The sequence below is a fragment of the Malus sylvestris genome, chromosome 11 (assembly GCF_916048215.2).
Source record: "Malus sylvestris chromosome 11, drMalSylv7.2, whole genome shotgun sequence".
NCBI classification, from domain to species: Eukaryota; Viridiplantae; Streptophyta; class Magnoliopsida; order Rosales; family Rosaceae; genus Malus; species Malus sylvestris.
In genome coordinates this window covers 24,009,460-24,078,141 of record NC_062270.1, presented here as the reverse complement: position 1 = coordinate 24,078,141, position 68,682 = coordinate 24,009,460, and the positions used below count along the sequence as shown (strand labels likewise).

Here is a 68,682-nt window from a genome sequence, read left to right as displayed (position 1 = left end):
CTATTGTTGCAGAAGCACGTTGAAGGAATAAAAAGTACTGAAAGTCCTATCCAACATATCTTCCTTAGTGATAGTCTCCCCCATAAAGTTTCATTTGGGGGCTAATTCTGAACATTGCAAAGTTATACTCAACAACCGTTTTAAAATCTTGGATTCACAGGTGTGTCCACTCATAATGAGCTCTTTGGAGAATCAGCATTTTCTGGTGATTATATATGCTTCTTAATGCATTCCAAATAACCAATGGATTTGGTATGAGCATATGGTGTCACTGGTTCTCGCATCTAAGTAGTAGCATTCCATTCATGAGATCATATCTAAACATGCTTATTAACTCCAGAAATTGCGTTCTTTGTGATACATATATGTGAGTGTTCGTTTTCATATCTACATCAATCTTCTCACATATGACTAGTATAGGGTGTGTAGTTAGAAAATCTGAGTAAAAATTGAGTGCATACTTTGTAAGGAATTGAGTAAATTCTCTAAGGCATGTTACTACATCAAAAACATTGTTTTAATCGATTAATTGTGAACAAGTAAATGGTGACTATGATTAAGTATGTGCTTAAGTGTAAGATGATTCAAATCTGTGGGGATAATGATTTTTAACATGTCATGTGCATTGGAAATCCCTGAGGCAAATGTTGGAAGGTTTAGGTTGTGATTTATTTGTTTTGTTTCGTTTTATTTCTTTGTTTTGCTCGAGGACTAGCAAAAGCTAAGTGTGGGGGAATTTGATAGGAGCATATTTATGCGACTTAGTTAACATGTTTTCTTGCATTTACTTAGTTAGTTATTGCTTATAAGAGTGTTTTAAGCTATTTTCGTGTGTTTATAGGTCCTAATAGCAAAGTTGGAAAGAAAGTGCATTTTGGTGCAATTTGGAGCAATTTTGGGCCAAAATGGATTGCATGCATATGGAGCAAGTGGGATGGACGTTTTTGGTGTTTTAAAAAGGGTTTCAACACATGCAAAAATCTGAATAATGAAGTTGAACTATGGAAGTGTGCAGATACATACACTTAAGGAACAATTTGAAAGGAAAAGAAGTGAAAGATGCCATTTGTTGGATTGCTTTACAAGTTGTATTCACATTTTCAGCAACTATAAACATAATTGCAAGCTAAAATGATGCATAGCATGTGTGTAGAGGTGTAAAGTGGCCAAAAGTTGATGTTTGCAAGATGAAATGATGCAAAACATGTGTGTGAAAGTTGTCTAACAGCTAGTACATGTGGAAAAGGGATGGAATACAAGGCAAATGCATCAGAAATTGAAGAATGAAGGCACATGGACAGCTACAAATGAGTTGAATTAGCAAGAGAGGAATGATTGCCTTTTGTTAAAGGCAAGACACAATGATAAAAGAGCATGTAAACTAGCTGTTTTTGCATCATTTTGGTCTTTGTTTGTATTGTTTATTGAAGCCACTTGAGTGATTCTTTGCTTTGGAGCTTCTAAAAATAGGGAGTGAAGGGAAGAACACTAGGGACATGAAAAATACCCCCTTTCATCTCAGAAATTCGTCCAGCCACATTCCACACCATTCTACACTCCCAAATCACCATACATCCATAATTCCTTACCTTTGCCGCACCCTCCACCTATCCTAAACACTACCATACCATCTCACATCCATTCCTCCATAAAAATATCACCCAAAACCTGTCCCCAAGTCTTGTGCCGCAGCAAAGAGGAAGGAGGACAATCCATAGGCGTGCTTGTTGTTCAAAGTGGATCATTGGAGCGTCTAGGTGTTTTCTTTCTTTTGTTTTCAATGTCTAAATTTGTTTATCTTTGCTTTGTGAGTATGAGAAACTAAACCCCCCTTAGCTAGGGGGAATTCGAAACCATGTTTATGCTTGCAATATGATTTGATTACTTCTAATTGCGTTTCATAAGCTATGAATTCAATTTACTTATCTGTTCGTATAAAAACTGATTTGTGTATGTTGGTTGAGAGTGCACGCTTAATTTTCATGCATGAATTTGATGCTAGAATATAAGGGAGTTTCACCTAATTGTTATGAACTTATATTCGCAAGTAGTGAAGGTTGCTAGTCACAATCACGTTAAGTAAATTCTTGGCATAAGTTTCATGCAATTCATAGTAACGAGTGCCTCGTCAATGCTTATGTTTTTCATAGAACTTAATGATTCTTGCTTGTATCTCTATTATGCAATTCATGTAGGGAACTTGTAGGGAATGTTTTGGGTTGTCGTATGCAATCATCCAACTCAATAACTTGTGAAAAAAAACTGAGATTTAATTAGTGCAATTCACGATTAATCTGGGGCGTTGAGTATTCATAGTTTATCGAAAAGCAACTGGAAATCGTTTTGTATGCAAGTGTGACATGTGTGGAGAAGAACCTCCTAGCTAGCCTTCCATCCATAAGTTTCATTCAAATTCATTTACAATCTGTTTTGTTTTACAAAGTTTGTTTTGTTTTCAAATTCGTCAAGAACCAATCTCCCATTTATTTCAAAGTGTTAGATTAGTTAGTAATCACTTTAGTTTGTGTTTTTAAGTGTTTTGATTCACCCAAATTTGTCTAAGAATCTGTTTACTTTGTTCTTGTCTTAATTTAATTATTTTCGTCCAAAATCAACCCCATCTTATTTCTTTGAGTCATATTAATTAGAACTTGTCTTAGATTATGTTTTTACGTGTTTTAGTTCATTAGAAAACCAAAATTCGTCCAAGTTTGTGTTAGAGTCCCAAAACTGCCCAGAAAGTGTTTTTAAGGCAGTTTTGAGTCTTTGGTTGCTGTTTTGAATCTTTTTGTTTATCTTAGTATTTTAAAGTATAGTTTTGCATTCTTTGAGTCTAGTTTAGTGTTTTAAACTTTGTTTTTACGTTTCTAAGTCAGTTTTCAAGTGATTTAGCAATCCCTCCTAATCCCCGGCCTAGAACGATCCCTACTTACATACTTTACAACATTTGATAAAAAAAGGGTTTAATTTGTGTGCTTATATATTTCGCATCAACTTGCCTTATCTTGTCGTTACCTTTCCTAATCCTAAATTACCAAAGATTCAGTCACACGAAGGGTTCCTAAATACTTTGGGACATTTCATTACATGTTCTACAAGTCTTAAACCTGCCCTAAAAGTCCAAGCCATACCATCATTCACCATTTCTCTTCCTTGCCGTGCAAGGGAGCCATCCCTTTCCAATTTTCTGCCATAAATCACTCCAATTTCCACCCATGCCGTGCACATTCATCCATGTTCCCTCCTTGCACTCATTTGCTGCACCATTCCACTTCCTTTCCTTTGTCTACCATGTGCACAATATCCTTTCACCTCCTTACACTCATTGATTCACCACTTACTCACCTTTCCACCCATGCCATGCATAACACCCTTGTCCCCTTCATTATTTCTGATTTCATGCACCATTACATTGACTCATTGCACTCAATTGCTGCACATTCCTTGTCCCCTTCACCCATCAAATTTCATGCACTTTTACCTCCACTACATGCACTCATTGATGCACCATCCACCACCTTTGGAATCCCATGTTATGCATCATGACTCTTGCTGCACCTTTGACTCATTTCTGCACCATTCCACTGAAGGAAAATTTTGTGAAAAACATGTTCATTTAAGCAACATCTATAGCATGCAATTAACAATTAAAAGGCGGAATCATGCTTGTATGCACTTAAAAACAAAACATTAACCATGAAATTCAAAGCCTAGTAGATTGGTGAACCTTTACTCAACTTAAAACAACATTTGTTAGTTGAGAAATTATACCTTTGTAGATGCCTCTTTGCATAAGCAAAGGCTAATCACCCAAAGAGAGGGCCTTCATTCCTTGCATCTTAGATCTATGGATTTGGATGGATGAAATGGTTCTCCAAGTTCCCAAAATTGAGAACCTCTAAGTCTCTTCACCAAGGCTAGATTGGAGAAGAAATGAGTGACCTTGGAGTAGTAAGATTGCTAGCTACACCCTCCAAGGAAGCCGGCCTCTTTAGAGAGAAAGGGAGAGACATGTTCTCTCCAATTTTCTCCAAAAGAAACCCTAAATGAATTTTGGCTATAAAGTCATATTTATACCTTTATTCATTGGAGTGGCAAACTTGTAATTAAGTCCAAAACTCACTCCTTTAACAAAATGGCCGGCCATAGGGTTTCATTGGGCTTTTAAAGCCTTTGTGAATTATTTGTCATTAAGTTGTCATACAACTTAAGTCAATGGGCTTGACGTTCGAAGCCCATTGGGCCTTGAGGCCCAAAACTAACCCGTGGTCTTTTAACGAACTTGATTCGTTTGATTAATTAACATATTAATTAATCCTTGCCATAAATAATTAAACCATTTAATTATTCTTACTCATCTCCATTGTTTCTTCAATCTATGCCTTACACGGTGTACGATCCATTAGGTTCCTTTTAGCGAGGCAGTGGGCGATTAAAACTCTTTCAAATCGATTGTGAATTGAAACTTACTTTCAATTCTCCCTTTAGTGATTATACACGTTTAGGGCTTCCACAAACCATGAGTGACACCTAGCAGTATGTCATGGTTACCCAAGCTAATCAGAAGAGGTGGATAACCTATTCAGTTTAGGATTACAATGCAATACGGTCTTTCTCTAATACAATACTCTTGATCACATTGTTTGGATTGATAGTTTATTCATGTCTACTATCCAATGTGATTCGTGTTCTTATATGATTACCTTGAATGTGATTTGGAACGACTTCCTAAATATCATTCATACTCTGACCAGAGATTCTTAATCATATCATATAGTATTCTCCCTCAAACGGTTTGAAGGTTAGAGATCCCGTGTTGCGCATTCACTTGCCTCCATGGCTAAGTGGCTTAACCCCGACGATGCCGTGGACACCCGCCTGATGGAGTGACTTTGACATAATCAAAGATCAAGGACTTAACCACAAGACAACTATGATGCCTCAGGTCAAAGGACTACTTTGCATTATCCCAACCATGAGTTCTCATGTGACATGAGTATGAGAACTCCTCGTTGATCGTGTTCAGTGGACTCATTCATTATTGAGCACCTACATGCTTGTCTTGATGTCACACACACCAATGACTCGAGACTAGTCACTCTTCCTGAGAGAAGACACAACACGTATTGATCTTAACGGACTGTCAATGCCCAATTGGCAATCCTATGATCAGGAACGTTTAGGATGTGTCTACGAAAGAATGGTCTCATGAATCTAACTTCTTTAGATCGCATTCTCCCAATCACATATTCCTTAGACTTATCGTTTAGGCGTATAACATTTATATGAGACGGCTCAAACAATAATCTTTGCCCTTGATATTAAACTAGATTAGTTTAACATGTGAAATGTCCGTAAAGTATCATCATATGATTGGTTTTAGGGCACATTTCCAACATCCACCTCCCTTTCCTTTCTTTACCATGTGCACACTCATTCATATTCCCTACTTGCATTCATAGTTGCAACACCACTCCATTTTACCCCTCATGCTTTGCATCATTACTTCACTTGCACCTTTGAATCATTTCAACACCACTCCATGCACTCATTGCTGCAACACCACTCCATTTTACCCCTCATGCTTTGCATCATTACTTCACTTTCACCTTTGAATCATTGCATACACCACCATTTTCCCTTCCATTGCCGTGCACTTCCTCTATAAAAGGAAGTGTGTGTGGCAGCCATAGAGTTCAGTTTTTGTTAGAACATTCACCACCATTTCAACACAACCTTCATCCAAACACATCCATTCATCTTCACATCCATTCCTCCATACAGACAAACCTTCAAACACTCACCAACACCTTGTACCGTAGCAAATGAAGGGAAGGAAAGTGCTTGGACGTGCTTGCTATTCAACTTGGATCGTTGGAGCGTTTTGGTGTTTTCTTTCTTATGTTTCCAATGTTTAAATTCATTTTCTTTCGTTTTGTTGTGAACATGAGTGGCTAAACCCCTCTTGGCTAGGGGTGATTTCAAAGCCATGATTATGTGTGCAATTTGAGTTAATAAATTCCAGTTATGAGTTCTTGAATCGTGAATGCAATTGGCTTAACTATTTGATAGATAACTTATTTGTATTTGTTGATTAAGGGTCGACACTTAATTGGCATGCATAAATCCGTTGCTAGAATATAAGAAAGTTTTACATAATCGTTACAAACTTATATTTACAAGTAGTGGAGGTCGCTTATAAACGATCGCGTTAAGTTTAATTCCTAGCATGAGTGACATGATGTCATAGTTGCAAGTGCTTTGTCAATGCTTATGATTTTCATTAAACGTAATGATCTTTGATTGTATCTCTATTATGATGTCATGTAGGGAACTTTTGAAGAATGTTTTGGGTTGTCGAATGATGTCATCCAATTCAATAATACAAGGAAAATCTGAGGGTTAACTAGTGATGTCACGGTTAATTTGGGGCATTGTCGTTTATAATTCAATGAAGGAGTAACTGGAAATTGATTTGTTTGCTTACATGTCATGTGTGGAGAAAGAGCCTCTAGCTAGCTTATCATCCATCTAATTCAACTAAATTCGTCCAAAATTTGTCTTAAGTTTTAGTTACTTGCTTTTATTTTAAATTCATCCAAAACTCAAATACCCCTTTACTTTAGTGTGTCTAATTAGTTAGAATCTGTTTTAGTTTGTGTTTTTAAGTGTTTTGATTCAAGTAAAAGTCAATTTTCGTCCAAAGTCATTCCTAGTGTTTAGTTTAAGTTTCTTCGGTTGTTTTAAGCTGTTTTGAGTATTTTAAGTTTGCTTTGAGTCTTGTGAGTCTTGTTAAGTGTTTTTAAGTTTAGTTTTATGTTTTTGAGTCAGTTTAAAGGTTATTAGCAAGCCCTCCTAATCCCCAGTCCAAAACAATCCCTACTTATACATATACTACAATTGTTAAAAGAGAGTTTAATTTGTGTGTTAAGTTAATTTTCGCATCAGTAAGGTAGTTTTTCCCAATGATATCAAGGGCAACAAAATCAAGCTTTGCCAAGTCCGCCATTTTCTTTTTCTGAAACATGAGATGTGTAAGAACTTGCAATAATATGGATTCTGAAGGAATATAGTGTTAGAACTTCTGGTTTTTACAAATTTTTCATTTTGAACTTCAATCCAAAATGATAAGCACTCGAATCTTCAGGCTTGAGATTCACATAATTTAGACATTAATGAGGAAGGCGATTGTACTGCACCACCATCTTTGAAATAATATAGTGTATAATGGGCGATTATACCACACCACTCAAGCAGCAGGAAAATTAAATATGCAGTGTAGGATGAGTGATTATACCGCACCACCTAAAATTGCAGTAAAATTAATTATGCAGTTCAAGATGGGCGATTGTACCGCACCATCTAAAATTGTAGTAAAATTAACACAAATAAACACTAGGTTAGTAACCAAGAGCTACACCAAATAAATAAAAAATATAAGTAATTATTAAATTGAGAACTAGGAGAAGGCATAGTGCTAGCAGCTCTTGGCTAAGAGATACCAAGCAGGTGAGGCAGAGAAGGAACATGAACAATAAGATCCTTGGAGGAAGCACTTTTCGGCTAAGGAAGTGAAAACTGGCTAGGGTTAGAGAGTGAGAGAGATAACCTTTGTTAGAGATAGAAGTGGAATGGGTGTAGTGGATCACGCTGTTTGTTTTTTTAACTGTATTACACAAAGGATGCATGTAAAGAGAAGGGAGGGATATAGGTATTATTACTTTTCACTCTTGATCTGGTGTGTTGTGATGAGGTTACAAGCATACCTCTATTTATAGGGATTTTCATCTGACACATCCTTACATGCATGGACTTACTATGCTAGGACTTTTACCTAAGACTTTTAAAGGTTGCCACCAAATGTCTAACTTGGTTTGCCATCTTACATAATTACATATGTGGCATTCACACTAAGTTTTATAACACGTTCTATTAATTTTTACACACTTCTTATTTTTAACTATTAGATTAAATAATCAAACAGAATTAATGACCAAAATTAAATAGAAATGTGCAAGTGTAAAAAAAGATTGTGATTATGATTTGTCAAATAAAATAGACCAGGAATTGGGTATAGGAGTCTAGGACCATGAATTAAAGGAAGCGTGTAAGAGGAGAGACCAAGCATTAAAAATAATAAAAGGCCTTGTCCAAAAAAAAATAATAATAATAAAAGAAAGTGACCAACTTCCAACTGAAAACAACCTACCAACTCTTCCGACCTCCCGCGCCATTACAATTTACCCACACGCAACGTGAGAGACGGGAGAGATGTGAATGCCTCACCAGTCTTCCATTCAACAACAAGAAAATTGTGGACAAAAAGAAACACAAACAAAGACAGAAAGAACAAAAACACAAAAAATCCGAAAAAGCGTAATTTGTAATCAAGAAAAATATTTGAATTTATAATTTAACGTCGTCCACCAACCTACCAATCCATCCCATCCCATCCCATCAACCCTTACAATTACAAACGCTTTAACCAACTCCGTCACGTTTCATCACCTTCTCTTCTTCTTCTTCGAACTCTTTTTTTCATCTAACCATCCATAACATAACGATTTCAAACTGCCTAAATTATTCCCATTTTGTAGGGTTTCTGTTTTTCTTCTCAGAAACCCTAACCCTAATTTTTCCCTTCCTCCCTCAAGGAATTCAGGTCTGTTTCCCTCACCTTCCTCCTTGTTTTTTTTCATTATAAATTTGAAACTATTTAAAACATTTTTTGTTTGAATTTGGTTTTGTTGGGAGCCAAACAGAGTTCTGGTTTTGATGCTTAATTATGTTCATTGGACTGTTTAATGTTTTTATTGTTAATTTGCTTTCCATACAGATTGTAGCTGAGATTAAGCTTTTTTTTTATTGGTTTGATGGTTATTTGGCTGCTTTGGCAAAGTAGGAGAATGTTGTTAATGTATACTTATCCTGTTTGCATAACCTGTTCATGGTGTGTTGGTGGTTTCATGCTAGAAACGTAAGTTTTCTATGCTTCTAGCAGATATTTACTTGTGTGTTGAAATGAATTCAGTTGGTCTTTTTCCGTCTACTTCCACCATGTCGAGCTTGGAGGAGCCACTCGGTTTTGACAAATTGCCTAGCATGAGTACCATGGATCGGATTCAGAGGTTCTCGTCTACTGCTTGCAGATCTAGATCAGATGATGCGGCAATGGGAAACTGTTGGATTGAAGGAAGAAGTTGCAGCACATCCAATAGCTGCGAGTAAGTGATTTGTGTGGTGTTTGGTTTGTGGAACACTCAGAATGTACATATGTATCCATTCATGTGCTTTCGTGTTTACAAAACACTCAAAAACTGACAGTGTTCCTTTTATGTTATGTCCATGTGTGTGCACTTGTGCCCATGCACGCATATGTGCAAGCATGTGCTATGGTGACCATTGACTGATCAAAGGGACATCGTTGAAAATTGTCCAAGGGATAGAGACAAGAGCTTGTTCTCCCCCTTACCTTTTAGTTAAAGATCAAATTGATCTATTAATCTTCTTATTCCGTGTTTAAGTTCAATAAGTCAGTTCTTAATTGTTTCTTGCCTTTAGAATAATGCAGTCCAGCTGCTTTGTACTGTAATAATCTTAGAGCGATAATCTAACCTTAACCTCTATTTATTTTCAGCGAAGATTATGATGAATATGCAAGAGAGGGCTTTCCATGGAAAAGACATACAAGAGACAGGGACTTGTCCCATGGTGACTCCTTCAATCAACGGACCTTGAGCTTAGGCAGGAATCACAGGGTATTTGGAAATGTGTGTGATTCATGGTATTTGTCAGATCAATATAACGCCAAGTGCAATGACAAAGATATAACAAATAAGGTGCTTCAATAACTTAAATTAGATGATGATGTGTTCTCTTCTTGTTTTGAAATATCGTATGAGGATGCCGTGATCTTTGATTAACAGACAACGTTTCCTTTTTTTTTTACTGATTTGCCTTGAACGAAACAGTTTTTGAAAGGCATACCAAAGTTTGTGAAGATAGTAGAAGTAGGTCCAAGGGATGGACTACAAAATGAAAAGAACACTATATCTGCATCCGTAAAGATTGAACTGATTCAGAGACTAGTATCTTGTGGGTTGTCTGTTGTTGAGGCTACGAGTTTTGTATCGCCCAAATGGGTTCCTCAGGTAATTTTACCCTTTAGAATTGATAACTTCAATTTTATCTTACGAAGTGCGGTTTTACTGGGAAAAGTGGGAATAGCTATTTAATAAAATACAGACCTCCCCTGAGGTTCGGTGAATTTATCAAACTTTTCTCCTATTTCAAGAAAGTAAACAAACCTACCTCGTCTTAATTTAATTTTGAAGCTGAATCTTAGTAATGGATACATTCCATTTTCCTGTCTATATAGCTAGCAGACGCAAAGGACGTAATGGAAGCAGTTCACAATCTGGAGGGTGCTAGATTGCCTGTACTGACACCCAATTTAAAAGTGAGTGATCTCTAGAAATACCAGACATTCGTCATGCAACTTATCTGACATAGAACGTCAATTTTTACAGGGGTTTGAAGCAGCTGTTGCAGCAGGTGCTAAAGATATAGCAGTATTTGCATCAGCTTCTGAATCATTTTCAAAGTCAAACATCAATTGTAGCATTGAAGAAAGTCTTGTTCGTTATCGTGCTGTAACTCGTGCTGCAAAAGAGCTTACAATTCCTGTACGAGGGTATGTTCTCTATCTCATTTTCACTGAAATAAACTAGCACGACAGCTACCTCCTTATCCTTTCAAATCATCTTATGGGTCAAGAAATGAAATGGATGGTTTATCAAGATTAAAGTAGGGTTTATATGAATTTTTTTTCTCTTTCATGCTCTCTTGTTCTCTCTGTCTCCTTGCGAGGAAAAATCTGTATAACGTTAGAGTATGTTCAGAGGGTTAAATCTCTGTGCTTGCATTAAATGGATGTTAACTGTTAAGTAGATTGGTATGCACTTCTAGCTACTCTATGCTACCATTCTCGTACATGATGTCTCAGTTAGATCTCTGTATTTTCTCTACCAAGGGCACGCTTCCTTTACAATGCAATTTTTAAGAAAGGAAATGATAAGCCACAAAATATGCTATCATTTGGCTAACCTTCCTTGACACATGGCCTCAGTTGCCTTAACATTGTGGCTAACCCTTGGAGATGACAGATGAAAGCACGAGCTTGCTGTTGCACTACTTAATTCATATTTTCATCCATTCATCTTTGGTTTCCGACCCCTCGCATCTTCTTGTTACTTACAGACAATAACATAGCATGAAAATTGAAAACATAAAAGTATGTGAGAAAACAGTGCTGGACATGATACAAGGCCATAGATCACTCCACAGAATGCTTATGCTGTCATTAAATCTTGTCTTGGGGTTTTCGATTTTGTTGTTTCTCCATTTGCGTAGGGCGTTATGCTTTACCTTCTTCCCCCTTTGCGATAGAGGATAAAGAATTTAGTGTTTGATATGGTGGGTTAGATAGAATGGTATATCTCACTTCAAAGATTTTGCAGCAGATAAGAGTTTACTGTCTTGTGATTATTTAAAAAGTTGAAATTCTGTGCTTGGTTGTATGAATGCCTTTACAGGAGTTTGGTTTATGAGCTCGGTATAATTAGTTAGATGGAAGTACAGTTCAACGTTATGTATCATTTTCATTATCCTTTAGGTGGTAATCTAACTTTTCTACTTCTTTAACGACAAAAAGGAACATTTTTTTCTTTTAGGTGGTTCTTTTATGAATAAACTTGTTTTTACCATGGATAGGTATGTCTCGTGCGTCGTTGGATGTCCAGTGGAGGGAGCAATTCCTCCATCAAGAGTGGCATATGTAGCAAAAGAACTTTACAACATGGGCTGCTTTGAAATTTCTCTTGGTGACACAATTGGTGTTGGTACACCTGGTAACACTCTGAACTTTGTCCAAAGTTTTGTTCATTCTCATTTGTTTTAAAGCTTCTGTATCTGGACTCTCGAAGACATACCATTTGGCACAAATTTTACCTCATTTTAGGCATAATCATTCGACATTAGGATGGAGATAACCAATACTGATGCAGATGTTTTAGTTCGATTTGGATGGATCTTTCGGATACCCAACATTAGGATGGAGAAAATGTGTTTATATTCAATGAAGGTCGTTACCCCTTGTTGACTTCACATATGTCGAGTCCTTGGATGGCTGCATCCATGAATTGAACTCGAGCATTTTTGCTTGATAGATCGAGACCTTATACGATTGTACTAGACAAGGCCCCTAAAGATGGGTGTTGATCATGGGGTGAACTTTTGTGTTTCCTCCAAGAGACATACGATTGTCGACTTTATTGTTTTCAAACCATCGTATCTGTCTCTGGTTCCATATTTTTGGCCTCGTATGTAATTTTTTTTTTTTCTTCTTTTGTCTTTCTTTGGAACAGGGACGGTTGTTCCCATGCTGGAAGCTGTAATGGCTGCTGTTCCTGTTGAAAAGCTTGCTGTTCACTTCCATGACACCTATGGGCAATCTCTCTCAAACATTCTAGTGTCTCTTCAAGTAAGCGATCTTAACATGTCAAAATTGTCTTACATATGAATGATAGGTAGAAGTACGATACACAATGAACAATCTTCCACGCTGAAGATGGTTTCATGAGTAAATAATGTGTTGCAAACTCTTAATCCATAATATTTTCGTTTGAACAGATGGGGATTAGCACAGTGGATTCCTCTATTGCGGGTTTAGGTGGGTGTCCGTATGCTAAAGGAGCTTCAGGTAACGTCGCCACTGAAGATGTTGTATACATGCTTTATGGACTCGGTGTGAAAACCAATGTGGATCTGGCGAAGCTCTTGGTGACCGGGGATTTCATCAGCAAGCATTTGGGTCGCCCGTCTGGCTCAAAGACTGCCGTTGCCTTGAGTCGAGTCACAGCTGACGCCTCTAAGATATAAGATATTTCAGGCTGATAACTTGTGCTCGGGCACTCTGCCACGGAGTAGGAATAAACTTCTTCATTCGCTTTCAACCTTGCCAAATTTAACTTTGAAACGTTGTATTTGTAAAACGAATACCATCAGATTGCTATATTTATCGGAGGAATGCGCATAATTATTACGGGAAAACATGTCATTCCTTTTGGTGCACGAAAGAAAACACTTGCACAATTAGTTTTAGTGGGGACACCAAGTGAGATTCACGTCTGAAATTACAATGCGAAAACTGTAGCTACAAACTCGAGTTACTGCCTACTAACCATTGGCAGTGTCTTCATCCTCCTCTGGTTTGACAAAGAACTCGATATAAGCAATTCGACTGGGTTGCTGATACCCAGCAGAATCAATCCGAGGGTGTGAAGTGGATGGTCTTGCCACTGAAACTAGGTGTTGAACTTTCAGCAATCCCCCTCTCCCAATAGTCAACTTGCTTCCTCTGTTGTCTTTAATGACGCTGCTAGGTATGTTTGAAGTAGTTGCTCGAAGAAACTTGTATTTATACCTAAGAACATCAGGGTAAGAACCAACATTAAGAAATCAGACGTGACACAGTGGATGTAATGGTTCGAAAGTGATCCAAGACAAACCTGTAAGATACTTGACGATCACAATGAAATGCAACCAAAAGATCGGTGTTCACATAGTACATCAAGTCTATCTGCAATAAAGTCAAACTGTATTCTCTGAAAATATTCGAATCATCACAGTAAGTGCTTGCTTTCAAGTTAGAACAATCTTTTACCTGCAAATCTCCGTGGCCTTCACCTCTGAATGTAACAGTTGAAGGAACTGGTTGTAAACTGATCTGGATGCTTGATCCAGGCCACTCAAGATCATCGATTGCTTCCTTCAGCGCCGCAGACTGTTAATTAAATTAGATGCCAAACAACAATTAGGAAAAAGACTTCAACATGAGTCAGAACATATTCAATACATCAAGAACATTTATGTTTGAGTGCTATACACTATATAGCGAATGCATGACTGTTTCCTTCACAAGTATTGTTAATCAGCAGGTCGTTCCTTTTAATATTCTTTTGTCTTGAAGGGCTAAAACTTCCTGTTGGTTAGAGAGTCAGATGCACGAGCACACAAGCGCACAACATGAACATAAATACTTCAATTGCATTACAGTGTCACACACCTTGAACATTCATATTCTCGTTGACCTTAAAATTTATACTGAGGACAAACATGATAACTATGCGCACATAGTGGCAGGTAAAACTAGTAATTAAGAAGCGCAGTAGAGGTTGATTCGAAAACTATTTGAAGTCAGCACCCGCTTATGAAACGGAAAAGAGATGAAATACAAGTGAATGCAGCTTCTTGTCAATAACTAACCCTTTGTTTTTTTTACTTTAAAACATAAACCTTGGACTATTTTTATCTTTAATACAGAAGGTATGGGTCAGAAAGTGGTTTGGAAAGATGGAAAAGGGAAACATAAGAAGAATGTTAAGAAGACTTCTCCAGGCACGCCTCAGTAGCGACCTTGTTGCACTGGAAGCAGACTACGAAAGGGCACCAATTTAATGATTGAGAGACCAAATGAGGCAGCATGTACACCCTCGATACGAGTAAATATAAATGAGCAGAGCAGCATACCTTAACAGTAAAGGTGAGCGGGGTGCTCCCTGCGGGTTCAAAATTGTAGTCCCATGAAACTGTATCTGGGATTCTTGTCCTGATCTCTGCATAAATGCAAGCATCCAACGAATCAACAGACCTGACAAAACAGGGAAGATAACATAGCAATGAAAAAAGTTCGATTCAGTTATCGTGGATTGAAAGCATAAATACAAGGATCATGAACAAGTAAGTATTAATGCATTGCATCCAGAAATGAACAAAATATTCAATTCAACTGTGAAAGAAATACTTGAGAAGAAGCTGCATGTCAGGGCCGGGATAGCGAATTTCGAGAATGGTTGATTGTCCAGGAACTGAAAATGTGTTCAAGCAATCGACGAAGAGCCCCAAACTGATTCCAAACCGGGGGCGGCCTTGCCCGTTGTATTCGTAACGAGTAAACAGCTACAAACAAACAACCAAGTCAACATCAAATTTCATTTCCTTTTCCTTATTCTTTTAGTAATTTACAAAAGGAAAATAACAATCCATGAATCAGCAACTGTAACTACCTCACGCTGCAAATAAACTTTGGCCTGAAGACAACCGGTTTCCTCCACAATTAAAACGACGCCGTGCTCTGATAATTCCACCACCGCGTCCTGAATTTATCGAAATTGCGACGACAGAGAGAGAGAGTTATGACAAAACCCTAGATAATTAGTGGTAAGAAGATAAAAGATTCTTCCGCAATTGCGTTCAATTTCCAGTAGAAAGAAAGAAAGAAAGCAAGCAAGCAAGCATCAAAATTGAAAGCGTTTTAGGTTGGGAGGGAGGGACACACCTGCTGGCGTTTCCATCGGACGGTCGTGAGGGCGTCGACCATGCCCTGGGCGTTGTCGATCTGGCACACCAGATCAGGGGCCTCCTCTGCCAGCGACGACGAATTCATTTTCCTCTTCTTCTTACTACTCACACAGACCGACTGACCATCTCTCTTACTACCGAATTTTGAGAAAGAAATGCTCTTCCGTGTAATGTGAGCGGGAATCTTCCCCGCCTGTTTTCATTTTTCTGTTGCCTTTTTATATAAGGAAATTAACCAAAACCTTTGAAAACTTTATGTTTTAACGATAAAAACAAAATAAAAGATAAAATAAATAGTATCAGGTTTGACTTTTTAATGTAAAAATATAGTTTTTTGTTAAAATAAACCGTACCGTGAGCTTTTCGTTAAAACTCTCTTTTATATAAGGCTTATTTTATATTGGCTTAATTGGATTATTAGTTCCCACAATGACAAGATAGTTGGAAGATATAAAAAAAAATTATGATTTAAGCTCCTACGGTGAATTTGTTAAAATTTATGCCCAAAATTAAAAATTTTGTAAATTATTAGCACGTGAGCCAACCCCCACGTGTTAACAATTAACAAAGAGTTTCGGTTTAGCCTAATAATTGTCTATATCCAATTACCCTGTCATCACGAGAACTAATAATCCAATAAGGCATTTTATTTTTGTTTTTGGTATGCCCTTATGCCAATAAATGCCTCGATTTAACTCCTACGCACTCTTATTAATTTTTGTTACTAATTCCTTTTTAATTTATTCGATCCAACGATTGAAAATTAAAAAAAAATTTCAAAAATAAAAATAAATGTTTGGATATCACTATTATAATCGCCTTAGTGAATAACAATTATCGGAGAGCATCTTCAGACTTCACCTGTAAAATAAAGGGAGCTTTAATGAAAAGGGTTTTGACTAACTTTAATTTAATAAAAAACCACATAATAACTTTATTTAATAAAAAGGATATGAATTTTAATGAAAAAGGACACAAACTATAAGAAACAGAAGCCTAACTAAAGAGCACACGGGCTAGAAGTAAGCCCAACATGCAAAACAATTTTTTTTTCCAATCCTTGCCCCTGACGGAACACCACTTCTGTTAGCCAAACCGTTTAGAATTTGAATGCCATTTTGTCAGCCAATTTCTCTCTCTTTTTTTTTTTTTTTGAATTTGCCGTTGGTTTCTCCTTTTTATTTTTCTTGTTTTCTTCTTGCCCTCCCCCTTGCTCCTGGAAGCCGGAAGGGACGTCTTTTTCATAGGCTTGAGAAACCCATTGATTCCCACTTCCTTTTATTATATATATATATATATATATATATATATATTTTTTTTTTTTTTTTTTTTTTTTCACTTATTTGAATTAGGTTGTTCAAATTACCAATCTCCACCTTAATTTTGTTTGTCACTTAGAACCTGTATAAATGTTTTCTGTAGGAACCCTTTCATTGAAAATTATTTCAATTTCATTTTTAGTTGGTGGGTTTAAAGATTTGCCAGTGCAGCCTTGACTATTGATCGATAAAACAATGGTCCTGTAAATGATCAATAGTTCAGTTTGCTTTGGTAAAAAAGTGTGGTTTAGTTTAATAAATAGTTCAGTTTGTTTTGATAAAAAAAAGTATGGTTTTCTAGTTCAGTTTGATAAATAGTTCAGTTTGCTTTGGTAAAAAAGTGTGGTTTAGTTTGATAAATAGTTCAGTTTGCTTTGGTAAAAAAGTGTGGTTTTCTAGTTCACTTTGATAAAAAGTTCAGTTTGATAAATAATTTAGTTTGCTTTGGAAAAAAAGTGTGGTTTTTTAGTTCAGTTTAATAAATAGTTCAGTTTGCTTTGGTAAAAAAATGTGGTTTTCTACTTAACTTTGATAAATAGTTCAGTTTGCTTTGGTAAAAAAGTATGGTTCAGTTTGATAAATAGTTCAGTTTGTTTTGGTAAAAAAATGTGGTTTAGTTTATTAAATAGTTCAATTTGATTTGGTAAAAAAGTGTGGTTTTCTAGTTCACTTTGATAAATAGTTCAGTTTGCTTTGGTAAAAAAAATGTGGTTTTCTAGTTTACTTTGATAAATAGTTCAGTTTGATTTGGTAAAAAAGTATGGTTTAGTTTGATAAATAGTTCAGTTTACTTTGGTAAAAAAGTATGGTTTTCTAGTTCAGTTTGATAAATAGTTCAGTTTGCTTTGGTAAAAAAGTGTGGTTTAGTTTGATAAATAGTTCAGTTTGCTTTGGTAAAAAAGTATGGTTTTCTAGTTCAGTTTGTTAAATAGTTCAGTTTGTTTTCGTAAAAAAGTGTGGTTTAGTTTGATAAATAGTTCAGTTTGCTTTGGTAAAAAAATTGTGGTTTTCTAGTTCACTTTGATAAATAGTTCAGTTTGCTTTGGAAAAAAAATGTGGTTTTCTAGTTCAGTTTGATAAATAGTTCAGTTTGATTTGGTAAAAAAGTGTGGTTTTCTACTTAACTTTGATAAATAGTTCAGTTTGCTTTGGTAAAAAAGTATGGTTCAGTTTGATAAATAATTCAGTTTGTTTTGGTAAAAAAGTGTAGTTTAGTTTGATAAATAGTTCAGTTTGTTTTGGTAAAAAAGTGTGGTTTTCTAGTTCACTTTGATAAATATTTCAGTTTGGTTTAGTAAAAAAATGTGGTTTTCTAGTTTACTTTGATAAATAGTTCACTTTGATAAATAGTTCAGTTTGATAAATAGTTCAGTTTCCTTTGGTAAAAAAATGTGGTATAATAAGATAAATAGTTCAATTTGCTTTGGTAAAAAAGTGTGGTTTTCTAGTTCAGTTTGATAAATAGTTCAGTTTGCTTTTGTAAAAAAATATGGTTTGGTTTGATAAATAGTTCAGTTTGTTTTGGTAAAAATTGTGGTTTTCTAGTTCACTTTGATAAATAGTTCAGTTTGCTTTGGTAAAAAAATGTGGTTTAGTTTGATAAATAGTTCAGTTTGCTTTGGTAAAAAAATGTGGTTTTCCAGTTTACTTTAATAAATAGTTAACTTTGATAAATAGTTCAGTTTGCTTTGGTAAAAAAATGTGGTTTAGTTAGCTAAATGGTTCAATTTGTTTTAGTAAAAAAGTGTGGTTTTCTAGTTCAGTTTGATAAATAGTTCAGTTTGCTTTTGTAAAATAATGTGGTTTGATTTGATAAATGATTCACTTTGATAAATAGTTCAATTTGCTTTGGTAAAAAAATGTGGTTTAATTTGAAAAATAGTTCAATTTACTTCGGTAAAAAAGTATGGTTTTCTAGTTCAGTTTGATAAATAGTTAAGTTTGCTTTGGTAAAAAATTATGGTTTAATTTGATAAATAGTTCAATTTGTTTTGGTAAAAAATTGTGGTTTTTTAGTTCACTTTGATAAATAGTTGAGTTTGATAAATAGTTCAGTTTGCTTTGGAAAAAAAGTGTGGTTTTCTAGTTCAATTTGATAAATAGTTCAGTTTGCTTTTGTAAAAAAGTGTGGTTTTCTACTTAACTTTGATAAATAGTTCAGTTTGCTTTGGTAAAAAAGTATGGTTAGGTTTGATAAATAGTTCAGTTTGTTTTGGTAAAAAAATGTGGTTTAGTTTGATAAATAGTTCAATTTGTTTTGGTAAAAAAAAGTGTTGTTTTCTGGTTCACTTTGATAAATAGTTCAGTTTGCTTTGGTAAAAAAATGTGGTTTTCTAGTTTACTTTGATAAATAGTTCACTTTGATAAATAGTTCAGTTTGCTTTGGTAAAAAATTTTGTTTAATTAGATAAATAATTTAGTTTACTTTGGTAAAAAAGTGTGGTTTTCTAGTTCAGTTTGATAAATAGTTCAGTTTGCTTTTGTAAAAAATTATGGTTTGGTTTGATAAATAGTTCAGTTTGTTTTGGTAAAAAGTTGTGGTTTTCTAGTTCACTTTGATAAATAGTTTAGTTTGCTTTGGTAAAAAAATATGGTTTAGTTTGATAAATAGTTCAGTTTGCTTTGGTAAAAAGATGTGGTTTTCTAGTTTGCTTTGGTAAAAAGATGTGATTTTCTAGTTAACTTTGATAAATAGTTCACTTTGATAAATAGTTCAATTTGTTTTGGTAAAAAAAAAATGTAGTTTTGTTAGATAAATAGTTCAATTTGTTTTAGTAAAAAAGTGTGGTTTTCTAGTTCAGTTTGATAAATAGTTCAGTTTGCTTTTGTAAAAAATGTGGTTTGGTTTGATAAATGGTTCACGTTGATAAATAGTTCAATTTTATAAATAGTTCAATTTGCTTTGGTAAAAAAGTGTGGTTTTCTAGTTTAGTTTGATAAATAGTTCAGTTTGCTTTGTTAAAAAAGTGTGGTTTTCTAGTTCAGTTTGATAAATAGTTCAGTTTGCTTTGGTAAAAAAGTGTGGTTTTCTACTTAACTTTGATAAATAGTTCAGTTTGATAAATAGTTCAGTTTGCTTTGGTAAAACAGTGTGGTTTTCTACTTAACTTTGATAAATAGTTCAGTTTGTTTGGTAAAAAAGTATGGTTCAGTTTGTTTTGGTAAAAACGTGTGGTTTTCTAGTTCACTTTGATAAATAGTTCAGTTTACTTTGGTAAAAATTATGGTTCAGTTTGATAAATAGTTCAGTTTGTTTTGGTAAAAAGGTGTGGTTTTTTAGTTTAATTTGATAAATAGTTCAGTTTGCTTTGGTAAAAAAATGTGGTTTTCTAATTTACTTGGATAAATAGTTCAGTTTGCTCGATAAAAAAATGTGGTTTAGTTAGATAAATAGTTCAGTTTTCTTTTGTAAAAAAATGTGGTTTGGTTTGATAAATGGTTTACTTTGATAAATAGTTCAATTTGCTTTGGTAAAAAAGTGTGGTTTAGTTTGATAAATAGTTCAGTTTACTTTGGTAAAAATGTATGGTTTTCTAGTTCAGTTTGATAAATAGTTTAGTTTGTTTTGGTAAAAAAGTGTGATTTTCTAGTTCACTTTGATAAATAGTTCAATTTGATAAATAATTTATCGCCGATAACCGATCTAATGTGCAGACTGCAGAGCCACCTTCACACAACAATTCTCTGATGCCTCCATTGAATTGACAAAAAAAAAAAGAAAAGAGGAGGTTTTGCAAATGAAAGCAACCATTGTCTTGTAAATAACGGACATCATGATTTGCTGCAATATGCTAACCAGAAACATGGTCTTGTAAGAATGAACATAAAGCGTTATCTTCACTTTCTCAGACAACCATGAACTTGTCTTTGTGTGGTTTTTGGTTCACACCATAATATTCAGAAAAACCTAGGCATATAGAATTGAACAACATTGTCCAAATCATAAACAATATTTGTATGGTAAGAAAATGAAGAAATATAATGATTTTATATCTGATACTTTGCCAAATTAACAACCTAGTTCTCTTATCCAACCCCAAATTTGCTATTTTACACATTTTTTTCAAACAAATGAACCTTGAGTCCTTCTAGTGCTGCAGATACAAAAACTGCATATGACAAGTTTGTCCACATTCATCCAAAATACACACAAAAACAAATGAAAGGGCACATTCAAACTCCAAAAAACTACATAGAATAAACTCCAAGCCTTCAATAGTAGTAGTACGAATTTGTCTTCGTATAATAAGTTCAAATATAAAACAATGATTGCCAAACTTCAACTACTACAAAAAATTTAGAAAATAATTCACCAAAAACTAAAACCTTTAGTTTATACTTTCCACATATTGTTTTTCTAGCTAATAGCTACAACAGTAAATCCATATGAAATCAAATGTTAACCAACCTGCAAATCTCATCATTGGAAACCTCGCTTGTGTATGCATGCCTGCTGATGCATGCCAGTCCATATGAAATCAAATCTTAACAGTCCATATGCGGTATGCATACCTGCTGATGCTGAAGCTCGCTTGTTCTTATTGGATTCGATCAATTCAATTGATTTAAAAATGGTGGAATTCTAATTAAATTGAAAACGAAAAAGTGACTAGGTCGAGAGGGAGAGAGACAAATTCGATCCGATTCGATTGCAAAAATGGAGGTATTGTTTCTGTGCAAAGAAGAGATCAAGATTAGATGGAGAGATCGAGAAAGGGAGAAGAAAGATCGAGAAATAGAGACTGGGCGAAGATTTCCAAAAAGGGGGAGAGTGATTAAACGGCAAAGGTTTGCTGTCAAGGGCAAAACTGGAAACTCATTACTTGGGCTAGTTTTATTGGGCTTGTTTGATGTTGGATTTGTCATAACCATTAAATAAACTTATAACATGGTTTTTGGTTAAAATTCAAAGTTTTCAAGCCATTTTCATTAGTTTTCCTTAAAATAAATTGTTGGAGCAATTGGTATTAAAAATTGATAAAAAGATAATATTATTATATTACTAATATTTTTTTCCTTTTTCAACAAACCTCTTCCTCTCCCTCGAAGCTTCTCCCTTTCCCTCCCTCTGTTCTTCGTCCCATCTCTCCCATTTCCTGCTCGAAACCCAGATCGAAACTTCTCTCTCTCCCTCTGTTCTCCGTCTCATCCCTCCCCTTTTCTTCTTGAAACCCCAATCGAAACTTCTTTCTCTCCGTCCCATCCCTCCCCTCTCCCTCTCGAAACCCAGATCGAAAATTCTCCCTCTCCCTCCCTCTTTCTCTCCACCCATCCCTCCCTTCCTTCTTTTTCGGGCTTGAAAACCGTTATGTTCATAAAAGCGCAGGGTCTTCAACAAGCAGTTCAGGGACCAAAGGATCAGAAAGAACAAGGAGAGATTGTAGATGCTGGGCATTTTGGATCCCTTCGAAGATTGCGATCTGTTTGAAGACTGGAATCGATTTAGAAGTTAGCTGCATATTTATCACATCACCACATTCAAGTTATTTGCCCAACCGTTTGCAAGGAAGAAAATATCGGTAATATCGGAAATATCGGTAGTCCGAAAACACGGAAATATCGATGGAAATATCGGGATAATATCGATATCGATAAAAATTACATGGAAACCACGGAAATTGTAAGAAAAACTTGGAAATTTTTATTGAAACTTTGCAGGATGTTTATTTAGTCAATTATCTATTAGTTTATCACAAAAAATTAGAATGAAATGCATTGCATGATGGATTTAACTGATTTAAGTTGATTATATAACGAGCTGTCAAATATTGTGAGTGTAGAAAATATGTAGTAATTAATGAAAGAAGTTTAAACACACCATAATCATTTATATATAATGAATTAGTACAATATTTTACACTTTATACATTGCATGGTAAGATACATGAGTGACTAAGTACCACATAGAGTTCCTATGAGGTTCAAAATTTTCACTATCTTCATCATCTCTATGTGTAGAGTAAGTGTATTGTGAAGAGTAGTCAGCAACCATGACAATGACTTTCAAGAACCGAAACCCAAAAGTCAATAGGAAACCGAATACTTCGGTATTTTTCGGGATTTCGGGATTACCAAACAAATGGGATTTGGAAACCAATCCCATATCGAAAATTTCGGTATTTTTCGGGATGGTTTTGGTTTGGGACTTTTTCGGTTTGGTTTGGGATTTTTGAGAATTTTTTCCAACCATACATGTAAGTGACCAAATAAAAAATAGAAAAATTAAAAACCACATGCCATTGACTAAGTAATTAATTGACACAATTTAAAATATAATACCACAAAAAATTTGGAATATGTGAAAATTTGTTTCTTGCAAAAAGAATTCAAAACAAAAACATATATATAAATAGTTTAGCATGTTTTCACAAAAACGTAAGTGGTATAGTGGTCAAGGCGCTGAAGGAGTTAGATGGGAGGAGTTCGAATCCCTTTATGTGCATATTTGAGACTTTTCAGAAATTTTCAAATATTTTTAGGTTCATCTCACGATATTATCTATAATATCGCGATACTATCGATATTTTCGTGATATTATCGATAATATCGATATTTTCGCGATATTATAGCGATAATTAAAGAAATACTCGCGAAATATCGTTATATGAAAAAAACGATAATATCGGCGATATTTCGCCGATATTATCGATATTTTCATCTATGACCGTTTGTGATGCAATATCGATATTTGATAAATAAATAAAAAATGCTAAATTGGATTAATGGTTCCTGTGCTAGGAAGGTAATCAGAAGATAGTTTTCGTGGTGAAAAAATTCTGATTTAAACTCTCGTGGTGGACTCTGTTAGGATTTAAGTCTAAAATTAACATCTTCCTCATCTGTTAACCCATTAAACCTTCATAACCAAAAGAGAAAAAACCTCAGTCATTGATGCGAAATATATTAAGCACACAAATTAAACCCTCTTTTGTCAAATTGTAGTAGAGATGTAAGTAGGGATCGTTCTAGACCGGGGATTAGGAGGGATTGCTAAACACTTGGAAACTGACTTAAAAACTCAAAAACAAAGTTTAAAACACTAAACTAGACTCAAAGAATGCAAAACTAAAGGTTAAAACGCTTAAACAAACCTAAAACTCAAAACAGCAACTAGAAGGCTCAAAAATGCCTAAAAACCACTTTCTGGGCAGTTTTGAGCACCTACACTAATTTGGACGAAATTTGATGAAAACTTGAATCAAAATACTTAGAAACACAAATCAAAATACTTTCTAACTAATCTAAGACTTCAAATGAGAGGGGGATTTGTTTTGGACGAAAATTTAACACAAAACAGAAACTTTAATTAGCACAGATTGTAAAAACGATTTTGGTGAAATAGATGGATAAAAGGCTAGTTAGGAGGTTCTTCTCCACACATGTCACACTTGCAAACAAAACGATTTTCAGTTGTTCTTCCAATAAATTATAAATACTCAACGCCCCAGATTAACCGTGAATTGCACTAATTAACCCTCAGTTTTTCCACAAGTTATTAAGTTGGATGATTGCATACGACAACCCAAAACATTCCCTACAAGTTCCCTACATGAATTGCATAATAGAGATACAAGCAAGAATCATTACGTTCTATGAAAAACATAAGCATTGACGAAGCATTTGTTACTATGAATTGCATGAAACTTATGCTAAGAATTCATTCAACGCGATCGTTTTCAAGCGATCTTCACTACTTGTGATTATAAGATTGTAACTATTAGGTGAAACTCCCTCATAATCTAGCATCATATTCATGCATGAAAACTAAGCGTGCACTCTCAATCAACATACACAAATAAATTATCAATCAAATAAATGAACGAATTGAATCCACAACTTATGAAATAACAACTGAATGTAATCGAATCAAATTGCAAGCATGTACATGGTTTCGAATTACCCCCCAACTATGGGGGTTTAGTTCCTCATACTCACAACATAAAGTTTATTGAATTGAAACATCGAAGACATAAGAAAGATTACACCTAAAACGCCCAAGAATTCCACTTTGAATTTCTGACTTCAAGCTCCTCTTTCTTCTTCTCCTTGCTGTGGCAGAGAGGGTTTAGGGTGTTTTTGGATGTGATTTTGGTTTTAGAAGGGAGTTAGGATGGTATGGTGGTGCGGCAAGGGGTATGGGTGGTGTATGGAGGTGTAGAATGGTGTATGGAAGTGTAGAATGGTGGCTGGAGTTGTAGAATGGCTGCGGCACAGAGTGGGAAGTGGCTGGACGAATTTCTGAATTATGGAGAGGGTGATCTTCGGCCAAAGGATGTAAAACACATATATATAGGCACCTAAAACCCTAAAGAAATCAGGTTAGACAATGGGCTAGGGTTTAGGTGCGGCTAGGGTTAGAAAATCCACAAGGAATTAGGGTTTACAATCAGATTTTTGCATGGGAAAAGGCCTAGGGTGCGGCTTGGGCTTAGGAGAAATGGATTAGGGTTTAACATGGCAGAAATTGAATGATTAGGCCCTAGGATGCGGCATGGGCTTAGGGTTCACAAGGAATTAGGGTTTAAGTCATCTAAAAGCCCAAAGCCGAGAATAGAAACTCACGAAAATGGAAACCTCCAAGAATAGAAACTTCCAACTTTAGAAACTTTGGTTGCCAATTCCGATTTAGGAAAGATCAACCCAAAATGGAAACTTTTAGGCTTAGCTTTCCTACTTCAAGTAGGAAACCTCAAATCTCGAACTCTTCAATTTCATCCCAACCTTGTGTTCCAAGCATGTCCTTTTCATTCCAAGCTCACTTTTTGCTCCAAAAGCTCCAAATTGCATCATTTCATGTAATATGTCCTTTAAACCTGAAAACACATGAAAGTAGCTTAAAAGACTACTTTAACGAAGAAAACATAACGAAAATGCATAAGAACTAGCTAACTAAGGCGCATAAATATGCTCCTATCAAATTCCCCCACACTTAGCTTTTGCTAGTCCTCGAGCAAAACAAACAAAAGAAAGAAAACAAAACGAAACAAACTAACCAAAACAAAACCTAAACCTTCCAACGTTTGCCTCAGGGATTTCCAATGCACATGACATGTTGAAGATTGTTATCCCCACAGATTTGAGTCATCTTTACACAAGCACATACTTAATTAAAGCCACTACTCACTAGTTCACAAGTAATCAATTAAAACAATGCTTTGAATGTAGTAACATGCCTTAGAGAATTCCCTCAATTCCTTACAAGATATACACTCTATTTTCACTCAGATTTTCTAACTCCACACCCTACACTAGTCATATGTGAGAAGATTGATGTAGATATGACAACGAATGCTCACATATATGTATCACAAAGAACGCAATTTCTAGAGTTAAGAAGCATGTTTAGATATGATCTCATGAATGGAATGCTACTACTTAGATGCGAGAACCAGTGACACCATATGCTCATACCAAATTCAAACTCCACAGATTGAAACACATAACACTCAAGATAGAAGTTAAGGGTTGTAATGGGGCTCGGGGTATTGGTTAACAAGGAAAGGATAAGGAAAACAAACGTTCTTCAAGCGATAGTAAGCAAAGCAATGAAATTGAGACTTAGAATTCACTTAGATTGCAGAAATTAACTTTAACACACAAGGGGGATACTTAAACAACTCCTTAGGGTCAAATTCATTGTTTTGGACCCTTACTTCAACCAACAATACTTTGGAAGTCTTTGTCTCAACTTTTCAACTCTTTTTTTCTTTTACTTCTCATACTTTTTCTTCATTTTTTTCTTTTTCCACGAATTTTTTTTTCTTTTTTTTTTCTTTTCTTTCCACACGTGCCTATGGCACACAAAATCACAAAAGAAATACTTCCCCCACACTTGTTTTCTGCCAACATAAATCAAAAGGAATTCAATTTGAATCATGCTTTACTATGCTTTAAGAACAAGGTATGGATGGTCCTAATCTAGGCTAGGTGAGGATAATGTGGGTTAACAACAACATAGGCTAAACAAGGCTCAACGGGGTTAAACTTAAACATAAAATGATATGGGATACACGGCAGTTTGGCTAAGGTGGTGGTAACTACACAACTTTATCTTGAATATGTGTTATGCAAATCAATAACATGCTTTGAATGAAATGGGCATGAGTTCTAGCATTTGGAACTAAATGATGAAACGCCTTCTAAATAGTAACCAAGCAAGGAATAATGAGATCATGCAACGACTTAGAAAACAAAGAATGCACAGATTTTAACTCTCCAAATAAACGTTTAGGCTCAAGTCTCACAAGGTTGTAGCGTTAGTTTGAGTTCCTTCCTTCAAGCATGTTACAAAAACTGATTTTTTTTCTTTTATGATTGCATGTGAATTCATAAGTTATAACCACAACCAAGCATAAACAAAGAGTAAATCAAACTTTCATCCATGTTAATCACTCTCTTTAACAATCATGCACTTAAAAACCAAATCCTCATCGTTGTGTTGGAAGGTACCCTAAGACACAAACAAACACACAAAAACAACTCTTTTTGGGTTTTTAAAACAAATTTTTCAAATTTTTATGTGATTTTCGGATTTTTACTTCAAAACACACTAAAACACACCAAAACTGCTCAAAAACTCTTAAAAACAGCAAGGAACAAGTCTCCAAGTTAAGGGTGATAAAATCCCACGAATTTGCATTTAAAACACTTAGTTACCCCCCCACACTTAAATCAAACATTGTCCTCAATGTTTCAAGCATAAAATCACACTAAACAAAAAGAAACACACAAACAGCAACTAAAACAACTAAATAGGCAGATTCGAAATAAATAACAAAGTGAAGAGTTTAGGAACGCAAATCTGGAATTGAAGTAATTCCTTGGTCTTCCTTTGTTGAATTGCATGGGTTGCCTCCCAAGTAGCGCTTTCCTTAACGTCGTACAGCCGGACGAAAAACACAATCATGCCCCATTGGAGCCCACGGCATGGAGTGGGATCTCCTCCACAACCTGCCCCACAAAGTTCTTGTACATTGCATCCTTGAACGGAAATGGATAGTGATGTTTGTTGATGGGTGCGTTGTGTTGCCTAAGGTTCATGTTCATGTGCCCACCATCGAAGATTTGCTTGGGTACCTGCACCAAAGAAGGAAACCACCTATCAACTTTAATGGGAATTGGATTTGGACTAGGTGCCTTACCTTGGTGTTGTGATGAAGTGGCAGCAACATGAACTTTTTTTCTCATGGTGTTCTTGAAGGGATTATTTTGAAAAACATGTTCATTTGAATAACATCTATAGCATGCAATTAACAAATTAAAGGCGGAATCATGCTTGTATGCATTCAAAAACAAAACATTACCCATGAAATTCAAAGCCTAGTAGATTGGTGAACCAATAATCAACTCAAAACAAAGTGAGTTGAAATTAATACCTTTGTAGATTCCTCTTTGCATAAGCGAAGGCTAATCACCCAAAGAGATAGGGCCTTCATTCCTTGCTTCTTAGATCCATGGATTTGGATGGAAGAATAGGTTTCTCCAAGTTCCCAAAATAGGGAACCTCTAAGTCTCTTCACCAAGGTTTGATTGTAGAAGAAATGAGTGACCTTGGAGTAGTAGGATTGCTAGATGTACCCTCCAAGGTGTTGGCCTCTTTAGAGAGAAAATGGAGAGACAATTCTCACCAATTTTCCCCCAAAATAAACCCTTAATTTTTCCTTAATGAATTTTGGCTATAAAGTCATTTATATAGTCACTTCTTTAAGTAACCTAAACAACCAAAACCCTAATTCATCTAATATGGCCGGCCATTTAGGGATGTTTGGGCTTTTGGGCTTTAATGAATCTTTATTCATTAAATTGTCATACAATTTAAGTTAATGGGCTTGACGTTCGAAGCCCATTGGGCCTTAAGGTCCAAAACTATCCCGAAGTCTTTAACGAACTTATTCGTTTGATTAATTAACATATTAATTAATCCTTGCCATAATTAAATGATTAAACCATTTAATCATTCTTACTCATTTCCGTTTAATCTCCAATCTCTACCTTTTACGGTGTGCGATCCATTAGGTTCCTTTTAGCGAGGTAGTGGGCGATTAAAACCATTTTACATCGATTGTGAATTGAAACTATTTTCAATTCTCCCTTTAGTGATTACACACGTTTAGGGCTTCCACAAACCATGAGTGACACCTAGCAGCATATCATGGTTACCCAAGCTAATCAGAAGAGGTGGAGAACCTATTCAGTTCGGGATTACAAATGCAATACGGTCCTTCTCTAATCTAATACTCTTGACCACATTGTTTGGTATGATAGTTTATTTACTCATGTCTACTATCCAATGTGAATCGTTTGCTTATATGATTTCCTTGAATGTGATTTGGAACGCATTCCCCAATCTCATTCATACTCTGGCCAGAGATTCCAAATCATATCATAGAGTATTCTCCCTCAACTGTTTGAAGGTTAGAGATCCCTTGTTGCGCATTCACTTGTCTCCATAGCTAAGTGGCTTAACCCCAACGATGCCGTAACACCCCGAGGGGGTGAATTAGACATAATCAAAGATTAAGGACTTAACCATAAGACAACTGTGATGCCTCAGGTCAAAGGACTACTTTGCATTATCCCAACCATGAGTTCTCATGTGACATGGAATATAAGAACTCTTCGTTGATCACGTTCAGTGAACTCATTCTCTTATTGAGCACCTACGTACTTGTCTTGATGTCACACACACCAATGACTCGAGACTAGTCACTCTCCCTGAGAGAAGACACAGTACGTACTGATCTTAACGGACTGTCAACGCCCAATTGGCAATCCTATGATCAGGAACGTTTAGGATGTGTCTACGAAAGAATGGTCTCATGAATCTAACTTCATTAGATTACATTCTCCCAATCACATATTCCTTGGACTTTATCGTTTAAGCATATAACATTTATATGAGACGGCTCAAACAATAATGTATGCCCTTTATATGTAAAACTAGATTAGTTTAACATGTGAAATGTCCGTAAAGTATCATCACATGATTGGCTTTAGGGCACATTTCCAACAGTTCTCGGCCACATTGGGTATCTTAAGGGCAGTGGCCGTGGGGTCCTTATGCTCTACTCCAATTCCCTCGTCTTGCATGGCTCTTGATGCAACCTTTGTGTTAAGGGCTGAATGGTCCGTCCCTATCTTTTCTATTGTATCCATAACACAACAAGAACGAACAACGTTAGGAGTCTCAATGGATTCAGAAATTTTAAAACAAATCATATCACCACCAAATGCCATAGTTACTTCTCCTTTGGCTACATCAATCTTGGTTTGAGCCGTTTTCATGAAAGGCCGTCCAAGGAGAATGGGCATTGAAGGAGCATGATCTGATTCATCCATCTCAAGAACATAGAAATCCGCCGGAAAGATCAAATGATTAACCTGCACCAAAACATCTTCCACAACTCCCTTTGGATATGCATTAGATCTATCGGCCAATTGTATGATTACACCATCATTTTTTAACTTGCCTAGGTTCATAGATGCATAAATTGAATATGGCATAACATTTATGGATGCACCTAAGTCTAACATGGCAGATTTGAACCTAGTATTACCAATGACACAAGGAATGGTGAAACTACCCGGATCTTTGCATTTAGGAGGTAGTTTACGTTGTATCATGGCAGACAAATTCTCACTTACCTGTACCACTTCTTTCTCCCGAAAACGTTTCTTTGTTGTACAAAGCTTCTTCAAACACTTGGCGTACTTCGGGATTTGCTTGATTGCATCCAAGAGAGGTATGTTAACTTGAACCTTCCTAAATGTCTCTAGAACATCTTTTTCCTCCTCTTCATTCTTGAATTGCAAAAATCTGCTAGGAAAGGGCACATTGGGTGGAATAATGTTAGAATTAACCAAACTTGGACTCATCTTACCTAGGGTGGACGGATTGGATGGCTTAGGGGCCATGGGTGCTTGCGGCAAAGGTGGTGCTACCTTTGCCGTGAGTGGACTTGGTGTCTCCTCTTCATATTTCAACGTTTCATCCTCTTTGGGACCTGATTTTGGTGGTGTAGGACCTGCCCCAACTTCTTTTCCACTTCTTAGCATGATTGCATTGGCGGTTTCAAAACCTCCTTTTGGATTCGCAATGGTTAAACTAGGAAGCTTTCCTTGTTCTCTAAACTGCCCAACAAACTCCGCAATCTGCCCAATTTGCTTCTCCAATTGATCTACCCTAATGTTCGTGCTTTGCATTGCTTGGGTTTGCTTTTCCTGCCCATGAGTCAACTTGGTTAGTATCTTAAGAAGTGCATCATTGTCTAGGGATGTACCTGAAGCATTTGGGTCAGATTGTGGTTGGTTTTGATTGGGTGTGTACGGCTTGGTGAAGAACCCCGGGGGTTGTTGCCTAAAGCCTCCTTGGTTTTGAGGTTGTTGGGGCTCCCTCCACTTGAAATTTGGGTGGTTTCTCCAACCGGGATTATATGTGTTTGAATATGGATCGTTCCTTGGTTGGTTGTGACCTTGAAACCCAATTGCATGGGCGCTTTCCCATCCACCATTTTCAATCAACTGTGGACACTTTTCAGAGACATGTCCTTGGATGGAACATACGCCACATACAATTGGTCCTTGCATCTTCATGCCCTCGGCCATCTGAGACACAAGAGAAGTAAGATTAGCCAATTGTGAATGAAGATCGGAAGTTGTACTTACCTCATGTACTTGGTGCCGTGGGGGTCCCCTTTGGCCTACTCCCTCATATTGTTGAGCGTTCAACGCTCGATTAGAGATCAAGATCTTGGCAGCCATGGGTGTTTTGTCCACCAATGCTCCCCCCGCCGAAGAATCAAGCATTTGACGTTCTAGAGGTAGGAGACCCTCGTAGAAATATTGCAAAAGCAACTCCTCCTTCATCTGATGCTGTGGACAAGAAGCAACAAGTGATTTAAATCGTTCATAATATGTAGGAAAAGACTCACCTTCTTCTTGCTGAATTCCGCTTATCTTTTTGCGTAGGAGGATGATGCGAGAAGTTGGAAAGAACTTCTCCAAGAACGCTCTCTTCATACTCTCCCAAGAAGTGACAGTGCCGGGAGCTAACTCGTATAACCAATCCTTGGCTTTATCCATCAAAGAGAATGGAAAAGCCTTCATCTTCAAGATACATCCGTCAACATTGACGGGAGTCATACTAGAGCAAACCACTTCAAATTCTTTCAAATGTTTGTTAGGATCTTCCATGGACAAGCCATGGTATTTAGGAATATGATGAAGCAAACTTGACTTTAATTCAAACTCGTCCGTCTTACCTTGGGCAGCCGTGGGGTATTGGATGCACAAGGGTGCGGCATTATCCAAACCTGAGGCGGAAAGCTCCTTGAGTGTACGGTTGTCCACCGCCATGCCTTGGACTTCTTCAAATATCCCTGCCGTGGCCTCCTCCTCTTCTTGTACGTTTTCTTCAAGGTCAGATTCAGAATTGGGTGGATGGTGTTCTTGCTGGTTTCTAGCTCTTCTCAATTTCCTCTCAAAGTCGTCGTCAAAATCCAAGATGTTCGCACGAATCGTTTGAGAGCTTCTAGTCATACACTAGTACCTAAGAAACAAGAAACAAAATTAGATCAGAAACTTAAACAAAATCAGAAACAAAAACAATCCAAGGGATTAGCAAATTTGCTAATCCCCGGCAACGGCGCCAAAAATTTGATGCGAAATATATTAAGCACACAAATTAAACCCTCTTTTGTCAAATTGTAGTAGAGATGTAAGTAGGGATCGTTCTAGACCGGGGATTAGGAGGGATTGCTAAACACTTGGAAACTGACTTAAAAACTCAAAAACAAAGTTTAAAACACTAAACTAGACTCAAAGAATGCAAAACTAAAGGTTAAAACGCTTAAACAAACCTAAAACTCAAAACAGCAACTAGAAGGCTCAAAACTGCCTAAAAACCACTTTCTGGGCAGTTTTGAGCACCTACACTAATTTGGACGAAATTTGATGAAAACTTGAATCAAAATACTTAGAAACACAAATCAAAATACTTTCTAACTAATCTAAGACTTCAAATGAGAGGGGGATTTGTTTTGGACGAAAATTTAACACAAAACAGAAACTTTAATTAGCACAGATTGTAAAAACGATTTTGGTGAAATAGATGGATAAAAGGCTAGTTAGGAGGTTCTTCTCCACACATGTCACACTTGCAAACAAAACGATTTTCAGTTGTTCTTCCAATAAATTATAAATACTCAACGCCCCAGATTAACCGTGAATTGCACTAATTAACCCTCAGTTTTTCCACAAGTTATTAAGTTGGATGATTGCATACGACAACCCAAAACATTCCCTACAAGTTCCCTACATGAATTGCATAATAGAGATACAAGCAAGAATCATTACGTTCTATGAAAAACATAAGCATTGACGAAGCATTTGTTACTATGAATTGCATGAAACTTATGCTAAGAATTCATTCAACGCGATCGTTTTCAAGCGATCTTCACTACTTGTGATTACAAGATTGTAACTATTAGGTGAAACTCCCTCATAATCTAGCATCATATTCATGCATGAAAACTAAGCGTGCACTCTCAATCAACATACACAAATAAATTATCAATCAAATAGATGAACGAATTGAATCCACAACTTATGAAATAACAACTGAATGTAATCGAATCAAATTGCAAGCATGTACATGGTTTCGAATTACCCCCCAACTATGGGGGTTTAGTTCCTCATACTCACAACATAAAGTTTATTGAATTGAAACATCGAAGACATAAGAAAGATTACACCTAAAACGCCCAAGAATTCCACTTTGAATTTCTGACTTCAAGCTCATCTTTCTTCTTCTCCTTGCTGTGGCAGAGAGGGTTTAGGGTGTTTTTGGATGTGATTTTGGTTTTAGAAGGGAGTTAGGATGGTATGGTGGTGCGGCAAGGGGTATGGGTGGTGTATGGAGGTGTAGAATGGTGTATGGAAGTGTAGAATGGTGGCTGGAGTTGTAGAATGGCTGCGGCACAGAGTGGGAAGTGGCTGGACGAATTTCTGAATTATGGAGAGGGTGATCTTCGGCCAAAGGATGTAAAACACATATATATAGGCACCTAAAACCCTAAAGAAATCAGGTTAGACAATGGGCTAGGGTTTAGGTGCGGCTAGGGTTAGAAAATCCACAAGGAATTAGGGTTTACAATCAGATTTTTGCATGGGAAAAGGCCTAGGGTGCGGCTTGGGCTTAGGAGAAATGGATTAGGGTTTAACATGGCAGAAATTGAATGATTAGGCCCTAGGATGCGGCATGGGCTTAGGGTTCACAAGGAATTAGGGTTTAAGTCATCTAAAAGCCCAAAGCCGAGAATAGAAACTCACGAAAATGGAAACCTCCAAGAATAGAAACTTCCAACTTTAGAAACTTTGGTTGCCAATTCCGATTTAGGAAAGATCAACCCAAAATGGAAACTTTTAGGCTTAGCTTTCCTACTTAAAGTAGGAAACCTCAAATCTCGAACTCTTCAATTTCATCCCAACCTTGTGTTCCAAGCATGTCCTTTTCATTCCAAGCTCACTTTTTGCTCCAAAAGCTCCAAATTGCATCATTTCATGTAATATGTCCTTTAAACCTGAAAACACATGAAAGTAGCTTAAAAGACTACTTTAACGAAGAAAACATAACGAAAATGCATAAGAACTAGCTAACTAAGGCGCATAAATATGCTCCTATCAGTCATCCAAGGCTATGAATTCGTTGATACATGCTTCGATTCCATTCAAAGATCTTTTGTCCATTAATCAATGAATTCCCTAATTATGCCCATTTGAGAAAAAATGATTCCAAAGAAGATCCTTCAGTTGTCAGATTACACAAGAATTATGATTTTTTGCTCTCAAAAAGCAAAACGAAAATGAATATTACAATTATAAACAATAGGAGGAGAAAATTGACGATGAAAATCCAAAATATGTAGTGGTATTCATTTACAGGGAAATGGGTTTCTTCTTTCATGTGTCTATGGAGATTGAAGAAACATGAAAATGGGTTTCTCTTTTGGATGGGAGGATGAATTTGGATTTTTTTTGGTGCCATTTATTTGATGGTAAGAATGTTGCTACTTTGATTGCACTATCTATCTAAACGCTCACACAATTTTTCTTTCTTCTTCTGCTTTTCTAATCAAAAGATTGAGGTTGCAGCTATTCAAATACAACGCAGGGAGAAAAATGCAGGACAAATTGAGATTGAACGCAGCAGACTTCGTGGTTTTAAAATCCAATGAAATCTTTGGAGGAAAGGTGGGATTGTTAATTTTGGGTTAACGGAGAGTTCGCATAAATGTTAGTTTTGGGCTTAAATCCTAACGGACTTCACCACGAGGGTTTAAATCCGATTTTTTTTCACCACTATCTTCCGATTACCCTCTCACCACGGGGACCATTAATCCAATTTAGCCAAAAAAAAAAAAAATCATAGTAGATAAGATATTAGGTTTCTATCTATGTCCCGGGTTTGAAACTCTTACCTTCCTCTAAATTAATGTAATAGTATCGAACTCTCTCCCGTTAATAAAAGTAAAATTTTATAAAATAATTATAAAAAAAAAAAGTATTTGCCCAATCGAGCTCTGCAGCTAATTGGCACGTCCACATCAACATTCAAGCAACTGAAGATGTAATTAGATCTTAATTACTCAGCCTGCAGACCACACAAACTTTGTAATTTTTAAAGTCAACAATAATACATAAATCAGATCAAGACCAAATTTGAGCAATATAATAAGATAGTGTTATTTACACACTTATTTTGATCTTCCACACACCTTTATTAATTTTTTACCATTAATCTTTTTTAATCAATTTAATCAGATGATCGCAATTAAAATAAGTATATAAAAAATAAAAATAAGTGTGAATAATATTTTCTTATAAATAATGCAAGCAATCAAACTACAAAACTTGCATTATCATTTATTATTCAATCACACACGACTATTTTATTTGATTGGAAACATGAGTTATGTTTTGTCAACATTTAATAGAGGGGTCATATTCTCAACTTGTATGCAACAATCAGCACACCAGTTGTGAAACCTAATTTCATTATAAAAAAAAACTTTGATATATAATTTTATCACAAGAGATGTTGAGTGAACGAGACGAGATCACACTATACATTACTCTGAGACTTCATACTGGAACCGACAGGAAGGAAAGAGAGACCGTTTTGGTAATTCCAATAAAAAGTAGGGGTAAACGTAAACATAATACGCACCAATTGCTGGGTAGCTAGCTATAGCTAGCTGGCAGCATCCATACATTACATGTATATACATATACAGTTGATGCCCTTTATTCTTCAATATCCCCTCTCTCTGTTTTCAGTTTTCACAAACTCCAACCAAAAAACAATGGAACCATTACTACGGAGCAAGTACACTAGCTTGTGTTTTCTCCTTCTTCTTCTTCTTCTTCTTCCTCTTGTTATTCCTTCGTTTTCAGGAATATCAGGTGTTGAAGCTTACAAGAATTATACAGTGGGTGACTCTTCCGGTTGGTATGAATCTGTGAACTATCAGAAATGGGTTGCCGCCAAGACATTCAGCTTGGGAGATTTTCTCAGTAAGCTTCCTTTCATTACTATCCATCAGTTTCTTTCATTTTTTGCTCCTTCGATCGATAATATTATGTTAATATCAATTGCGATCAGTCGCAAATTACGTTTTAACGCTATGTTGCGAGTTCGATCTCTATCGATTTCCCTTCTTCTTAGCAGTGGACTACTTAACCCATTAATGTTAACCTTTGGCAAAGAAAATTGCTATTATTAGTCCTTGAATTGTAATTATTTACAATTAATTCATATCCAAAAAGAAAAGAAAAATACTTGAAGTTAATCGAAAAGATTTTTTCATTTTGGTTTCCATGGATGTCGATTGTTAGCTAATTTCAAATTTCCAAACTGTTTACAATTGTTTTTTTCTCTTTTTCTAACACACATTGATAATTATAGAATGATTGTTATTAATGCTTCGAAAGTATATCATCATTCCCAAATTATGTTTATTCCGCATGTCTCTACAATTGATTATTAATAAAAAGACATTCCTGGATGCGTTAATCATTTCTTGAGTATCCTTGAGCTACTTCCTGGTTTAATTTGTCCAAATTTCGTGTTTGGAAATTAAAGAATTTGAGGTGTTGTACAGTAATATTCCTTCTTTTTTAATTTTTTTAAATATTCTGCTAATCTGTGTGTTAATAACAATAACTTAATTAAGCAGTAGTGTAATTCCCTCATCAAGTATGTAATCACGTTGCTTTTTCCCAGAACAGCATTGACGTTAGTGGAAAAGCTAAAGTTCAAAGAGAGAAACATTAAGAAAGATAGAAAGAAGAGCATAATATCCACAACAAACCCATAATGTCTAGTGTACTCCAATCAAGTGCACGGACTTTTCTGTCAAACCATGTGTACTTCACGTGTAGCCAAAGCTACCACCGCCGACGCTTGGCCCTTTCCCTACTGACTATCCAACTCATCACATGGAACATGCATTAGAATACAGCTACCATTTTCTTCTGTTTCTTTTCAATTCTTTTGATTATCCCCCAACGGGTCAAAACCTATTAATTTATTCTGTTTCCAATTTCCAATAAAGGATTGGAGTTGCATAAATTATTAGGATAATGTTAGAAGATTAAATTTTTAGATAAAATTTTAAAAATTAAATAACATGTAAATTGATACTTGAATTATTACTTAACTATTGATAACTGTGCTCATTTCTAACGATGACACATTATTTATTTTGTAAATTTTGTCTACAAATTTAATCTTCTTAACATTACCTAAATTATTATATTCGGGTGTGTATATATTTTTAAGGCTAATAATTCGGCTTGTCGGCAAGTAAAGACAGGACGTTTTATAGGTTGTGCAACTGGACAGCCTTATTATTTCTCCACTGCCATTGGTAATCTAGAGCTGACGCATGTACATAGGTATACTTATTTAAAACATTTAATTAGTCAGTGCCCTGCAACTGCTATATATGATGTATAATACCTGAAGAATATTATATTCTGGCAAATATGAAGACCAAGAACCAAAAACCTTTGATTGCTTTCGCTTGGGGAAATAATATGTATATGTATTAATTTTGTTGAAGTTTCTTTTATTTGAGTAACATTATAAATTATACTTCAGTCTAAACTAGTTTACGAAGAGGTTGTTTGAACTTGGTTTTGAAAAAGCGACGTATGCTTCTTTAGTTAACTTAGCTTCGTTCAGCTTTATATTTACTTACTGAAGAGTTGATTATAGATGTGATTGTTATGCAGTTTTTAATACGGACACCAACCACTCAGTTGTGCAAACATATAACTTGACGACATACAAGCTGTGCGATTACGACGATGCTCTAGAAAACGACACAATGCAATGGTCGGCAGCTGACCCGTCAAACACGGCAGTACGCGAGGTGTCAGTGGCAGTGCCTTTGGTAAAACAAGGGATGAACTACTTCTTTTCAGGGGATTATGATGGCGGCCAATGCAAGAACGGGCAGCACTTTAAGATCAGCGTCACTCACGGACAAGGGTTGCCAAAGAGTTTACAAAGCCCAACCACACCCACACAGGACCAGTCCCCAGGTCCAGCAACAGCAAGCAGTCCCGGCGGGTCCCCATCTCCAGGTGGTGACGGCAGTGATGATGGTTCTGTCCCGGATACACTTGTTCCTGCCAGTTTCGACCATCCCAAAGCGGATGACACTGCCACTGGCGATCATGATAAAGATTCATCTGGATCACTTTGTGTGAAGCACAATCACGGGATGCTATTTAGGGTTTTCATGTTGTTAGGGTTTCTCTACTGCTGCCTTTGGTGATTTGCTAGCTGATAATTTATTCCTAGTTTTTATATATCTTTGAGACTTTGAATATTCATTTTTACTTATCGGTTGATTTCCGCTGTGTGTGTACACTGTGTACTGTGCGTGCTTTCTTTTGTTTTTGGTTTATTTTTATTTTTATTGTACGTTAACAAGCTGAATATACTAGATCTGGAGCGTGTAAAAGTTAAAAAGAGTGTGACAACGATATTCTTTTAATAAAATATGAAGCAATGTTGGTTCCGTATTAACTTCGTGAGATATTCATTAGTACCCTACTATTGCTCTGTTAACACCCTGTTCATATCCACTTCGTTCTATCTGACGACGGTGGAAGGACTACTGATCTCAAGATCTTTCTCCCCCGAGAAGCCTCTCCCGTTATTACATTGTTAATTCTCTGTTATTTTGGGGAATTTCAAGTTTTGGTTCGTATCAAACGGAAACCAAATGGATTGGGATGATTCCGCTTCAGTTTAAATTTGAACCTAGTTATCTTGCTTTCGTACGTACTTGAAGCTGCAACTCGAACCCAACTTGAAGTTCAAACGGTGGAAAGGCAGAGAGAGAGATAAGAGTCTGACCGAGATCGAGTTCCATCATTTTATTTCTTTTGATTTTCTAGGTGGTTGTATAGAATTTGCACGAAAAGGAGAGCAAAGAAGAGAAAGAATTTGTGAATGCACCGCGAGGTCTTTGCTGTGCATTCATGTTTGATTATATATTTGTTGTGTTTCTAGGCATATATAATTGAATTAATTTAATTTTTATAAATAAATACACAAGGAAATAAATAAATAAACATATAATATCACTAGCAAAAATTACGGGTTGCCCTACCAAATTATGCTCAACGGAAGAATTTCGTCAGTTAACAAGTATTTATCCGACAGGTAATTCAGTTGATAGGGCGAAGTCGGTCAACATATTGGGTTGATTGTGTTCGTGGTGGGATTTCCCGTTGGGGATGTTTCCTGGCCAACGAGCACACAGCTCCCCTGGAGGTTCGGCGCCGGTTGAGGGCTGCTGTCGAGCTCTGTCGGGCAAGTCTCGTCAGGCAAGAACTCGTCGGGCAAGTCTCTTCGGGCAAGGCTGAAAGAGAAGGACAGCGTTAACTTTGAGAGGTGCCTTTGTGGGGCCTTAGGTGTAGGCCTTAAGGCTCACAATCAAGGTTAACATTGTAGTGCTCAGGCGTGCCACTGCCATCTTCAGCATGGCAGATGTCGAATGGATGTCAAGTTTTAGTTGTGAATATGCATATGCCCGAGGAACCGTGTTAGATATAACAGGCGCCTTTGTGAGGCCTTAGGTGTAGGCCTTGAGGCTTCCTGTCAAACTAAATCAGCACTTGAGCATATTATATTCGGTCTTTATGGTTGTCGGGGTCTGATAACTATTATATTTCTGATTATCCGAGTCTGCGAGGTAGAGCGAACCCAAATAGGTGCCTTTGTGGGGCCTTAGGTGTAGGCCTTGAGGCTTCCTATTAGAGTCCGTTCTTATACTCAAACCATTTAGACCATAGAATAGAATGATCCTACCTGGGCCCAATGGGTTGACGAATTAGAGCCTTCCTTCAAGCAGAAATGGATGAATAACGGAATTTATGAACTGATCATGCTTTCAAAGACTTCAGTTATCCCTAAGCCCGAATTAGTTACTTCTGCCCCCATTTTTTGGAATACGGGCGCAAATACTTTCGATTTCCGTATGGGCCCCATGTCTCCCACCATTCTTAATATGGCCCAGGTCTTCGGTTTAAGGCCATCGGGCAGGATAGTGGACGTTACTCAAGACTGGGTTCCGTCTTCTACCACCGGGAGCTCGAGTTCATCTACCTCCTTCCTTCCTCTGAGCTATAACTCCACCACTTTCAAGAGTTATGGGACCTCCTTTAAAGGATTCATTCCTTTTGTAAAGGCAAATTTTGGGGCAGGCTCCCCTCGGGCTGACAAAGATCAAGAGCATATGCATTTTCTTTTATACTGGCTCAACAAGCACATCTTCCCCAACAAATCTAAAGGAGTGAGGGTAGAATGGATCCCCTTGGTAGAGATTCTTCACAATTTTGATGATGTAGCCACAGGTCCATTCCTTCTTTCTCATCTCTATCACCTTCTTTTTGAAATGACTCGAGACGAGCCATTCGAGACCAACTTGAATAGACCCATCTGGATGATACAAATCTGGCTGCAATGGTATTTTCCAGAATTTCGAGCTGCTAATCTGGAGTTCCCAGAGGGTGTGGCTCCTGCCCGAATCCTGGCTGAAGCTTCCCCTGTAGACCATTCTACCTTTGCCTGCTTTTACTTTTTCAGAGTCTGCATGACTCGATCAGACTTGGAATGGGGTGCGTCAGTCTTGAGGAGATATCCTTGGTTCTCTGACCAAGCCTTCCAAGATGCCACTGGTGAGGATGCTACCCCCCTTGCAGGGAAAAATTTATCAGCTGCATTCAACCGAGAGACTTGGCCTGGGGGGTTTGGGGTAATAGATATGATCGAGGCTTGGAAGTATACCATCCTAACTTCTGCAGCAGGCAGTTAGGATTTAGGCAAGCCATACCTGCCCCCTTCTTTGACTCTGTCCATTGTGGCACCTCATTCCGGTTACAAACTCCATCTGAAGTGACATTCCGAGCCGCCCGACGCAGCCTGGATGTAATGAGTCAAACAGCCCGTCATTCCGTTGTTCTTAATTTTGAATGTACCTCGCTGTTTTCCTCTTGGTGGGAGGACAAATGGACTAAAAAGTATGGAGGAGATTTGAAGGTGAATCACGATCGCATCTTCAGCCAGCTTTCTCTTAAATCATATCCTGGCTCGGGCGAGCTTGCAAATTGGAAGGAGATGATTCAGGAGAAAAACCGGTCACTTCTGAGAGGTACTTCTCTTTCAACTCGATTTGGCTTCCCTTCTGAAGTCCTTCTATCCTTACTTTTGCTGAATTCTGCAGCTCCAGTGGATGTTGAATTGGAAGTCATTGAATCCGAAGATGACTCCGCTGATGCTGCAATTCTTCATGGTGCTGCCGTAGAGGCTGAGAGACAAGAAGCCGGGGAGGGAACGGACATCTCAGAATCCATTGGGGATTCAGGGGCTGAAGGAACACCCAAGGCAATCACTAAAGCCCTTAAGCGAAAGAAAGTGGTCATGGCTAAAGATCCCGACCCTGATTCTGCACCTCTTCCGACCACCACAAGACCCATTCTTACTCGAAAGAATAAGCGGGCAAGGATTACCATTCCTCCTAAATCAGGAGCCCCATCTGTTCCAGTTCCTGAGGCAGGCAGAAAGAAACAACAATCTTCAAGTGAGTTTCTTTTTTTCTACATCAAACTGCTACCTTTCTCCTTTATCTAATTGTTCCTCTTATCGATCAACACGACCTCAAGCATCTAAAAGGCCAATCCTTGCTTTTAAGGAGGAACCACTACGGGCTGCTATGCTTAAAAAGGCCGAAGAATTGCGAAACACCGCCCTTCGAGAACTTGAGGTATGGCTGATATTATTGTATACTTTCTTACTTTCATACAACCCTGAACTTGATTACTCTGATCAGGCTGCGAGAAATGAAATGCTCTCTTCGCCCGAGGCTTCTCCACGACCTGCCCGAGAGAAAAATCTTTCCCCCTCCCAGACCAATCCTGCTGAGGTTCTCCTATCTTTAACTCTCCAATTTTATGGATCTAATGGCTAAGGTCTTTTCTTTCTTCCTATTTGTTTTCCTAGGCTGGTGCATCTGCCTCTTTGCCTAGTCATGGACCCCCTCTGAGATCTATGACTTCTTCTACTGCTCTGGATGCGACCCCTTCCTCTCAATTTGATCCGTCCACATGAGTTATATTGCATTTCGTGGATGAGGATGATCCCTGGGTAAATTATTATTTCCTCATTGAAATTCTGCACATTGCTACCTAATTAACTCTTTTTATGTTTCCTGTAGCCATCTTCAGTATATGAGCCACCTCCCTCACTAGTGGTCTTGGATAAGGAACCCATAGTTCCTGAGATCCCTGTAGCTTCAGATGCAGCGATTTCGCAGGCGTTTGCTCGCCCGATAGTTGATGAACCTTCTTCTTCTCCTCAAGATCAGACTCAGGTACTGGAATATTTTCTTCTTGCTTCTTCCTCTGGTGACCCTTTTGTTGACAATTACTGCTTCCTTTGGATATATCCAGGATGCAGGCACAGGTTCAGGCGCAGCTCTTTCCCCTCCTGCTGGCGGTGAAGAACCTTCTCCCCAACCAAGAGTTAGTACATTCTCTGGTGAAACTCCGGGGCTGAGTCAGGTAAACTTCTTCTCTCCAGAACCTCTTTTGCTTCAATCTGTATTCAGATTATCTTGACCGAGTCTTTTGGTTTTTGTAGCAAGCTTCAAAAGAAACTTCCCCTCCTCTATTGGCTCGTAAATCAAAGCGCCCCCATCCTCATTCATCTTCTGGAGGTATTGGTACTTCCCCCTCTGGAGTTGAGCAGACTAAACAGGCAGAGATTGCCCCCTCAATAGGCATTGTCTCATCGGAGGGAACTATCACGCCGGACCCTCCTCCTTTCCCATCCTCTGATCCTGCCAAGCTGCCCAAACTCTTTGAAGCACTTGGGCGACTTGAGACACGGTTGAAATCTTCAACGCAGCCTTCAGCAACCTCCATGTCTTCGGAGCAACAGCAAATCTTTCAGGAATGGGCAAAGAAAGAATTTACCGCGTCATTTAGTCTCAAGGCTCTTTGTGATCTTGAGAAGGTCATAACTGAATTTTTCAAAACCGGTCGTTTGTCCAAGCCTCAGCACGATTCTTTCCTCTCTTTCTTCGAGAACCTGAGGGCTCTGAGGGAACAATACCAGAGAGCGGATAGACAGGCTAACCGGGCAAAATGCTTTATGGAAAAGGAATCAAACTCTTCTACTCAAGTCAACCGACTAATGGGAGAAAACATGCAGACTAAAGAAAGGGTTAAAGTGATTTCTTCTAAAATCCAGCAGCTGGAAGAGCAACTGGTTGCCCTTAAGGAAGAACAAGCCACTCTTCTGGACACCCTTGAACACCAAATCGAAGGGGTAGAGAAAGCAACTTCGGAGTTAGAGCAAGCCAAGTCCCAACTTGTAAACCACCATACTGTCTTGGCCGAACCCAATAGGATTTTTACCATCATGCGAACATATCATTCCAGAATAATCACTCTTTGTGAAGATGTAAAGTTTTTAGCATAGAATGATTTGTAACTCCTTTTTGTATTAGAATGAACATGTAATTTGCTTCTTGCTTTACCATATCTGAATTGACTTTGGGCAACTCTTTGCCCCCTCTGTCTACGCACTTTTCTCCTCCCTCTTCCCTATTGACAACCTTATAATCTGCCCCTGGTCCTCCGGTCTCCTCGTGGCACCTCTATTCAGCCAATACCCCTGGTTCTTTAAAAATGAGGTTGATCATATTGATAGGAGCCTCCGGAAAAGGGTTAGTGTCCACCATCATACTGGCTTGGGGTGAGTCAAGCAACATCTTCCCCTTCACTATAAGATCTTGTACCCAATCTCTAAACTGGACACAATTAACTATAGAATGGTTGAAGGTATAATGCAGCTTGCAATACTTTTTCCCCCTGAGTTCCTCGGGCTTGGGCATCTTTTTGGCAGTGTCGGGAAAAATTACTTTCGCCCGCACCAACTCTTCATAGATCTCCGGTGCCTTGGTTAAATCAAACGAATAGCTCTGATACTTTGGGGGTTTTATGGGGACGAAACCACCATCATTCATTACGATCTTCTGATCCTTGAAAGGTTGGACTAATCCTTTGATCGTCAATGGTTTGAAGGGTGTGGTCATCTCAGCAGCACATACATCTATATTTTCTTCCTCATGACCATCCTCGTGTTCGGGTCTGGTTTCTCCCACCTCCACATGGTGAATAGTAGCCTTGCTTTTGTAGAAATGAGGGACTTTGGAAGTGTGCTTCACTTGCTGTTCCTCTTGCAACAACCTCTCGTACTTCGTGGCAGCAATCACAAGTTCTTGTAGCTCATTAAACTGTGTATCATAAAATCTTTTTCTCAAAGGTAATTTTAAAGCCCTTTGAGCAATGGATATGAGCTGTGCTTGATTGACAGGGAATTGGCATCTCATCCTTGTTCTCCTGAGCCTCATCATGAAGTCTTCTGTGGACTCATGATCGTATTGTTTTACCTCCACTAGATCATTGATGGTCAATTCTGGTTATATTATGTAGAACTGTTCATGGAAAGCCATCTCCATCTGCCCCCAGTTGGCAATAGAGTTGGGGGGTAATAGAGAATACCATTGAGACGCCAATCCTGCCAATGAATTTCCAAACAACCTCAATTTGTAGTTTGGATTGTCCTCATACGCCACACAGTGATTGGAGAATTTGAAAATATGGTCTCTGGAGGACACACTGCTGTCTTCACCTGTGAAGGTAGGGAATGCGGGCATCTTGAAGTTAGAAGGGAATGGATTTAGCTCATCGATATATTCAGGATACGACTTCTGGTAAGTAATCCTGAATACTGGGCGAGCCCGCGGTTGGGCGTTTTGAGTCACCGTTCTTCTTAACTCAGCCAATTCCTCCCTTAGTTGCTGAGTGGCTAAATTATCATTATGACCGAGGATAGCTGATCTAATCTTCGGGCTCCGGTCATTGCCCGCATTTGCTTCTCTCCTTGGTTCAGGCTTCCTCCAGTTAGATCCTCCACCTTTATTGACCATCGGGGGTGGTCTATAGGGTGGAGGTTTATCTGACGCAGTAGTGGTAGTAGTAGTGGTAGTCTCCTTTCCACTAGTTTCTCCCATCATACCTGGCATTCCGTACCTCATCCTTTCTTGTTCGTTCTGCCCCTTATTATTAAATGATAATAATGGGAAACTGGGAAACTCTTTCTCCGGAAACGGCTCCATCACTGGTTGACTTCCTTCAGGAATTACCTTTTTCTTTCCCCTATCTCCTGCTTCTTCTAGTAGTGGGAATAAGGGAATGATTGGCTCATTTCTTGTGATAACCTGGCTCATTCCACTTCCTTGAGCACCCTTTGGAGTAGAGAACTCCAAATCAAGCCTTCTCTGTAGATTCCCTGTGAGCATACAGAGTCTGCTTACTTCTCCCTTTGTTTCCAGGGAGATTCTTTCCATGCTCTTTAACATTTGGATCATTGTAACTTGTAGCTCTTCATTGCTTCCCTTTTCTTGTGATCTTTCAGATGCAGTCGGGCTATCTGGAACCACCTGTCCGGATGAGGAAAAAGGATTTTCTGATTGTTCTGCCATTTGGAGAAGACCTTCCTTTGGATTCCTTTTACCAAGCTTATGGTTCTTCCTTTTGGACATGCAAGATCTGGAAGTTTAGATCCTACCGGGCGTGCCAAAACTATGTTCGTGGTGGGATTTCCCGTAGGGGATGTTTCCTGGCCAACGAGCACACAGCTCCCCTGGAGGTTCGGCACCGGTTGAGGGCTGCTGTCAGGCTTCTGCTTTCCTGTTGGGCTCTGTCGGGCAAGAACTCGTCGGGCAAGTCTCTTCGGGCAAGGCTGAAAGAGAAGGACAGCGTTAACTTTGAGAGGTGCCTTTGTGGGGCCTTAGGTGTAGGCCTTAAGGCTCACAATCAAGGTTAACATTGTAGTGCTCAGGCGTGCCACTGCCATCTTCAGCATGGCAGATGTCGAATGGATGTCAAGTTTTAGTTGTGAATATGCATATGCCCGAAGAACCGTGTTAGATATAACAGGCGCCTTTGTGAGGCCTTAGGTGTAGGCCTTGAGGCTTCCTGTCAAACTAAATCAACACTTGAGCATATTATATTCGGTCTTTATGGTTGTCGGGGTCTGATAACTATTATATTTTTGATTATCCGAGTCTGCGAGGTAGAGCGAACCCAAATAAGTGCCTTTGTGGGGCCTTAGGTGTAGGTCTTGAGGCTTCCTATTAGAGTCCGTTCTTATACTCAAACCATTTAGACCACAGAATAGAATGAATCCAGATAAGTGCCTTTGTGGGGCCTCAGGTGTAGGCCTTGAGGCTTCCTATCAGAATCCATTCCATACTTAAACGTTCTATGATAATCATGATATAATAGAAATAAAACCAAGAGGTAGGTCGATTACTTGCGCCCCAAGTAACTTCGGACTTCTCGTTTATCAAGGATTGTCGTGGATGGGTTAAGTCCACATAAAGTTCTTTTTTATGCCTTGAGGCCAAGGACTTTTAAACTAATCAGATTTACATGCTTGCGGGCTTAGGACTTGGATCTGATTTAAACACTGAAGATATATTTAAATCGGATCCAAGTACTGAGAAAGCTTTGTCATCGTGATTTTGCTAGAAACAACTTGCATATAACTAGAAATATACAACATATTGAAGGATTTATTTTGAAAAACATGTTCATTTGAGCAACATCATATAGCATGCAATTAACAATTAAAAGGCGGAATCATGCTTGCATGCACTCAAAAACAAAACATTACCATGAAATTCAAAGCCTAGTAGTTTGGTGAACCAATAATCAACTCAAAAACAAAGTGAGTTGAAATTAATACCTTTGTAGATTCCTCTTTGCATAAGCAAAGGCTAATCACCCAAAGAGATAGGGCTTTCATTCCTTGCTTCTTAGATCCATGGATTTGGATGGAAGAATAGGTTCTCCAAGTTCCCAAAATTGAGAACCTCTAAGTCTCTTCACCAAGGTTAGATTGTAGAAGAAATGAGTGACCTTGGAGTAGTAGGATTGCTAGATGTACCCTCCAAGGTGTTAGCTTCTTTAGAGAGAAAATGGAGAGACAATTCTCACCCATTTTCACCCAAAATAAACCCTTAATCACATTTTTGAATATTTTGTTATAAAGTCATTTATATAGTCACTTCTTTAAGTGACCTAAATAACCAAACAACCCTAATTCATCTTCATGGCCGGCCTACCTTGGGATTTTTGGGCTTTTGGGCCTTTGTGAATCTTTATTCATTAAGTTGTCATACAACTTAAGTCAATGGGCTTGACGTTCGAAGCCCATTGGGCCTTAAGGTCCAAAACTATCCCGAGGTCTTTAACGAACTTATTCGTTTGATTAATTAACATATTAATTAATCCTTGCCATAAATTAAATGATTAAACCATTTAATCATTCTTACTCATTTCCGTTTAATCTCCAATCTCTACCTTTTACGGTGTGCGATCCATTAGGTTCCTTTTAGCTAGGCAATGGGCGATTAAAACAATTTTACATCGATTGTGAATTGAAACAATTTTCAATTCTCCCTTTAGTGGTTATACACGTATAGGGCTTCCACAAACCATGGTTGACGCCTAGCAGCATGTCATGGTTACCCAAGCTAATCAGAAGAGGTTAGAGAACCTATTCAGTTCGGGATTACAAATGCAATACGGTCCTTCTCTAATCTAATACTCTTGACCACATTGTTTGGTATGATAGTTTATTTATTCATGTCTACTATCCAATGTGATTCATTTGCTTATATGATTTCCTTGAATATGATTTGGAACGCATTCCCCAATCTCATTCATACTCTGGCCAGAGATTCCAAATCATATCATAGAGTATTCTCCCTCAACTGTTTGAAGGTTAGAGATCCCTTGTTGCGCATTTACTTGTCTCCATATCTAAGTGGCTTAACCCCAACGATGCCGTGACACCCCTAGGGGGTGAATTAGACATAATCAAAGATTAAGGACTTAACCACAAGACAACTGTGATGCCTCAGGTCAAAGGACTACTTTGCATTATCCCAACCATGAGTTCTCATGTGACATGGAATATAAGAACTCTTCGTTGATCACGTTCAGTGAACTCATTCTCTTATTGAGCACCTACGTACTTGTCTTGATGTCACACACACCAATGACTCGAGACTAGTCACTCTCCCTGAGAGAAGACACAGTACGTACTGATCTTAACGGACTGTCAATGCCCAATTGGTAATCCTATGATCAGGAACATTTAGGAAGTGTCTACGAAAGAATGGTCTCATTAATCTAACTTCATTAGATTGCATTCTCCCAATCACATATTCCTTGGACTTTATCGTTTAAGCATATAACATTTATATGAGACGGCTCAAACAATAATCTTTGCCCTTTATATGTTAAACTAGATTAGTTTAACATTTGAAATGTCCGTAAAGTATCATCATATGATTGGTTTTAGGGCACATTTCCAACACATATTGCTAGACTTTAAAGAAAGAGAAGACAAAGACAGAACAAAGCAGGTCGGGCAAGATTAAACCTTATCAATTAAGGCCGATCGTCTTGCAGGTCCCTATCTTTGTAGTTCTGTCAAGGGTCTGAAAGCTTAGAGGGGGAGAAGGGAAGGGAGAATACAAAAGGTGAATCGATACTACGACAAGTTTGAACAAGGTAGCAGAGCTATTACAAAGGTTAGGAGAAAAGACTATCCCGCGGGGGATGAAGGCTTGAGCTGACTACAGCTTTGTTTTGAAAGGCAAATCTGGCTTTTTGAGCAGAGTTTGTGCTTTTGTTTGTTTGATTGAGTGTCCTTATCTTTGTCTTCTCTTCCTCCTTTTATAGACGACTTGGTTTGGCTCCTGTAGCAACAGCTTTGCCCGAATGAGGTCTGAGAGTGATGACTCATCAGTTTTATTACATGTAATGCCCCCATAAAGTACTTTATGGGCTGTGCAGTCTGATCAGTCTACACCACTTGGTCCTTGGGTAGGTAGGCAAGTGGCCTTTGTGAATTGTATCAAGTCAGAAAAGGCCCTTTCCTGCTTTCCCAAGTTTCGGCCGGGCTTTGATCTTCTATTCCTCCAGGCCTCCTTTTGGGCCGACTCCATCCTTGGGCCAAAAATCAAGTTTTAATCCAAACAGATTGAATATGTTTACGTGGGCTCATGCTCAAATTAAATTAATAATAGAATGGAAATGTAGTGGTTGGGGCAACAATATCATACAAGATACTTAACTAAAAATGAAATATTGTACGGCAATTAAAAATTATACATATAGTTAGAAATCATTATATTACTTATTATTTATTACTATATTGATTGCAACAAAATATTTCTTTCATAATTTGATTTCGAGTTACCTGCTTCTATTTTTGTGTCCTTTCTTCTCCTTGCTTCCAATGTTCTAAAAATCGGCCTAAATGGCCACCTAGGCGCTGGGCAGTGGCCAACCATCGGGATTAATGCAAAATTGGGATAGAAATTAGGCGGGCGCCGAGGCGGCCTGAGCAGCCCTTAGGCGGCCTAGGCGGGTGATTGGGTGGCCTAGCGGTCTGGGAATTTCAAATTTTTATGTGTTCGAACTTGAGAAATGATGAATGCTTCTGGTCTGTGTTATAGTTTTTCTGGAGTTCATGCATTTGGCCCGTGTTCTTGCGAAGAGGAAGAAGATGAGAGAAAATTAGTTTCTCTCTCTTCCTTCCACACCCACGTGATCACTTTTAAACTATTTATTTATTTTTTATTTTTTTTGTTTTTGTCCATTCAAGTTTGGACAGCTAGCATCTTGAATTTTCTTAAAGTAAAAGGGCTATCAGTCCATTCAATTGCTATTAATTTTTTTTCTCATTAAAAAACATAGATTGTCAAGCTATCAGTTCATAGCATCAAGTGCTATTGATTTTTTGGACTTGTTAGATACGCATTTTACTATTCTTTTACTATCTTATTCAGGGATTTCATACAAGTAGAATTTTTTGTAAGTGTTAGTATACACTTATTTACAAGATATACAAGAAATTTATCTAAATCCGTCTAGGCTGCCTAGGCACCTGCCTAAACCCCACCTTGCTGCCTAGGCGCTAGACACCAGCCCGCCGCCTGACTAGCGCCTAGCGTTTTTTAGAACCTTGCTTGCTTTGGGTTGGAAAAATAAAGAATTGAGTGAATAAAAAACCAAAGGGTAAAGATGTCCGAGTAACAATTATTTTGGATGAACATAGTTCGTAGGTTAAGAAAAACGTTGTCGAGTCAACTTTTGGCGCGAAGAGGGGAATATTTAACCAACAAATTAGCTGATCGTCGGTCAGGTAAAGTTTACATGATAGAGAGGTTCGTCGGGTAGGTCTACTATCGGTGGTCAAAAGTCTACTAATGATGTGTAATAACCATCCACTGCCATGAAATTTGCTCGACGTTTAGTGAAGAATTGTCAGACAGAGGCGTTCGTCGAGTAAACCTTTAGTCATCAATTTATAAGTCTATGCCTTCCTCCTCCTTTTTCTCCTTTATACCTTGATTTTCCTCTTTCTACTCCGTGCCTTCCTATTCGTCTTTCTCCCTTCTCCCATTCTTCTTTGGTTCAAGACCCACTGCACCTACTACCCAAACCGTAAAGTGTAAGAACATGGTGAGTGAAGGAAATTTTGTGAAAAACATGTTCATTTAAGCAACATCTATAACATGCAATTAACAAATTAAAGGCGGAATCATGCCTGTATGCACTTAAAAACAAAACATTAACCATGAAATTCAAAGCCTAGTAGTTAGGTGAACCAAGACTCAACTCAAAATTAAGTGAGTTGAGAAATTTATACCTTTGTAGATTCCTCTTTGCAAAAGCAAAGGATAATCACCCAAGAGATAGGGCCTTCATTCCTTGCTTCTTAGATCCATGGATTTGGATGGAAGAATAGGTTTCTCCAAGTTCCCAAAATTGAGAACCTCTAAGTCTCCACACCAAGGTAAGATGTGAAGAAGAGATGAGTGACCTTGGAGGAGAAAGATTACTAGCTAATCCCTCCAAGGGTGGCCGGCCTCTTTAGAGAGAAAGGAGAGCTTTGTGTTCTCTCTTTTCTTAAAAAAAAACCCTTAATGAATTTTGGCTATAAAGTCATATTTATACCTACATTCATTTGAGTGGCAAACTTGTAATTAAGTCCAAAACCCACTCCTTTAACTAAATGGCCGGCCATAGGGTTTCATTGGGCTTTTAAGGCCTTTGTGAATTATTTGTCATTAAGTTGTCATACAACTTAAGTCAATGGGCTTGACGTTCGAAGCCCATTGGGCCTTGAGGCCCAAAACTAACCCGTGGTCTTTTAACGAACTTGATTTGTTTGATTAATTAACATATTAATTAATCCTTGCCATAAATAATTAAACCATTTAATTATTCTTACTCATCTCCATTGTTTCTTCAATCTCTGCCTTACATGGTGTACGATCCATTAGGTTCCTTTTAGCGAGGCAGTGGGCGATTAGAACACTTTCAAATCGATTGTGAATTGAAACTTACTTTCAATTCTCCCTTTAGTGATTATACACGTTTAGGGCTTCCACAAACCATGAGTGACACCTAGCGGTATGTCATGGTTACCCAAGCTAATAAGAAGAGGTGGAGAACCTATTCAGTTTAGGATTACAATGCAATACGGTCTTTCTCTAATACAATACTCTTGACCACATTGTTTGGTTTGATAGTTTAATCATGTCTACTATCCAATGTGATTCATTTACTTATATGATTACCTTGAATGTGATTTGGAATGACTTCCTAAATCTCATTCATACTCTGGCCAGAGATTCTTAATCATATCATAGAGTATTCTCCCTCAAACAGTTTGAAGGTTAGAGATCCATTGTTGCGCATTCACTCGCCTCCATGGCTAAGTGGCTTAACCCCAACTATGCCGTGGACACCCTCCTGATGGAGTGACTTTGACATAATCAAAGATCAAGGACTTAACCACAAGACAACTATGATGCCTCAGGTCAAAGAACTACTTTGCATTATCCCAACCATGAGTTCTCATGTGACATGAGTATGAGAACTCCTCGTTGATCGTGTTCAGTGGACTCATTCATTATTGAGCACCTACATGCTTGTCTTGGTGTCAATCACACCAATGACTCGAGACTAGTCACTCTCACTAAGAGAAGACATAGCATGTACTGATCTTAACGGACTGTCAATGCCCAATTGGCAATCCTATGATCAGGAACGTTTAGGATATGTATACGAAAGAGAATGGTCTCAGTAATCTAACTTGTTTAAATCACATTCTCCTAATTACATATTCCTTGGACTTATCGTTTAAGCATATAACATTTATATGAGACGGCTTAAACAATAATCTTTGCCCTTGATATTAAACTAGATTAGTTTAATATGTGAAATGTCCGTAAAGTATCATCATATGATTGGTTTTAGGGCACATTTCCAACAGTAAGGATACCACTATAAGGTCGAAGAAGGTGGTGAACATAAGTTGCTTGGATTTCTTGCATGTGGAAGAACATGGAGAGGATACTACTCTAATGGACAAAAAGCCCTAAATCATAAGGCTCGGTTGTTTAAGAAAAAAGGCTCAGCCCTGTTTGTAATGCTCATGCGGAATTGGTTTTAAAAGTATTTCCTAGTGAGTTCACAGCCGAGATTTTATTTTAAATGTTTTGTAATTCCTAACAAATGCATTAGGTATTACAAAATTAGATTTGTCTTGTATCACAACATTGGCCAGTATCATATAATTGTTTTTTAAAATTTCTCAATATTTTGTAAAGGATTCTAGTTTTTGTTCACAAAAATTTGCATTTTACTTAATGAAAGTGTAGAAAAAAGACTAAGTGTTTTGGAATCCATGATATAGAAGAGGAAACAAATTCTACAAAACTGGTTTTGCACGATCCAATTCTACTCGTATTATGGTATCCAATTCGATAGGAATAAGGAATATCATAACATAATAATGGTAGAAATTGAATCACTTCATGTTTTAATATTCTATAAAAAGTTTCGTAAGTGTATGTAGAATTTATTAATTTCTTTCCAAAGTATTGTATCTATTTTTGACACACCCCGTCCCCAAGGAGGGCATGCTGGCAGTCACGTGAGAGTGATGTAACTATTTACACAGTTCAGAAGCTTTAAAGATACAATTATTAAGATGTAACACCTGATGGTGAATCCTACTTTTGTGAATTCTGTCAGAACACTGTTGGATTCCTCGTGGCCACCAAAGCTCTGCTATCTTGAACCTGAAGGGGCGCAAAACAAAGTTGAGTGGGTCAGTAAAACAAAGTTTTTCGAAAATCATCTCATTATCAAAACGCTAACCTCTCGCTGTAAAACCCGTATACTTTCCCAGAAAAATAGTATATATATAACCATATATAACAGTAAATAATCCAAATCACAAGTCTTTAACACTTTTCAAGAAATATGCCATGCTCTGCTTCAAAACATGATAAGGATGCATCAATATAACAGGTGAAATAAGGAATCAACCGGAGACCCTGTAGCTGTCCTGTACGGTTAATTCTATAGCTTAATATCCAATCCAACCGAAGTCACCACTGTGATCTGTACGGCACTACTCTGCACATAAATCGGAACTACCTGAAGTAGTCTGTACGACAAGAATGGTGTAAGAATACGCTCTAGTGCTTCGCTCATCAACAGCTGTATAATAATCTAAAGTCACCTACAAGTCGGAACCACCTCTAATGGTCTATACGACATGTCAGAACCACCTCTAATGGTCTGTTCGACATGTCGGAACCACCTCTAATGGTCTGTTCGACATGCACCTACTTGGATCCAAGGTGAGCGTGTGGTGCGGGGTGAATAATATAAGCACTAACACCAAGGGTGCAGGTTATGAGCTCTCAACACAATTCACATCATCAATAAAAACATATGAACATAAAACTCACCTGATACTCACCTGTGCATCCACAGCACCATTTCACATATATGCATCAAATACTAACTCATATATTTCATATAATATGCATGCACGACATTTTAAAACATAATTTCATTTATATTCAATTTATGGGAAAAATCAGTAGTATATAGGTATAAACAGAAAGAACTGCCCACTCATCTGGAGTTTGCCCTACAACTCCCTAGCATAACACATCAAGACGTCATGACGATCGGCGCCTAGAACAATCATCAAATCAAACCTCAGAAATCAGATCGATAGAATATATAACTTATATAAAACACGTCACTACGTAGTTCGATCCGGAAGAACTGCAACTCAGATTTCCAATCCATAACTTCCAGAGGTCCACAATATATCTCTAGAACAACATCTTAAAATTTCCTTACCATCCAACGGTCGGATCTCCGTCAATTGTCAAAACCAAGTGATGGTTAACATTCTACTTACAACTCCAATTCCGGAAGATCCGTAAATCGGATTCCCAATCCGTAAGTTCCTATAATCCTAAAAAATTACGTATTACAATGTATCAAAGTTTGGTGATGATCCAACGGTCGGATCGTCAATTCACATTTTCACCTAACCATGAATCGTAATGAACTTAGGTTCAATTACTCAATTTACGTCAATCAATTACCAAAACTGAACCTAGAACATTAAACACATGCTAAGAATGACATTGGCGGGCCACTGGCCACACACCGCCGCACGGGTCGCCCCGGCTCGCCGGAAAATCCAACTATTTCCAAAAATTACCAAAATTTATAGAAATGAAGATCTCAATGAGTAGAGTAAACTTTATACTTGTGGCCAAGGCCAATTTGGCCTGGAAAGGCTCCAATTCCATCAAACCCGTGAAGAACCCTAGAAATGGGTGAGTTCCAATTCGTCCTTAAATCAATTCCGCCGTCCCAACCAATGCTTGGGCTTTGTTCTAGGCCTCAAGAGGATGCTATGGGTGGTAACAATTGGAAGGAATTGCTTCGGGATTGGGTGATTCGAAGCCAAAGCCACTGCACCCCCTTCTTGCGATTTTCTCCATTTCCAAAGCCAAATCTCTCAAATTTTGAGATGGAATGGATAGAGGAAGGCTCCTACAGTGTTTCCCATTAGGTTTCTTGAAGCAATTCACAGGAAAAACTAGTGAAAATCATCGAAAATAGGCATGGGTGCTGACCGGGTCAAGAACGGGCCAAGGGGATCCGGCTGATCCCCCGCGGCACTCTCTCCCTCATTTCCTCCTTTCCTATGTTTCGATTGGTCGGGCTTCTCTCTCTCTTCTCTCTATTCGCTTAGCTCTCTCTCCTTTCTCTCCCGGAGCTCCTGCTCTTCCTCTGGTTGGGCAGTTATGCCCAATCTCTTCTTCTTCTTTTTCTTCACCAGTCACGCACACACACACACACACACACACACAAAGCCTTCCTTCATCTTTTTACTTTTATTTTCTTTCCCTTACATCCAAGCCATCCATTTCAGATTTCCATTAATCTGAGCCATCCAAATGGCACACCAAAATTTTTATAATAAAATTCATAAAATGCCCAAACTTTAAACTTTAAAATCTTTTTCGTTATAACTCCAAATCACGAACCATCTGCGCCCACGCTTCCGTAGCGATGAGTACTACGAGGATATGTCAAGAAAACAAATCTTAGATGGCATGACACAATGATTAACCTCTAATAATGCGCGTGCCTCAAAGGGCATTTTTGTAAAATCCTTTATTAAACTTTAAAAACTCTTAAAATTAGGGATGGGCTGTCACAATTTTTGCAATGGACTTTCGTCAGTTAAATCGTCAGTTAAACCTATAGGCATGGTCAAAAGTCCAAATTTCAAAGTGTCACAAATATCCAAAGGGTCTTGAAAATCTACTGTCACGATGGTTTCCCAACGAACCTTTGTCGGTTAGGTCATCTGCGGTCAAGAAAAGCTGCAATTCTAATTTTCAAGTGTCATATAAATCCAAACACATGTGTTAGGAATCCACTAACACAACTATTTCAAAGTGTCACAGATATCCAGTCATGGGCCTTGGAAATCTACTAACACATTGATTGCTTGGCGAACCTCCTTCGGGTAAACCTTTTTTGGTCAAAAAGTCCAATTCATGTTTTCAGAGTTTCATAGATATGCAGTTATGGGTCTTGGGAATGTACTAACACATTGATTGCCCGACGAACCTCTGTCGAGTAAACCCTTATTGGTCAAAAGTCGAATTCCTATTTTCAAAGTGTCACATATATCATCTTATGAGGGGGTGAGCTAATCATCAAAATATTGATCAACATGAGACTTCTCTCAACCCAGTTGCTTCGACCCGAAGTAGGAGAATTGGAGGAAGACACCTCCTTACAGAAGAAGTGGAAAGATCGAAAGCTGTCTTTCGCAACTGTCGAGATTTCCTAAAGCAACGTCGAGACAATCCCATCCATGTAAGCTCGAAGATCAATGACCCAAAGGTCTCTGAAAGACTCGGTCCCCTCCCATGTCCTAGGCCGGCTACCAATTTGGGGAAGGGGCAACAAGTCCTAGAGAAACACGAAGGTATAGGGGACTCAGAGATGTTCCGACAAACATACCTTGGAAGTCAGTACGGCAAGTCCAGGGAAAAATCACATGCTCTTGATCAAACCTTCATACTTCCAAGAAGAGATGGAGATTTACGAAAGAAAGCTCCAGTGGTACATGACTCCACTCAGGACCCTCTTGTGCTACAACTTCTTAAGGCAGTAAACAATTTAAAGGCCGAACGATAAGCTGAGATACCTGATTGGAACTAACCTAGGCCTGGCCCTCTTATAAGGAGGATCTTCGACACCCCCTTCAAGCAAAGACAAAGCAGAAGCTTGGCTTGCAACTCTATACTGGAAAGGAGGACCCGATTGAACACCTTAACCTTTTTGAGTCTACCATGGCAGACCGGATGCACACCGACGAAAAGCGATGTCTTTTTTTCCCCTCTACCCTCTCTGGTGGAGCTCTAAACCGGTATTGTCATCTTACACCTGAGACGGTATACTCATTTGAGGAATTGAGGAAACTTTTTGTTTCTCAACATATTTTCCAGACCGATCGCTTGCACTCTATGGATGACTTGTACAGTATTCACCAGAAGCTAGACGAGTCATTATGTATGTATGCTGGCCGCTTCAGCCATGAGTATTCCCGTTGTGCCAAGGTAGATGACACGACTGCCCTCAAAGCCTTCACGGCAGGCCTACGTGACTGTTTCTTCAAGTACATGATCAATGCCAACACTTGGAAAACTTACTCTGAGGTGATGGTACAGGCTTACAACCATGCCTCCGCCGAGGGAAAGACATATCAAGGGAAACCCCCTACAACCACCCCTTATCAGCAAGTAGGGAGTGGAAGCTAGATCCAACCAAATGAGAAAACCTCGAACTTCCAAACGGCAAAGGTGCCTCCCCTTGCCTTACTTAATACTTTGCCAAGTCAACATACATATCAATCTCAGGGCAAAAAGAAAGATTTCCATCCTCACCAGTCTCATTTTAGTAAAAGGAGTAAGGGACACTACCGCGATAACCAAGGGTATCGCCATGATAATCCCCGACCCCAGGCAGTCAACACAGTGGGTTAAGCACGTGTCGAGACAGCCTCTACCCCGAGGTATGAGGCATACACACCTTGAAACGCCACATACGTGGCCATTTACCCCAGCATAACACAGTTGATACCGAAGCCAAAGCCGAGGCACCCGGATTACAAGCCTACGAAGAACACGGGCACGTTTTGCTACTACCACGAGCATAACGACCATGATGGCGAGAAGTGTATCACCCTTTGTGATCATATTGAAGCTTTGGCACGTGAAGGAAAAATTGATCAATTCCTCCTTCACCCTTCAAGGGGTAACCGTAACCAACGCCAGGTGAATGTGATATATTCCATAAGTGGTGGCACACCCATATCTAAATCTTCCAACGGGGCCATGAAAAATAGTGAACGAGCTTTAAGGTCTGGCCACCAAGTGTTTCACATGGAAGACATCAGGGGAGGTAAGTATCAAAAACCTAACTGGGATCCAATATGTTTCTACCCTGAGGAAGAAAGAGGTATCATCTACCCTCACAACGACCCACTGATCGTGGAAGCTCACATAGCCAACTTTGAAGTACGACAAATCCTAGTAGACACGAGGGCTTTGGTCAATATCATGTTTGCTGAAGCTTTCAGGGCATTTAATGTAGCTGAACACTTGTTCGATCGCTCAATTTCCCCTCTGATAAGCTTCTCCGGTGATATCGTGCAACCTTTGGGGAGCATACACTTACCTTTCACCATTGGTATAGGCCTTTACACAGCTACCATTACCACTAACTTCCTGGTGGTTGATTGCCCAATGGCAAACAATGTCATCTTCGGATGCACAGACATCATTGAAGCCCATGGTATCCACACATATGTTATTGATGAAATTTCCAACCCTCTATGGCAATGGTTACATCAAAGGAGATCAACTTAGTGCACGATCATGTTATAACACTTCGGTCAAGCAACAACACTTGCCTGTGCCCAAGGAAACCCTTTCTATACATGACCAAGTCATAAAGACCAGCCCAGACAAAGCTAACTTGGATCTTCACGGTGGCAACAGTTAACCCGACGATCCCCGAGATGACTCTTTCACCCAGCAAGCACAACTCGCTGAAGAGTTGGAGAAAGTCTCTATCTCAAAAGATTATTCGGATCGCATGGTGAAGATTGGCACCACCTTGTCACCACCCATTCGGTTGGCATTGATATCTTTTTTGCAAGAGAACACTGAGGTCTTCACCTGGTCATACGAGGACAGGCCAGGCATCTCTCCCGATATCATCTATCATCGTTTAAGTATTGACCCCAAGACCAAGCCAGTGAGACAGAAGCGAATATCTTATGACGTTGAACGGTACGAGGCAATGAAGGCAGAAGTTGAAAAACTCAAAGGCATATGCTTTGTCCGCGAAGTCAATTGTCCAACGTGGGTAGCAAATGTTATCCTTGTTAAGAAGAATCCGACCAAGGAAAGTCTCCTGCTTCAAAAGGTCTTGTGGATAATGTGTGTCGATTACACCGACCTAAACAAAGGATGCCCGAAGGATAACTTTCCTCTTCTTCTCATAGACAAACTTATAAACTCTGCGGTAGGGTGTAAACTCCTGAGCTTCATGGATGCTTACTCAGGATACAACCAAATCCTCATGAACCCTCTGGACCAAGAACACATAGCCTTCACTACTGACAGGGGACTATATTGCTATAAAGTTATGCCCTTAGGCTTAAAGAATGCAGGAGTGACTTATCAGAGACTGGTCAATTCAATGTTCACCGAATAAATTGGGAAAAGCATGGAAGTTTACGTTGATGATATGCTAGTCAAGAGCAAACATGCTGACCAACACATCACCAACCTATATGAAACTTTCACCATTTTGAAGAGGTATCGAATAAGGTTGAATCCCAACAAATATGCCTTCGACGTAGGCTTTGACAAATTCTTAGGCTTCATGATAAGCCAACGAGGCATTGAGGCTAATCCCAAGAAGATCAAAGCAATCCTCGACATGAAGGAACCGGTAACTTCAAAAGACATTCAGAGCTTTACTAGCAAGGTGGTAGCCTTAACTAGGTTCATCTCTAAGGCTACAGACATATGTGCTCCTTTCTTCAAAGCACTTAAGGGAAGTAATAAGTACATTACATTGATTGATAAAGGTGCTGAAGCATTCCAAAACCTCAAAGACTACATAAGTAAAGCCCCTTTGCTCTATAAACCTGAGGTTGGTGATACTCTCATTATCCATTTGTCGGTATCGGCTTCAAAAATAAGTTCCATTCTCATTCGAAAGAATGGTAATGTCGAACGGCCTGTCTACTACGCTAGCAAGGCCTTACAAGATGTGGAGACATGATACTCCAACATTGAGAAATTGGCTCTAGCATTGGTCATGTCTGCTCGAAAACTTCGCCTTTACTTCCAAGCACACTCCATCATCGTGCTTACCAATCATCCTCTTCGACAGATACTCCAAAGTCCTAACACTTCTAGGCGAATGATCAAATGGGCGATAACATTGGGTGAGTTTGACATCTCCTACCAACCAAAGCCAGTTGAGAAGGGCCAAGCAGTGGCAGACTTCATTGTTGACTTCGCATATCCTGTTGACATTGTTTCTGCGTCTAAAGAAGTGGTTTCATTACCCTCGGAAGCTTAGAAAATAGAACCAACAGCCCCAACATGGAGTCTATATGTTGATGGCTCGTCCAACCAACAGGGTTGTGGAGCAGGACTAGTCTTTACAACCCCTGACAAAGTGGCGATGGAGTATGCTCTTTGTTTCAAATTCAAGGCGTCGAACAATGAGGCCGAATATGAAGCCCTTCTAGCAGGCTTACGTTTGGCCAAACACCTTGGGGTTAAACGAATTGATATCTTCAGTGACTCCCAATTGGTGGTTAACCAGGTCACCAACAACTTTGACGCTAAGGATAGCTCCATGGCAGTATATCTGGCATAAACACAATTGTTGCTCAAGCACTTCCACTACCAGATCACCTAAATTCCTCGAGCGGTAAATAGTTATGCAGATGCTTTGGCTCGCCTCGCCTCAGCGGTGAAAGACAAGATTGGGAGAAAATTTCAGGTCAAAATGTTGGTAGCACCAAGCACCATGGCTGCAAAAGTGTGCAACTTACAACAGGGGGATAGTTGGATTACCCCGATTTATAGATTCCTTGCTCATGGCACCCTTCCAAATGACAAAGTCCAATTTAAGCAGATTCGATACAAGGCTACCAGTTACTTGATCATTAATGACCAACTCTACAAGCGCGGTTTTAACCTACCATACCTAAGATGCCTTACGCCTGCAGAGGCGGAAACTGTCATTCGGGAAATACATGAAGGACTCTGCGGAGATCATGATGGATCTCGATCCCTAGCATACAAGGCTTTTCACAGAGGATATTATTGGCCAACACTCTACCAAGATGCCATCAGAATATCCCGCTCATGTGATAAGTGTCAACGCTACGCAACTATTCCTCACTCCCCTCTCGAGCCACTCACTCCTATGATCAGCCCTTGGCCCTTTGCCCAATGCGGACTTGATTTGATCGACCCAATGTCTGCAGGGAAGGGCAAGGTTCGCTATGCAATCATTGCAGTTGACTACTTCACAAAGTGGGCCAAAGTAGAACCCTTGACAACCATTACTGAGGCAAAAATAGAAGACTTTGTATGGAAGAACATCCTTTGCAGATTCGGCATCTCCAATGCAATAGTCACTGACAATGGGCGACAGTTCGACAACAATAAGTTCAGGATGTTCTGCTCTAAGTTCAACATTAACTTATGTTTTGCCTCCCCAGCTCATCCCCAGTCTAATGGACAAGTTGAAGCCATCAACAAAATAATCAAGCAAACTTTTAAAAACCAGCTTGGACAAGGCGAAAGGTTGTTGGCCAGAATTTGTACCCTAAGTTCTTTGGTCATACCGCACTTCGTATCGAACAACAACAGGAGAAACCTCATTCTCACTTGCTTTTAGTACAGAAGCAGTTGTCCCAGTTGAGCTTGAGCAAGCAACGTTCCGAGTCCAGAACTACGTGCAAAGTGAAAATGACAAACAACTTACCCTCAACTTAGATCTAGTCGAGGAACATAGAAACCAAGCTCACTTGAGGAATGTCGCGTGAAGAATTGTGCCCTAACTCTAGGCGGGAGCACTAACACTAGGGTGCAGGTTTATGAGTTCTCAATACATCACATCAAACATTGCATAACTGAAGTAATCTCATACCTTCAATTTATAAACTTACCTGGAACTTACCTGTGCATCCGCAACACCAATCATAATATATGCAACTACTAATGTAATAATAAAATAGATAGATACTTTGCATGGCATTTCAAAATGTATAATCATTCAAATTCATTTTCTGGGAAAAACTTAAGTATATAGGTATATACGGAAAACCAAAAGCACACTCACTCATATGTCGAAGGGTCGTTGTTACACCCAACCCCTAAATATTTGTATAATTTCGTAAGTCCCTAAAATTTTAATGAAAATTTCATTTTGGTTCCCTAGCTTGACTAAATCTGGACCCTTTATCTAGATTCCAAAACTCCCTCAAACTGCCACGTGGCAGCACCTTATCAATCTTCACCTCTCTTTCTTCCCTTTTCCCTTTTCTTCTCGAGTCTCTCTCTCTATTCTCTCATCTTCCCCGTCGAACACATGCACGAACATAGACCATCCACCCTTTGCAGCCCCGATGAACCCATCACCTTTAAGACTCTCTTGTCAAGATCTTCAACATGTCAAAGTCTTTCTCTCTTTCTCTCTTCCCTCTGCCACCAAAAGCACTAAGAGGGTGCAATGGCAAACTCCGGCGAACTTCACCATTTCTGAACATGTGAGCCTCGAACTCGTATTACCCTATCTTAAGTTGGATGTTAGTACGAATTTCTGAGTTTGTATACCTGTTTTGGTGAAGGTTGGACTTGAAATTAGTTCGGATGTGTTAACCCATTTTCAGGCGAGTTGTGGGTGTGCAAGCCCAGTTTTCGGTCACCCCAATCTTCTTCACGGTGAATCGTGGGTATAAACCTCTTCCTTTCATCTTGTACTCTGTTCTCACACCTAGATCGTATCCCTAGGTCGCTAGTTACCGTCGACCGGAACTTGAGAGGATCCAGCCTCCTTCCCTAGTGAGAGCAAGTGAAACCAGGCCCTTCGGGCTATTTTTAGAACTCGGGCCTTAGGCCCGTTTGAAAACCCAACCCTTTGAAGGAACTTTTGTGAAAAACATGTTCATTTGAGCAACATCTATGACATGCAATTAACATTTAAAGGTGGAATCATGCTTGTATGCACTCAAAAACAAAACATTACCCATGAATTCAAAGCCTAATAGAAAGGTGAACCAAGACTCAACTCAAGAACAAAGTGAGTTAAGAGATTTTATACCTTTGTTGATTCCTCTTTGCATAAGCAAAGGCTAATCACCCAAGGAAAGGGCCTTCATTCCTTACTTCTTAGATCCATGGATTTCTTGGATGAGGATGGTTGAAAGGATTCTCCAAGTTCCCAAAGTTGAGAACCTCTAATTTTTCCACACCAAGGATGGACTTGAAGAAGAGATAAGTGACCTTGGAGGAGGAAAGATTGCTAGCTAATCTCCTCAAAGGGACCGGCCTCCTAGAGAGAAAGAGAGAGACATGTTCTCTCCAATTTTCTCCAAAAGAAAACTCTAAGGATGAAATGTCTATAAAGTTGCCTTTACACCACCTCACAATGGAGTGGCAAACTTGCAATTAAGCCAAGTTCATTACCCCTCTCTATATGGCCGGCCATTAAGGGTTCATTGGGCTTTCATGCCCTTTGTGTTTTCAAGTTGTCATACAACTTGAGTTAATGGGCTTGACATTCAAATCCCAATGGGCCTTGCGGCCCAAAACTAACCCGAGGTCTTTAACAAACGTTATTCGTTTGATTAATTAACATATTAATTAATCCTTGCCATAAATAAATAAACCATTTAATTATCCTTACTTATCTCCGTTGTTTCTTCAATCTCTACCTTACACGGTGTACGATCCATTAGGTTCCTTTTAGCGAGGCAGTGGGCGATTGTTACTCTTAACGATCGATTGTGAATTGAAACTTACTTTCAATTCTCCCTTTAGTGATTATAAACGTTTAGGGCTTCCACAAACCATGAGTGACACCTAGCAGTATGTCATGGTTACCCAAGCTAATCAGAGGAGGTGGATAACCTATTTAGTTTAGGATTACAATGCAATACGGTCTTTCTCTAATATAATACTCTTGACCACATTGTTTGGTTTGATAGTTTAATCATGTCTACTATCCAATGTGATTCATTTACTTATATGATTACCTTGAATGTGATTTGGAATGACTTCCTAAATCTCATTCATACTCTGGCCAGAGATTCTTAATCATATCATAGAGTATTCTCTTTCAAACAGTTTGAAGGTTAGAGATCCCTTGTTGCGCATTCACTTGCCTCTATGGCTAAGTGGCTTAACCCCAACTATGCCTTGGACCCCCTCTAACAGAGTGACTTTGACATAGTCAAAGATCAAGGACCTAACCACAAGACAACTATGATGCCTCAGGTCAAATGACTACTTTGCATTATCCCAACCATGAGTTCTCATGTGACATGATTATGAGAACTCCTCGTTGATCGTGTTCAGTGGACTCATTCTCTATTGAGCACCTACATGCTTGTCTTGGTGTCAATCACACCAATGACTCGAGACCAGTCACTCTCCCTGAGAGAAGACACAGCACATACTGATCTTAACGGACTATCAATGCCCAATTGGCAATCCTATGATCAGGAACGTTTAGGATATGTATACGAAAGAGAATGGTCTCATGAATCTAACTTCTTTAAATTACATTATCCTAATTACATATTCCGTGGACTTATCGTTTAAGTATATAACATTTATATGAGACGGCTTAAAAGAATAATCGTTGCCCTTGATATTAAACTAGATTAGTTTAACATGTGAAATGTCCGTAATGTATCTATATGTTATCCATAGAAGCAACCATGAGAATAACGACGTCACCATTATACATGATTCTTAATCATGTGGTTTAGTCTCTCATTTGAGTTGGGATCATGATGAGACCTTGATTCCTTGGCTTGAGATATCGCCCTATTAGTGTCATCGTGTTGGTACACTAGAGACACTTTCTGGTTGGAACCGAATAGAGAGTTCATGAATGAACTTTCTTATCCAAACAACATTGTAGTAAGCTTCTTTATGGCAATATATTTTGCATTCACAATGGAACACACTAAAGTCATTACTTTTAATGTTTCCATCCAAATATCTCTTTAGTCATAATAAAGAGATATCTGATTATCTCTTCATTCATAATGAAGAAACATCCAATGATGGATTAGATTCATAATCTAATACATTTATGCTTCCATTACGTTACTCTAATTCTTCCTCATTCTTGAGGAATCCATCCTTTATTTTTCTCAAATACTTAAGGATTCACTTGACAGCTACCATGGTTCTGATCCTAGGCTTGCATTGATATCGTCTTGTACCGATCTTGGTACAACTCATATCAACGTTTTTCATACAATATGAAATACATAAATCACCTTTTGCGTATACATAAAGGATTCTATTTACACATTATTTCTTTGGGAGTCAAAGGGTACGTTCCCTTTGACAAGAGCTACCTCCTAGTCTTACTAGAGTTGTTCTTCTGATTGAAGTTTATCATCATATGAGAAACTTCCTAGCATCTTTTGTCTATCATTAGGGCTTGATATAATCCAATTATATCCTGAAATCTATCATTATAGATTTCCATCCCATGTTTATAGACTATGTCTCCCATATACATTCTATCGTTATAGAATGTTTAAAGTCATAACTTTAACGAAGAAGTATTCTTTTCATTTCCAAAATTAATATATCATATATGTGTATATATATATATATATATATATTCAAATTTAGGAACATGATTAACTCCGACTAATCTTTTGTAAACCTAGTAAACAAAAGATTTATTTACATCTTTATGAGAAATCAAACGATTTGATCTTTCTCTCATAAGACGCTTATAGCTCCCACTAGCTTGCTAAGATTCATGATGGATGGATCTCTACAACTAACATATCTAGTGATTCATAGTTTTAGACATATATTATCAAGACTATCTTAATAATGGTTTCAGAAACCCATATTATGTCCAAACATTGAATCACCATTTCTTTGTAGCTAGCATTCTTCGAATTAATTGAAACCAAGACTACGTCAAAGCTGGTTTCTTCAAAGTCAACCAATCTCTTTGATTGTAGTCACCTTAAGCTATCAATTAGCTATAAAGGTTTCATTATTTCGGGTCAAATGGTACTTTACCATTTCCTTGAGTATATGTCGTATATACACTCAATGTAGTCATAAGGATTTTCATTCTTATTTCTTTCGAATTAAGAGGTGTAACTCTATGATATAATCATAAAGTTCAAACCATTCAACTGAGACAGTTTATAAATCCTTCTTGACTACCTTGGAGCTTGTGGTATAGGAACTAGGTTGTTATATTTGTTGATCACTATCTTGTCTCTCAAAGAACCCATTCTCTAAGTTCTATCCCTTGTTCATTTGCTCTATCTTAGGCAAATCCTATTCTAGGATTACAATGAACTACCTGTTGGAGATATGCCCTGAAAGTCAATCTTTGGAAGAAACCTTTCAGGACAATGAATGTGTGTATAGATGATTCTTATACATCAAAAGGCAAAGATACTAATTAGGACTATCTCAATAATTGATATATGTCCTAAATAGTGAATCCATGGACAATGGATCGATGGAAGAAGTAATCTAATGATGTTAGACTACAGAGACCTTCTTCACATAACCATCATGTCCAAAAAGGTTCCTGGTCATAGGATTGTCAGAGGGATACTGACAATGCATAGACCAGTACATACTATGTCCCCTTCAATTAGAAGGATGGAAAGTCTCATCCCATTCGTGTAGTGACACTAAGACAGGTATGTAGGTGATCATTAAGGGAATGAGTTCACTGAACACAATCGAACGAGAGTACTTGCATGGAGGTCTACTCACATGTCAAGCAAGTAACTCTAATGGTTGGAATAGTGTAAGTAATCCTTTGACCTGAGACATCATAGTTGTCTTGGGGATACGTTGCTGATCATTTTGATAATGAGACGTGACCACACCTTATCTTGGGTGTGTTCTATGCATTGTTGGGGTCAGTGATTTATTCTCAAAGGCATGTGAATGATCAACAAGGGATCTCTAATCCTCGTTATGAGAGGATGAATACTCTAAGATATGATTCGAGAATCTTCGGCCGAAATATCGAGCGTAATAAAGGAAAGCGTTCCTATTGAATCATATAACATGGAATAATCACATTAGGGGTTTGACATAATATAGCAATACCCCAATAATGTGATTAAGAGTATTGTTTTAGAGAAGGATCGAATTACATTGTAATTCCAACTGAATAGGTTCTCCGAACAAATTCTACATTAGCTTGGGTAGCCATGATATATGGTTAGATGTCACTCATGGCTTGTGGGTTCTTCTAGATGATTAAATAAGTAGTCGTCAAAGAAGAAGGAGAATTAAAAGTAAGTTTTAATTCACTAAGTGATTGGATTAAATATAATCAATTGGATTGGTGCCAATCACCTCACTGCCTTGCTAATTAGAACCTAAAATGATTGTACACCGATACACTCTTTTAGTGAGACAACTAATGGATGATGGAAATAATTAATTGGATTAATTAAGTGTTGTGATTAATTAGAAAGTCTAAAGAAATCATAAAAGTGATAAAAGATCGTTTTGGACTTAAAGAAAAGTTCGGGTTAATATGGGCCCATTAAGCCCAAACCCATTGGACTTTTATTTATGCATAGAATGACTTGAAATAATAAAAGCCCAAAAGCCCAAACAACACAAAGGGGCCAGCCAAATAAGGGAAAGGGAGAGAGAGGGAGTCAAGTGGTTGGCTAACTTTCTTTGAGATATAAAAGGAACTTTTAGTGAAAAGTTTCATTAGGGTTTTGTGTGTTCATTTTTCACAAAAGAAGAAAACATCTCTCTCTCTCAAATACACACAAGGCCGGCCACCATAAGGGAGAAGTAGCTAATCATCTTCTTTCCCTTTTGGTTATTCCTCCATCCATCTCACTACACTAGTGGGTGTGGATCTTTAGAGGTCTTCTACCTTGGAGACTAAAGGAGAACCAAGGAGCACTCATTCTAGCAAAGTGGAGGAGGCAAGGAGGGAGGCTAGGCTCAAGGAGTTCCAAGAACAAAGAGCTTAGAGGTGGTCCATCCTTGGTCTCAAGTCTAGATCAAGAGGTATAAAACTATACCTTCACTTTGTTCTTCAATAATTTCTTAGATGCATCAAATATGAACCTATGCTTCTTGAAGGGGATTTTCATGACTATAGCTTTGATATTATGTGATAACATGTTCCTTTGCTAATGTATATAAATTTTGAATTGTATATGCATGCTAGTCACTAGAAATCCCACATAAATCTCATTTTTTCCCTTCACTACCCAACAAACAACATTTGTTAGTTGGTTTATAGAAGTGATATCCAAATGTTAATTTAACGATACCCACAAGATAATTCTTTAAACAAATATTGCTTATTAGCACACAACCCCAAATCTTAACATGATTTAGATTTGTCTTTCTTTCCAACTACATCCTATGGAGTCATGAAAATTTTGGAAGATCTTCTAATTGACAATCATATTGTCTTAGAAGTATTTATCCTATATATGGGTAATTGATAACATCCAACGAACTAAATCTTATTCGAGTTCTTTCTTCTCTTAATGGAG

At 38.2% G+C, this 68,682-nt stretch overlaps 3 protein-coding genes and 1 pseudogene across 3 annotated transcripts; 3 read left to right on the top strand and 1 right to left on the bottom strand.

The window, feature by feature from the left end:
• The first annotated feature begins 8,396 nt into the window (after positions 1-8,396).
• Positions 8,397-13,110, top strand: LOC126588324 (hydroxymethylglutaryl-CoA lyase, mitochondrial-like). Its single transcript, XM_050253395.1, has 9 exons — positions 8,397-8,662; positions 9,032-9,224; positions 9,638-9,839; positions 9,972-10,151; positions 10,379-10,459; positions 10,530-10,693; positions 11,773-11,909; positions 12,426-12,541; positions 12,691-13,110. Exons 2-9 carry the CDS (start codon positions 9,058-9,060, stop codon positions 12,937-12,939), a joined length of 1,296 nt encoding a protein of 431 aa, XP_050109352.1. The 5' UTR covers positions 8,397-8,662; positions 9,032-9,057; the 3' UTR covers positions 12,940-13,110.
• LOC126588325 (uncharacterized) lies at positions 13,097-15,627 on the bottom strand. The gene is made up of 7 exons (XM_050253396.1): positions 15,398-15,627; positions 15,126-15,215; positions 14,864-15,018; positions 14,590-14,710; positions 13,724-13,843; positions 13,569-13,639; positions 13,097-13,483 (listed from the first exon to the last, which is right to left on the bottom strand). Exons 1-7 carry the CDS (start codon positions 15,503-15,505, stop codon positions 13,237-13,239), a joined length of 912 nt encoding a protein of 303 aa, XP_050109353.1. The 5' UTR covers positions 15,506-15,627; the 3' UTR covers positions 13,097-13,236.
• Positions 15,628-35,999: 20,372 nt separating this feature from the next.
• On the top strand, positions 36,000-38,835 carry LOC126588326 (blue copper protein-like). The gene is made up of 2 exons (XM_050253398.1): positions 36,000-36,311; positions 38,034-38,835. Exons 1-2 carry the CDS (start codon positions 36,014-36,016, stop codon positions 38,579-38,581), a joined length of 846 nt encoding a protein of 281 aa, XP_050109355.1. The 5' UTR covers positions 36,000-36,013; the 3' UTR covers positions 38,582-38,835.
• A 3,344-nt stretch (positions 38,836-42,179) lies between these two features.
• On the top strand, positions 42,180-43,093 carry LOC126588329 (uncharacterized; annotated as a pseudogene).
• Positions 43,094-68,682: the final 25,589 nt, after the last annotated feature.

Coding starts and splice junctions, on each gene's coding strand:
- LOC126588324 (XM_050253395.1), top strand. CDS start 9,058: ATGTCGAGCTTGGAGGAGCCACTCGGTTTTGACAAATTGCCTAGCATG. Junction 10,460..10,529: donor TACTGACACCCAATTTAAAA/GTGAGTGATCTC, acceptor CAATTTTTACAG/GGGTTTGAAGCAGCTGTTGC. Junction 10,694..11,772: donor CTTACAATTCCTGTACGAGG/GTATGTTCTCTA, acceptor TACCATGGATAG/GTATGTCTCGTGCGTCGTTG.
- LOC126588325 (XM_050253396.1), bottom strand. CDS start 15,505: ATGAATTCGTCGTCGCTGGCAGAGGAGGCCCCTGATCTGGTGTGCCAG. Junction 14,711..14,863: donor GACATGCAGCTTCTTCTCAA/GTATTTCTTTCA, acceptor CTGTTTTGTCAG/GTCTGTTGATTCGTTGGATG. Junction 13,640..13,723: donor AAGGCCACGGAGATTTGCAG/GTAAAAGATTGT, acceptor ACTTTATTGCAG/ATAGACTTGATGTACTATGT.
- LOC126588326 (XM_050253398.1), top strand. CDS start 36,014: ATGTATATACATATACAGTTGATGCCCTTTATTCTTCAATATCCCCTC. Junction 36,312..38,033: donor CAGCTTGGGAGATTTTCTCA/GTAAGCTTCCTT, acceptor ATTGTTATGCAG/TTTTTAATACGGACACCAAC.